The 72,089-nt window shown below is 41.0% G+C and overlaps 2 protein-coding genes and 1 pseudogene across 2 annotated transcripts in view; all 3 read right to left on the reverse strand.

Annotated features, from left to right (window-relative positions):
• LOC124012183 overlaps positions 1 to 9,685 on the reverse strand; it is a 48,775-nt pseudogene extending 39,090 nt beyond the window's left edge.
• Positions 9,686 to 30,563: 20,878 nt separating this feature from the next.
• LOC124012368 (IgGFc-binding protein-like) lies at positions 30,564 to 46,695 on the reverse strand. The gene is made up of 12 exons (XM_046325914.1): positions 46,564 to 46,695; positions 46,274 to 46,317; positions 36,834 to 38,087; positions 36,103 to 36,704; positions 35,129 to 35,702; positions 34,763 to 35,022; positions 34,133 to 34,477; positions 33,370 to 33,937; positions 32,804 to 33,003; positions 31,306 to 31,683; positions 30,883 to 31,160; positions 30,564 to 30,755 (listed from the first exon to the last, which is right to left on the reverse strand). The coding sequence occupies exons 2-12, from the start codon at positions 46,314 to 46,316 to the stop codon at positions 30,743 to 30,745; spliced, it is 4,515 nt and encodes a 1,504-aa protein (XP_046181870.1). The 5' UTR covers position 46,317; positions 46,564 to 46,695; the 3' UTR covers positions 30,564 to 30,742.
• An 18,450-nt stretch (positions 46,696 to 65,145) lies between these two features.
• LOC124012369 (IgGFc-binding protein-like) overlaps positions 65,146 to 72,089 on the reverse strand; it is a 16,972-nt gene continuing 10,028 nt past the window's right edge. The window contains exons 3-10 of the mRNA XM_046325916.1: positions 68,704 to 69,957; positions 68,312 to 68,574; positions 67,685 to 68,029; positions 66,922 to 67,489; positions 66,512 to 66,711; positions 65,874 to 66,251; positions 65,469 to 65,746; positions 65,146 to 65,341 (exon numbers count right to left, since the gene is read on the reverse strand). Of these exons, the coding sequence (XP_046181872.1) occupies positions 65,329 to 65,341; positions 65,469 to 65,746; positions 65,874 to 66,251; positions 66,512 to 66,711; positions 66,922 to 67,489; positions 67,685 to 68,029; positions 68,312 to 68,574; positions 68,704 to 69,957 (3,299 nt within the window). The 3' untranslated portion in view covers positions 65,146 to 65,328. The remainder of the gene's footprint in view (positions 65,342 to 65,468; positions 65,747 to 65,873; positions 66,252 to 66,511; positions 66,712 to 66,921; positions 67,490 to 67,684; positions 68,030 to 68,311; positions 68,575 to 68,703; positions 69,958 to 72,089) is intronic.

Here is a 72,089-nt window from a genome sequence, read left to right on the forward strand (position 1 = left end):
GATCAGGCCCATGTTTGATGGTAAGTTTTGCTATTTGCAAAACTAAATGTACATACAATATTGTTGCCAACACCTCACAGACTGCTATGTGTTCCACAATTCACTGTTGCCTCCTTTTTCAGCTATCATAGCACGAGATTTCATTGAGGAAAAAATCATTGAGATATGCTGGACACTATGTCAGTGTAAGGGGTGCATGTTGGTGGCAGGGAAGTCAGGCGCAGGAGAACAAACTTGGTATAAACTGAGTCGTTTAATAAATGCTGACAAAACTCCAAAAAACAAAATGTACAAAACAAGTGGGTACAAAACCCATTGCACACCAAAACGAAATAGTGCATCACATCCAATCAAACAGAGGGTTAAATACACATGTAATTGGAACCAGGTGTGAAGGAAGACTAAACAAAACCAATGGAACATGAGAAATGGCTCAGTGATGGCTGGAGGTTGGAGACGTCGACCGCCGAACACCGCCCGAACAAGAAAAGGGACAGTCTTCGGCGGAAGTCGTGACAGTCAGAGGTGTATCTGGGAACACATTGTTTCTGTCAAGGAAGGATTATAGCAATATTTAGTTATGTTTTGGTCTATTTACATGTATATTTCTAGTATTGTACCTAATGTTGGCTGTTAGGCAAAAAAAATAAAAATGCCCAAAACACACTGCCGCCTGGGTCTGCATTGAAAATGAGGGCATAAACTGGGTCAAGACGCCATCAGGGTAAGTACACCTTTATATAGTTAAATAAATAAAAGTCCTAAAACACTTTTAACAGCAGATTACACAACACTAGTGAGACTCATGTCACCTACGGTAGGCCTAGAGTATATTTTTCATTTCTACATGCAAGTCTCCTGATTTTAAACCCGATCAAACTAGTTTGGCATCAACTGAAAACATTCATCCGTACCTCGACCAAGCAAAGATGAACTGGTCAAGGCCATCAAGACGTTTTGGCTTGTAGCTGGGTGTTGCTGGGTGGAAGTGCAACTAAAATGTAACTGAGATGTACAGTAGCTGAAATAAACATTGCATTTTGAAAGGCTAGTTATTTTATTAACGAAAGCATAAAGATTAACAGATACTGTATGCTTTGTCCAGCATTTTGCAGTTGCATGAGGTCGAGTTAGAAATGTCAAACTTGAGTACTTAAGCATCGAATAAATTGAAATTGGGGGGGAATTTTCTCCCCTACAGGAGCCAGGCTATTAAAACCTCTTCAGACTCTAGGGGCAGTATTTCATTTTTGGATAAAAAGACGTACCCGTTTTAAGCGCAATATTTTGTCACGAAAAGATGCTCGACTATGCATGGAATTGATAGCTTTGGAAAGAAAACACTCTGACGTTTCCAGAACTGCAAAGATTTTCACTGTGAGTGCCCTAGAACAAAAGCTTCAGGCAAAACCAAGATGTTTCTGCAACCAGGAAATGAACAGGATTTCTGAGGCTACGTTTTGCATTATCTCCTTATATGGCTGTGAATGCGACAGGAATGAGCCTACCCTTTCTTTCGTTTCCCCAAGGGGTCTGGAGCATTGTGACGTATTTGCAGGCATATCATTGGAAGATTGACCATATGAGACTACATTTGCCAAGTGTCCGCACGGTGTCCCGCGTGGAAATTGGTGCGCAAAACTCAGCTGCTGGTATTTTTCCATGGGATTCTGAGAAAAACCATGCTTCCACGAACGGCATATCAATGAAGAGATATTTGACAAAACACCTTGAGGATTGATTCAAACAACGTTTGCCATGTTTCGGTCGATATTATGGAGTTAATTCGGAAAAAAGTTTGACGTTTAGGTGACTGAATTTTTGTTTAGTTTCGGTAGCCAAATGTGCAGTAACAAAACGGAGCGATTTGTCCTACACAAAGAATCTTTCAGGAAAAACTGGACATCTGCTATGTAACTGAGAGTCTCCTCATTGAAACATCTGAAGTTCTTCAAAGGTAAATTATTTTATTTGATTCCTTTGCTGGTTTTTGTGAATATGTTGCGTGCTAAATGCTATGCTAAATGCTAAGCTAGCCATCAACACTCTTACACAAATTATTGATTTTCTATGGTTCAAAAGCATATTTTGAAAATCTGAGATGACAGTGTTGTTAAGAAAAGGCTAAGCTTGAGAGCAGGCATATTTATTTCATTTCATTTGCGATTTTTAGAAATCGTTAACATTGCGTTATGGTAATGAGCTTGAGGCTGTAGTCACGATACCGGATCCGGGATGGCTCGGCGCAAGAGGTTTCAAACTACCATTTTGTAAATAAATTATGAAGAGTCTATTGTCCTACTAATAGCCCATCATGGAAACATTGCATGATGGGCCCCACCTGCTACACTTGTCAACAACAAGTGTTTGAAAACACGTTTTAAAAATGCCTCCAGCTGTCCACTACTGTAAATAGAAACACAGCATCTAAAGTGGTACAAATATAATTTAATTTGACTCAAATATAAAAATGCACATAATGCTTCATGCATTTTTTGATAGGGCAAATGTGGTCTGTGATAGTTAGAAATGTTGTTCATTGTAACCCGAATTTCACAAATAACTGAACACACGCAACATGAGCCGAGTAATTTGGCCAAAACTTTATTTATTAAAAGAATACCAGAAATAATGTTGGTTTATTTATTTTGATCCAAAGCCATTAGTGAATAATCCAATAACAATTGGTATGACACGGCTCTCGGAACTCTTGGCTTCTAAATGAAAATACTTTCAGATCAATAAAATGTCCCTGTAGATGTCAGATGTGTGTGTATAGGTGGCAGGGAAGCCAGGCGCAGGACAGTCAAACGGAGTGTAAAATGGAGTCTTTTAATAAATGTCCAAGTAATATGCTCCATAACACTAAATAGAAAAATGAAAATAAACAAATATGGGTACGAAGACCCGTCGCGCACCTATACTAAAAACACTACCCTGACTTATAAACAATCTCTGACAAAGACATGAGGGGAAACAGAGGGTTAAATACACAACAGGTAATGAATGGGATTGAAAATAGGTGTGTGGGAAGACAAGACCAATGGAAAATGAAAAATGGATCAATGATGGCTAGAAGACCGGTGACGTCGAACGCCGAGCACCGCCCGAACAAGGAGAGGCAAAGACTTCGGTAGAAGTCGTGACAGTAGAGCTAATGAAATGTAGAGGATTCTCAATTAATATCTAAGGTGAAATTTGTTAGGGCAAATCTGGTCTGAGAATATTGAATGGCCTTTTATATAATTATAATGCAGTGTTAATCATAATCGTTGGATAGCAGATCAGGTCTCAGAACTCATGTAGGCACATATCTTCAATAAATTAAATGTCACAAATATTTGAACACTAACATCATGAGCAGATTAACTTGGTCAAAACATTTCTTTATTAACCTGTTAGTCCTACCCACACCGTATTCGGTAGCGTAATCATAGCCTCAAGCTCATTACCATAACGCAACGTTAGCGATTTCTAAAAATCGCAAATGAAATGAAATAAATATGCCTATCCTCAAGCTTATCCTTTTCTTAACAATCCTGTCGTCTCAGATTTTCAAAATATGCTTTAGAACCAGAGAAAATCAATAATTTGTGTAAGAGTGGTGATAGCTAGCTTAGCATTTAGCGTTAGCATTTAGCACGCAACATATTCACAAAAACCAGCAAAGGGATCAAATAAAATAATTTACCTTTGAAGAACTTCAGATGTTTCAATGAGGAGACTCTCAGTTACATAGCAGATGTCCAGTTTTTCCTGAAAGATGCTTGTGTAGGACACAACGTTCCGTTTTGTTACTATGCATTTGGCTACCGAAACTAACCGAAAATTCAGTCACCTACACGTCAAACTTTTTTCCGAATTAACTCCATAAAATCGACTGAAACATGGAAAACGTTGTTTGAATCCATCCTCAAGGTGTTTTGTCATATATCTCTTCATTGAAATGCCATTCCTGGAAGCCTGCATTGTTCTCAGATTCGGATGGAAAAATACTGGTAGGTGACTTTTGCGCACCAATTTCCACGCAGACACCGTGCGGGACCCCTGGTAAATGTAGTCTCTTATGGTCAATCTTCCAATGATATGCCTACAAATACGTCACAATGCTGCAGACACCTTGGGGAAACGATAGGAAGTGTCCGTTCATTCCTGTCGCATTCACAGCCATATAAGGCGATCATGGAAAACGTGCCATCAGAAATCCTGTTGATTTCCTGGTCGCTCAAACATCTTGGTTTTGCCTGTAGGTTTTGTTCTAAGGCACTCACAGTAAAAATCTTTGCAGTTCTGGACACGTCAGAGTGTCTTCTTTCCAAAACTATCAATTCCAAGCATAGTCGAGCATCTTTTCGTGACAAAATATTGCGCTTAAAACGGGCATGTCTTTTTATCCAAAAATGAAATACTGCCCCTAGAGTCTTAACAGGTTAAAGATTGAGAAAGAATGTGGGTATTTGGGTGGGTATTTGTGGGTATTTATTTTTTATTTCTACTTTGCACATTCTTCCATTGCAAAACTACCATTCCAGTGTTTTACTTGCTATATTGTATTTACTTTGCCACCATGGCCTTTTCACAATTGTAAATGAGAACTTGTTCTCAACTTGCCTACCTGGTTAAATAAAGGTGAAATAAAAAAATAAATAAAAATGTATTTATTTTGATCAAAAGCCATGAATGAGTGAGTCACTCAGCTTGATGACAAAACATCAGGACTTTCATTCCGTTTCTTCACATCAGCAAAGGACTCCGTGTTTCAGAAACTCACTTTACATAGAGGGGCTATGACTCTTTCACGCTGTGAAAGTAAAGCCAGTTTGTTATTTTTTTCTGTTTTTAGAGGGAGAGAAACCAAAAGCCCACCATGCCTATTTTTCAAAAATCGTCAGTCTGACGATGGTGGTGCAATGACAGAATGCCACCATCTACCACTAATGGTCGGGCCGTAAGAGTTTACACTTTTACAGGAAGAACCACTGTATTACGCATTGGATCACTAAAAAACTAAACATTTACATTACCATGTAGTTTACGAGCAAAATGGTCTGACTGATGTGGACATAAAATCGGTAACTATATATCACACCAATACATTATAGAAATCTACCAAAATAGACAAGATCATGCCACCACAGAAAGAAAAATGCCTGTCTCTGTGGAAAAATCACCCTGATTAACTCTTTAGTCATATCCCAGTTTACCTATTTGCTTATGCCTTGCCTACACCTAGCGAACAGTTTAAAATGATATGAGATTTTTATTTTATTTGGAATGGTAAGCCAGACAATATTAAAAGGGCCTATTTATATAATGAATATAAATTCGGAGGGCAGAAATGGTTCAATATTAAAACATTAGACCTCACTAAAGTCAAACAAACGTTATACTTTAATCCAAACTGGTTCTCTAGAAAATGAGTAAGAATGTCTCACCACATGTTCAAGAATGGCTTTTTCCCCTTTATTCAGATTACAACCCCTTACTTTCGGTTATTTGAGTAAAAATAGCGCTATTTTTAAAACAAGCCATAGAAAATGGGTGGCATTGTCAATTTAATCCACCAGAAAAGACAGAAAATACAACGCCAATATACCATTTGATTTTTTAAAAAAATTGATACAAAAAATATATATTTTTAAAGTATAATCTTTGTAAATTATATCATTAACAGGACTAGTGGATTTATCACACATGCAGCTAGCAATGAGGAAGCGGCCCACTTCCGGGGTGCCGACGCTGATTGAATTGGCCCGGAATCGGGTGTCAGACTCGGCTCAGAATCAAAATGAATGACTGCCCAGAATCGTCCATTTCAGTCTACAGGAAGTTCAGCCATCTTTGCCGGCATCTTGCCAAAATCCCACCAGAAACAGCTAGATGTAAATTTAAATAAATGTAGAGTAAGGAACTTTTGTCGGCCCTGCTTTAAAGTCCAAAATTGGTTAAAAAAAATTGTGAAAAGGAAAAACTACATACAAAAAGGTATCCTATAATAGTATACGTTTAACCTCTTGCTCCTACCTGGCACGCAGGCATCCCATCTAGAGCTCTGGAAATAGAAATGCGCTATGCTAAATGCTAATAGTATTAGTTAAAACTCAAACGTTCATTAAAATACACATGCAGGGTATTGAATTAAAGCTACACTCGTTGTGAATCCAGGCAACAAGTCAGATTTTTAAAATGCTTTTCGGCGAAAGCATGAGAAGCTATTATCTGATAGCATGTAACACCCCAAAAGACCCGCAGGGGACGTAAACAAAATAATTAGCATAGTCGTCGCTACACAAACCTCACAAATAAATATAAACATTCATTACCTTTGACCATCTTCTTTGTTGGCACTCCTAGATGTCCCATAATCACTATTGGGTCTTTTTTTCGATTAAATCGGTCCATATATAGCCTAGATATCGATCTATGAAGACTGTGTGATAAACGGAAAAAAATAGCGTGTCATAACATAACGTCATTTTTTTAAATTCAAAAAGTCGACGATAAACTTTCACAAAACACTTCGAAATATTTTATAATGCAACTTTAGGTATTAGTACACGTTAATAAGCGATAAAATTCATCAGGAGGCGATGTCAATTCTATAGGTGTCCGTCTCGAAAAAATGTCTTGGAGAGAGCTCGACCAAAACATCCGGTCGGAGACCGGAGGGAATCGATTCCCTTGATTCGGTTAGACCAAGAATCAAAGCTGAATCAAATGACAAGACTCTAGACAACGTGTGGAAGCTGTAGGCACTGCAACCTCGGCCTCATTTAATTCGGTTCACTTTGAACAACACCTGGAAGTAGCGCAAGGATATTTATTTCCATTTTCAGTGATCAGATTTTCCTGCACTTTTCGATGAAACGCACGTTCTGTTATAGTCACAGCCGCGATTTAACCAGTTTTTTAAACGTCTGAGTGTTTTCTATCCACACATACTAATCATATGCATATACTATATTCCTGGCCTGAGTAGCAGGGCGCTGAAATGTTGCGCGATTTTTAACAATGTTCGAAAAAGTAGAGGGTCGACTTAACAGGTTAAGGAGCACAATATTGACAGCTGTACCATATAGATTGAAAGTATTTTTCCAACTGTTTTGCAATGTACCGCTTCCATGGCACATGGTTTATGAACTGATATGCAAAACGACGCCGGATTCAAAACGTATAATTTTTTCCATATAAATTTGACAAAATTCTTGCAACCAATAGAATGATAGATATACAGCAACCAACCAGTAAGAATTCCGACTCACAGACCTGTTAGTTTTTCATTCAGAAGCCCTCCTGTTCTCCACTCATTACCTACATCTGTTTGAACTCGTTACCTGTTTAAAAGACACCTGTCCACACACTCAGACTCCAACCTCTCCACAATCAACAAGCAGCTTGGTGAGAAGGCAACAACTGTTTGCGCAATTATTAGAAAATGGAAGAATTTCAAGATGACGGTCAATCACCCTCGGTCTGGGGCTCCATGTAAGATCTCACCTCGTGGGGCATCAATTATCATGAGGAAGGTGAGGGATCTGCCCAGAACTACACGGCAGGACCTGGTCAATGACCTGAAGAGAGCTGGGACCACAGTCTCAAAGAAAACCATTAGTAACACACTACGCCGTCATGGATTAAAATCCTGCAGCGCACGCAAGGTTCCCCTGCTCAAGCCAGCGCATGTCTAGGCCCGTCTGAAGATTGCCAATGACCATCTGGATGATCCAGAGGAGGAATGGGAGAAGGTCATGTGGTCTGATGAGACAAAAATAGAGCTTTTTGGTCTAAACTCCACTCTCCGTGTTTGGAGGAAGAAGATGGATGAGTACAACCCCAAGAACACCATCCCAACTGAAGCATGGAGGTGGAAACATCATTCTTTGGGGATGCTTTTCTGCAAAGGGGACAGGACGACTGCACCGTATTGAGGGGAGGATGATGGGGCCATGTATCGTGAGATCTTGACCAACAACCTCCTTTACTCAATAAGAGCATTGAAGATGGGTCGTGGCTGGGTCTTCCAGCATGACAACGACCCAAAATACACAGCCAGAGCAACTAAGGAGTGGCTCCGTAAGAAGCATCTCAAGGTCCTGGAGTGGCCTAGCCAGTCTCCAGACCTGAACCCAATAGAAAATCTTTGGAGGGAGCTGAACGTCCGTATTGCCCAGCGACAGCCCTGAAACCTGAAGGATCTGGAGAAGGTCTGTATGGAGGAGTAGGCCAAAATTCCTGCTGCAGTGTGTGCAAACCTGGTCAAGAACTACAGGAAACGTATGAGCTCTGTAATTGCAAACAAAGGTTTTTGTACCAAAAATTAAGTTCTGGTTTTCTGATGTATCAAATACTTGTCATGCAATAAAATGCAAATTAATTACTTAAAAATCATACAATGTGCTTTTCTGGATTTTTGTTTTAGATTCCGTCTCACAGTTGAAGTGACAGACCTTTACATGCTTTGTAAGTAGGAAAACCTGCAAAATCGGCAGTGTATCAAATACTTGTTCTCCTCACCTTGTGTGTGTAATATATTGATAGAGGAATTCTAAATTCATTTAATGTTTTAATTGCCAAAACCAATTAGCACTCATTTCTAATTCATTTAATGAGTTGTATAAGTTCATTAATCATGCATGAAGTAGATCGAGACCAGTCTTAAAAGCCAGGTTAAAGAGCGTTTAATTCCAGAGAGTACTAAATGCTTACACACATTACCACAGGTTATAAACTGAAAATGACGTCAGCGTTTTCCAAATGTTCCGTTTCACAAACAGAGGGCCCCTCTAATTCTCAAGCCTCCGCGTTATCAGCACGAAGTCAAGGCCAGTCAGCATAAATCAACATTCCCGACCGTTTTGGAGATGGCCCGTTCCCACCACCTGGAGATTTGTACAACTGAATGAACTTAAAGAACAGACCTTCATTGTTACTAAACTTCCTTACTACATTATATACAATTGTGAAAGGGAGCAAGAGGGACAGTACATTATAGCATTTGGACTAGTCAGTTTCTGATTGGAATGTATACATAATTAGTCATTTCAAACATATTTTCCTCTATCAATCCTCCCTTTGATCAAATATTATACATTCAAATCTACAAAATAAAAATATTATTATAAATGTTTACCCGACTCTTCACCCATCTTTAATCAAATCTAACCTTAACTCCAACTGTTTTTAAATCTGCATCAGAATCATAACTCCTCTTTCAGGATTCTTTTTTTTCTTTTTACAATCTTTATCAAAAAACAGTTTAATCATTGAAACAAATTACAATCTAATTCCCCTTCATCTCAACACTATTCTCATCAAACATAAATTCCCCACAAATGACAGATCCGGATTCGTCCACTTCCTCTGTAGACATGCCTTCAGTCCTCCACAGGTCAGAATCTGGAATCGGCCCATAACGCACCATCTGTTGGGTCATTGATCTTTCCAGAGTCCTGGAAACAAGGCCTCGCACACAGGGAATTAGACAACAGCCGCATAAAATTAAAACAGTCATACAGGTTGATACAGCCCAAAACACCACATTTTCCCATAAATACTGTCTACCCAATTTAGTTCAGAGAAGTATCCACCCCAGAGTTTCTGCCAACCCGTGAGCCAGGGTGGTCAAACCAGCTGAGGCTTCGGGCACTGATTCGTCCGGAGCCGTGCCACCCGGGATGTAAGACATGGTCCTGATTACCACGCCCACTTCCTCCTTTTATCCTATGCAATTCTATTCTGTCAGGTCTTCCAGCTGGTTGCTTCAGTCTGTTCTACAAAACCTATTCCTGCTAAAGCGCTGTTGATTACCATAACTATAAATACACACCTCGTGGAACCCCAATGTTATCAATATATACTCTGTCGTCAAAAGACCCAGATGGAGCATCCCTTCTCTCTCGTTTGACTAACTTCATGTCTTGGTGTTGTATGAGTGTAAAAGGCATTCCTAAATGTACTAAAGCACATAGTCCAGTCCAATCAGTCGGTAATACCGGCCACAAACTCATTCCCCCCGCACAACCACCAGATGTCAGCCCTGGCCACCTTCAACATTTTGAAATCTCCAGAGTTCAACCAGCCTGTCAAATCAGACATGGTCTCGTCAGTGGTAATATTCTCTGTCTTATTGCAGGTACCAACTTCCCCCACGTATTTCCCGTGTGTACTGTATCTGGCCAAACAGTAATATTCTCCTCTCGTCACGGTAAAGGGAGGAAGTCTTGATTTAAGTGGAACCTGGGGATATAAATAGTGTAAATCAACACAGAACTATTCGTACTGCTCCTTTACCCTGGATGATTACACTAGGAATAGCCGTTGTGTTAGAGGGATTGGTTGAACTTCGGCCAATCATATTCTCCTTATCAACTCTAACTTCTGCCACCTGGAACGGTACCATAGTATCAGTTGGAAACTGGTCGAAGCCCACATACCATAACCCGAGATCCTGAGTATTGACCGCCTTAATGTTAATTCGCACCTTTATACAATACTTCCTCTGTTCGGGAACACAGTCCAAAACGCCAACCCTTACTATACTCCACCTGGTCCCAAATTGAGTGTATGGGTTTACGTAGCCATCCCTTTCAGTGTGAGCTATGACCTGGCTCCATGACTTACACGGTGATTTACACAAATACTTCCCATAGAGTCCCATGGTTCTAGACTGCCAAGGGGTGAATGACCCCAATTGATCTACACAAAATTCTACTGAGAGATCCTTGCCCAATTCCACACTCACTTCCTTACTATTTTGTTTCAGTGACCTTCTGAGAATCTTAGGTAACATCCCATTTCCCTCATCTAGCACGTGAGTCAAATTATCCTCTTTGGCACTTTCCGGGGGATCATGGTGAATCAGGAATATGGCCCCCACAATAAAACAGCTCAGGACGGTCAGTGCACACGTGAAGCCCCACCCTCTCCCCGAGAACATATCAACAGCCAGAGGCCAAGCCATCACTTCACTTCTATGAACGCTCACAGCTGGGGAAAGGTCAGGTATAGGGAATCTTCAGAAGGAGTTTGACCCCCGTTCCATATGAGTCACGGTTCCTCTCCTACTCCTGTGACCGTCCGACAGTGCTAGTGTGACTCACCCTCTTACAATGTGTGATATGTACCCAGGTAGCTCTTTCGGCTATTCTCACAGCGAAGGCAGTCACCAGTAGTACTTGGAATGGTCCCTCCCACCGAGGCTGCTTCCAGTTTTTTCTTCTTCAATGATTGGATCCAGATCCAGTCTCCTGGTTGAATCTCGTGTGCCACCTCCCTCTGTGGTTCTCCTGCTGGGCATAAAACTTTTGACATACGTGTTTGATTAACGAACAACCTCCTCATGTGTTCCACCATACTGCTTTCTATTTCTACATTTGCTTCCTCCAATCGCCCTAATTGGGGCATTCTATAGGGTCTACCAAAAACCTTCTCAAATGGAGATAGCCCCTCCTTATCAGGGGTTATTCTAATAGTCATTAACACTATGGGCAGGCATTTTACCCAGTTCATTCCAGTACTTAGGTGTGTTTTCCTTAATCGACCTTTTACCGATCGATTCATGTTCTCGATAAGGCCAGCGCTTTGGGGGTGATAAGAACAATGTTTCTTCATATTTATATCCAATTTCTGACCTATATGATCAATTACTTGATTAGAAAAATGGGAACCATTGTCGCTATAAATAGTTTTCTGGTAATCCGAATTGTGGAATTATCTCCTGACATAATGCTCTAGCCACTGTTTCTGCGTCTGCTGAGGATGTAGGAAACGCTTCTACCCATTTGGTATATTTATCAATTATTGTTAAACACCACTTCTTGTTTTCACTCTTAGTTAATTCAATAAAGTCCATTTCCAACTGTTGGAATGGGTACTTATCTGCTGGGTAAACTCCTTGTGGTACCCTTACTGCACCTTGGTTGTTACTTTGTGCACATATAGTACACCGTGAGCAAAAGTTTTTAAAATAGTTAGTTATTCCATATGCTACAAAGTGCTGTTTAACCATTCCTACCATCCCCCCTGTTGATACATGGCTTTGCCCATGTATCAATACAGCAGCATATTTAAACAGTGACTTAGGTAAAACAGGTAGATTCCCTTTATGCCAAATACCTCCTCTATCTACAGCTCCCATTCTGACCCATTTAGTAACTTATTTACCCGCTATGTTATCTTTGCTCTTCCTGGCCCCCCCCCCCCTCTAACTTCTCTGCTCTCCCACCTTCAAGGTCTCTGCGGTGCGGGGGAGGGCTCCTCTGTATGTTTCTCTTGTTTTCCAAATTTGAACTACATGGGAACTACAAACCCATGGACCCTCTTTTAGAAAAAAATGTCTATGAGCGGCTTTTCTCCAAATTCCTTAATCAATCTATCTTAATCCTAACAATAATCCTAACTCCTCATAGATGTCCTATATTCCTGTTAAATATAATACTATTTAAAAACGTATAATCTAATAGATGCTAACCATATTAAAAATCCTTCCTACACTAACAAGCCCTCTCCTTGGGGACCCTCAGTATTCTATCTGACAATAACATGGGTTTAATATGTGTTGCAAAGTGTGGAATAAAACTTTGGTCCTGGAAAACAGAGTAAAGCAGAACAAAGCATTCTTATAACCCATCTGGTCCTCTCAGCTATTCTTATCCAGCACCAGGTGGGCACCATGCCACCCTTCACGACAGGGAGAACAAACATACATGGGTCATCCTCAGTCAGTCTTATGAAAGCATGCTTCACCTCAGCCTTTCCAACTGGAGCATCAAGCAAAGGCATCATGCCTGAAGCCTTCTACATCTGTAACAGACTTCTTAAAACACAGTATGATGCAAGCAGCACATCACATCAATAACAAATAATACAGGAATTAGGGTCAGAAATCCAGTAACCACCATACCAGTATACTTACCAAACCAGGCTCCCAACCAGGGTGGACAGTCAGACTCCTCTACCCCCGCCATGGTCCTCAGCTCAGCAGATAGTGCATCAAGCCCATTTAAGGCCCTTAGATATACTACCATCTGGACTGGTATTATTAGGGATATACGTACAACATTGTTCACTGAACATTTTGTAGACTCCCCCCTGACTAGCAAGAAGCATATTCTAAGCAAGTCTATTCTGTATAAGACAGCCACAAATTGTCCCTACCATCAAAACCAGTCTCCGTGCCTCATTGATCAATAGCTGAATAGTCTAACATTAATTACCTGAATGGGATTTTTAGCATAGTGGTGACAGGTTCGTCCAGGGGTGATAGAGGAGTGTGTCTGGCCCCGGTCCATCTGAGACCTCCGGTTTTGGCAGTACCTTAATAGAAAACACACCCACCGTGTCTGTCCCGGTCCTTTGTAGTCCGGGGGTGTAAGTGCCTGCATCAGAGAGCTTAATAGTTTTGATGGTTAGTAGGATTTCATCACCTTTACAAAGTTCAACAGTGCTCCCAGGTTTCCCCCATATCATGGAAAGCCTATCCACCTTTGTGGGATCCCCTATGCTATACAGATATCCTCTTCTCCAGTCCCAAAACTGTCCCAAGTTGGTTATCATACGGACACCCTCCCCTATTACACAGGTAATGTCTCCCGTCTTTTGACCATCCTGTAACCGAGTGTTAAAATCAAACAAAAATATCTCAATTTCTTCCCTGCCCTGTTGGCTCTAAATATGTTATCTTCCCCTATTTATTCTCAATGATAAATATGACTTTCTCTCTGTTACAATACCAAATCCCTAATAGCCCATTCAAAAAACTTCACAGCTAATGTTATAAGACAGTATCCTGAACCACTTTCTCATTTGCGGTTCAAACAGTAATTCTAACCCTCAACCAAAACTGCTTCATTTCTAATGAATTTACCTTAATACTAGTAACTCAATATGACCCGATTCATTATACAAATGACTCTCCCCCGAGGCTGATCAGACCTTGGGAGCCAGTCATGATAAGGTCAAAAGGTCATACCATATTAGGCATAAAGAACCCTTTATCTTTTGAATAGAAATAGTCACCTGTATAATTCAAACCCATAAAAAAACATCTCATAATGTTCCATATGTGAGCCTGCCTCTAAAATACCCTTGCACTAAACAAACAGTTCTAACAATTGTTCCATGTGTATAATTTGCAGACCTTTTTCAATTTGGTTGTTTAAAGCTGATCTCTCCCCAAAGTTATAATCCCAGGAGGCCTCTAAAGTGAGCCACCTCACCCCTAACTATCATTCCCTAATGCTATTTCGAATCAGAAACTCAATAAGTGAACTATAACTAAACCTAATGATAATTCCCCTTTGACTCAAATCATTAATCATAAGTTTTAAACATCGTCTACTGATATGTTTACTTAAATGACCATGCTACCTTTAGATACAATTAACCCGATAACATTATTATCCAATGCATTACTTTTTCTTTCTGCCGCAAATGTCATACATTTCACAGTGTAAGGAATCCGTAATTTAATCCCCGATATTTAATAAATATGCATTCGCATTCTCTCATGGCTCCTTTAATTTACTTATCTTGGGTAACTTTCATCTGTTCCGGAACAAAGAGTTCTACCTAAACCCGCCAGAACACACTGTTCAACTAAGTTAAATCAAACCCAAAAATTGACTATAACCAATAAACAAATAAACAAAACACTTTTATCTCAACTTCTGAAAGGTTTACTCGAAGCCTCGATACACACTCTAATAGCCATACAGTTTGCTCCGTTATTCCCAGTTTTCTGGTGACAAAAGTGACGTCATCATCAAGCGCTCAATCTGCCAATTCGTAGCGACTTCAAATGAATTGTAAATAATTCTTGTTCGATTAACCAAACCTAATTTTTCACATCTGTTCAAATCCTGAATTATAATTTACCACCCCAACCAATCATCTCTAAATTCGCCAATTTTATAAAAGCTTTTCGATGGACATAAATCATAATTGTCTCTTTGTTATCATTTAGAATCCATTTTGCTCTAAATACCTGTCTCGTCTTTGACTTAGTATTTTAATTACAACTCTATTCCCAATACGTTATTCACTTGTCTAATTACAACTCAGACCAGCATTAGCGAGTGCTTGCCTTAAAAATGCCTTGTCTCTGGGAACAGGGAAATCCCCTTAACCCAAACATTTACTCCTACAACGACACCCAATAATTCTTATGATCCCTTCACGTCGTTCGTTTTAAATCTCTTGATGTATCATGTAACTTATTTTTCTCTCTTCGAATTGTCGTCCCACAATATTTTTTCCCACTGTCATACGCTCAAACCACTGTGATTACCGTGCACTGTCCCTTTAAGATAAGACTTTTCCTTTGTTCCCCGCAATGAGAACGGAAACCAGATCGTTTTTAGAATACGTTACTTTTTTGTTCAAATTCACTGGCGTTACCTTAACCAAACATCAATAATCAGAAAAACAATCACAACTTCTTACGATTAAACTATTCTTACCTAATTTATAGTCAAAAGCGTTGCACTATATAGCCCCATTCGAGTGTCTAGCAATTCCGTTGCTTGGCTATAGACACAAATCTGCCCGCCTTTGTAAAATATATATTCCCTATTCCGATTGAGTTCAGTTTTAAATTCTAATCATCAGAGTAAACCCAACTGAACTTCTCAATTTAATTTACCCTAACATTTAACGTACCCTGTTTTTGTGTTAAACTTCTCATGTCAATTGATTCATAAATAGCCATAACGTCCAGGCAGGCTGGAATTGTATTGTATCTCTCCGTTATCCCCTCCATTTAACTTTAGGTAACTCTCTCTCTTCTATGATACATCTATTTAATTACGACTCCCATCTCAATACATTATTATTCCACCCGATCATTTTGGGCGGAATATGATTCAAAATTATATCGAAATATGAGCGAAATTGTTTCGCCGTTTTTTTTAATGACTTCTTTTATCAATTCTATCTAGAACACATAATATCTGTTCAGTTATATCTTTTGTAAACACTGGCGACCGTATTTTTCAGGCAAAACATGCAAATAGGTCAATTACGATCTAAAATCAATTTTAGTTCAACGGGAACCGAACCGTGGATTACCGTTGGTGAGACGGCCACGCTCACCACTCCCCTACCAGCACAATGGATTTTGACTGAGACTCTCCGCAAATATACCCATTTTCACAGTTAATTGTATTTGTTACTCCGACATCTAGACAACAGAAAATAGCCCAAATTTAAACGCCCAACGTTTTCTCTCAGTTTAGGATTCTCATTAATCTCGCTCCCTTTGTATCTGTTTTAGAAGGGATTCTAACTTTTCGACATCTAGGCATCCGTCAAAACCATACCTTTTTCCCCATTTAGGACAGAAATCTACATTCCTTCTATCTTTTTGTTTCATATAACGGTAATCTTCCGTCTCTTCAGAAAGCAGTTTAGAAGGGTTACTACCCATTATAGTATATTCCTGCCCCTCCTAATAATTCCAATCGTATGTATCTAGTAGCAATGTTTTTAAACACTTATCTATGCCTTTCTATATAATTTTAAATTCTATGTGCGTGCAGTTCTATAAATTTGTAATTTACCGTTACTTAGTTACTTCTAGTTACTATCCTGTCTACCTATGTGTGTGTTCCTTTAAAAATAATCAGTATGTATTTTCCATCCTGTGAACCGCGTCCATAGAAGACTTTTGATCGGACAATAACATTTCACCCAAAGGATATTCCTTTTGGGACTTTCAACGTAAAATGTCTCAAATCTCACTACTCTAGACTAAGTTGACCTCTCCTGTGAACCACGTCTATAGAAGACTTTGAACGGACAATAACATTTCACCCAAAGGATATTCTTTTTGGGACTTTCAAAGTAAAATGTCTCAAATCTCACTACTCTAGACTAAGTTGACCTCTCCTGTGAACCACGTCTATAGAAGACTTTGAACGGACAATAACATTTCACCCAAAGGATATTCTTTTTGGGACTTTCAATCGTTAATGTCTCGAATCTCACTAATCTAGACTAATCACTTATCATTTGATATTAATTTCTTTCAGCATTGTACAGGTTCATTTATTCTGTTCGCCTAGAATTACCCTGCCTTCTCACCAAGCCTAATTTATCTCACCTGTTTTAACATATCTATCCGCTACTTTCCGCAGTCAGCTTCCCATATACAGATAGACTATTAGGTAAAGACTTTATTTAGGTATGTTTATTGAATTATTGGCCATCCTATTTGTACGGAACAAGCGTCCTAATTCTCCAATGCGTACTATATCACTCCTAATCCTTGGCTTGCAAAACCAGGCCGTATTAAGCTCTAGTTTATTTGGTGGTAGTGCACCTTACCTCAGGTCAATTTCGGACCTGCTTCCTTTTTATCGATATCCTGGTTAATACCCCCGGTAGAAACCCATTTTATTTGTTCGGAATATTCAAGCACCTATTATTGATCAAATTCAACTCCTTTATAACATTTTAATCAATAAATATCCTAAATAATCCCTCCCAAATTCGAGAATAAAGGCTACTTTACCTGCTGCCGACTGGGAAAAGCATTGTTCGTTGTATCTAGTCACCCTTCCTGTCCTCCGTGATAATATGCAGGCCTGTTTTAATTTTGAACCTCAATTCAGAGGTCAGGTCTTTAGTAAAACGAGTCAAAAACTCGTCCGTGCACGATTTTTCAGCGTATTACCTTCAGATAACAGGTAGAGTTGTTTAGATCCGGCTCAAAGGACCAAATTGATAGAGGAATTCTAAATTCCTTTAATGTTTTAATTGCCAAAACCAATTAGCACTCATTTCTAATTCATTTAATGAGTTGTAAGTTCATTAATCATGCATGAAGTAGATCGAGACCAGTCTTAAAAGCCAGGGTAAAGAGTGTTTAATTCCAGAGAGTACTAAATGCTTACACACATTACCACAGGTTATAAACTGAAAATGACGTCAGCGTTTTCCAAACGTTCCGTTTCACAAACAGAGGGCCCCTCTAATTCTCAAGCCTCCGCATTATCAGCACGAAGTCAAGGCCAGTCAGCATAAATCAACATTCCCGACCGTTTTGGAGATGGCCCGTTCCCACCACCTGGAGATTTGTACAACTGAATGAACTAAAAGAACAGACCTTCATTGTTACTAAACTTCCTGACTACATTATATACAATTGTGAAAGGGAGCAAGAGGGACAGTACATTATAGCATTTGGACTAGTCAGTTTCTGATTGGAATGTATACATAATTAGTCATTTCAAACATATTTTCCTCTATCATATACACACACACACACACACACACACACACACACACACACTGCTAAAAAAAAATAGAGGGAACATGTTGATAATTAATATGTTGCTATAATTAATAGCAATTCTTTACAAACACTAAAGTAACATCCTAGATCTGAATGAATGAAATATTCTAATTAAATACTTTATTTACATAGTTGAATGTGCTGACAACAAAATCCCAAAAATTATCAATGGAAATCAAATGTATCAACCCATGGAGGTCTGGATTTGGAGTCACACTCAAAATTAAAGTGGAAAACTACACTACAGACTGATCCAACTTTGATGTAATGTCCTTAAAACAAGTCAAAATGAGGCTCAGTAGTGTGTGTGGCCTCCACGTGCCTGTATGACCTCCCTACAACGCCTGGGCATGCTCCTGATGAGGTGGCGGATGGTCTCCTGAGGGATCTCCTCCCAGACCAAAGCATCCGCCAACTCCTGGACAGTCTGTGGTGCAACGTGGCATGGGTGGGTGGATGGAGCGAGACATGATGTCCCAGATGCGCTCAATTGGATTCAGGTCTGGGGAACGGGCGGGCCAGTCCATAGCATCAATGCCTTCCTCTTGCAGGAACTGCTGACACACCCCAGCCACATGAGGTCTAGCATTGTCTTGCATTAGGAGGAACCCAGAGCCAACCGCACCAGCATATGGTCTCACAAGGGGTCTGAGGATCTCATCTCGGTACCTAATGGCAGTCAGGCTACCTCTGGCGAGCACATGGAGGGCTGTGCAGCCTCCCAAAGAAATGCCACTCCACACCATGACTGACCCACCACCAAACCGGTCATGCTGGAGGATGTTGCAGGCAGCAGAACGTTCTCCATGGCATCTCCAGACTGTCACGTGTGCTCAGTGTGAAACTGCTTTCATCTGTGAAGAGCACAGGGCACCAGTGGCGAATTTGCCAATCTTGGTGTTCTCTGGCAAATACCAAACGTCCTGCACGGTGTTGGGCTGTAAGCACAACCCCCACCTGTGGACGTCGGGCCCTCACACCACCCTCATGGAGTCTGTTTCTGACCGTTTGAGCAGACACATGCACATTTGTGGCCTGCTGGAGGTGATTTTGCAGGGCTCTGGCAGTGCTCCTCCTTGCACAAAGGCGGAGGTACCGGTCCTGCTGCTGGGTTGTTGCCCTCCTACGGCCTCCTCCACATCTCCTGATGTACTGGCCTGTCTCCTGGTAGTGCCTCCATGCTCTGGACACTACGCTGACAGACACAGCAAACCTTCTTGCCACAGCTCGCATTGATGTGCCATCCTGGATGAGCTGCACTATCTGAGCCACTTGTGTGGGTTGTAGACTCAGTCTCATGCTTCCTCTAGAGTGAAAGCACTGCCAGCATTCAAAAGTGACCAAAACATCAGTCAAGAAGCATAGGAACTGAGAAGTGGTCTGTGGTCACCACCTGCAGAACCACTCCTTTATTGGGGGTGTCTTGCTAATTGCCTATAATTTCCACCTGTTGTCTATTCCATTTGCACAACAGCATGTGAAATTTATTGTCAATCAGTGTTGCTTCCTAAGTGGACAGTTTGATTTCACAGAAGTGTGATTGACTTGGAGTTACATTGTGTTGTTTAAGTGTTCCCTTTATTTTTTTTATTATTTTTTTTTATAGATAAATAGATAGATAAACATAACAAACAGGATGATCCACTCCATTCTTGTCCTGCTGCAGTAGAACAGCACCACTAGCATCTAACCCAAGTTTAAACGGTTGCTCAAAATCTGGAGCAGCAAGTACAGGGGTATTACATAAGAGTGCCCTAGCAGTATCAAAAGCTACCTGACAATCAGGGGACCATTCAAATGATCTAGCAGGACTGAGCATATCGGTCAATGGCGCAAATACCACAGAGAAGTTTACAGAAACTACAGTAGTAGCCAAACATCCCTAAAAAGCGGCGTAGCTCTCATCTGGTGGTAGGTGCAGGGAATGCAGTTATAGCCAAGACCTTGGCATCAACAGGGCACACCTGTCCATTACTTAACTCACACTTTACCAAATTCAGGGTTAGAGAAGCAGCTGCCAAACAGTCACATACTACCCTTAAAGTTAACATGGTCTGACCACTCAGACGAATAAATCACTAGATCATCAAGGTAGGCACTAAAATTGGGAACACCAGCTAATACGTCGCTGGAAAGTGGCTGGTGCATTCCGCATCCCAAAAGCCATAACAGTATTGTAGGAAGTTGAATACGCTCAGTCTGTAAAGTCCAGTCTGTACAGTCCAGTCTGTAAAGTCAGTCCAGTCTGTAAAGGGAACGAATCTGGCATTGTGACAGAATTTACCTTTCGATAATCCTTACATGACCTGGACGTACCATCAGGTTTAGGAACCAGCATGCAAGAAGTTCAAGGGCTTGAACTTGGCATAGCTAGGCCATTCTCCAACAAATCTCACCTCATCCCTCATTATCTTCCTCTTAGAAGCGTTGACACAATATGGGTGTTGCTTGATAGGGGTAGCATTTCCAAAATGAATGTCATGTTCCAACACGTTTGTGCGAGTAGGAACGTCATTAAAGAGACATGGAAAACTGTGTAGTAGCCTTGAGACACAGCGCAATTGAAACACAGAGAGATCAAGCTCCAGAGAAAACAACCGACTGGGTTTTTTAAACCAAGGGAAAGGGGATGTGATTGGGTAAGAGAAAAGGAGCAGGTGTCTTCTGATTGGTGACTGATTGGCGACACTTGTGAATAGTGAAGAAGGAAAGAAAATACACACAGGATACACACACAGGATACCTGTATCCGTAACAATGTCTATACGTACTGCCAAATTCTCTAAAACGATGTTGGAGGCAGCTTATGGTAGAGAGATTAACATTCAGTTATCTGGCAATTGCTCTTGTGGAAATTCCTGCAGTCGGCATGCCAATGCGAACTTTTGCCACATTTCAGGCTTCAAACATAAAGATATAAAACTGTATTTTTTTGTGAAGAATCAACAACAAGTGGGACACAATCATGAAGTGGAACGACATTTATTGGATATTTCAAACTTTTTTAACAAATCAAAAACTGAAAAATTGGGCGTGCAAAATTATACAGTAGAATATATAGAATACGGTATATACATATGAGATGAGTAAATCCAGATATGTAAACATTATTAAAGTGACTAGTGTTCCTTTCCTTAAAGTGGCCATTGATTTCTAGTCCATGCCTATAGGTAGCAGTCTCTACTGTGCTAGTGATTGCTGTTGAACAGTCTGATGGCCTTGAGATAGATGCTGTTTTTCAGTCTCTCGGCCCCAGCTTTGATGCACCTGTACTGGTTATCTAGATGTATCTAGATACATAGTTGATTTTATTTAAACACATGGGGTGTGTGTACAGTGTATTCGGAAAGTATTCAGACCCCTTGACTTTTTCCAAATTCTGTTACGTTACAGCCTTATTCTAAAATTGATAAAATAGATGTTTTCTCTTCATCTCCACACAATACTCCATAATGACAAAGCAAAAACAGGTTTTTAGAAATTGTTACAAATTTATAAAAATAAAATAAAAACGGAAACATCATATTTAAGTATTCAAACATTTTATTCAGTACTTTGTTGAAGCACCTTTGGCAGCAATTACATCCTCGAGTCTTCTTGGGTATGACGCTAGAAGCTTGGCACAACTGTATTTTGAGAGTTTCTCCCATTCTTCTCCGCAGATCCTATCAAGCTCTGTCAGGTTGGATTGGGAGCGCCACTGCATAGCTTTTTCAGGTCTCTCCAGAGATGTTCGATTGGGTTCACATCCAGGCTGGGTGAACAGGCAGTGGCTCGGATGCTTGATGTCCTTGATTATCTTTTTGGCTGTCCTGTGACATAGGTAGGTGTCCTGGAGGATGGGTAGAGTCAAAGGCCCGGGTCACCTCCATGTTTATTTAAAAAATCTTGTTTCGTGTTCTGGGGCCGCATGTCTTGTTCTGAGCATATATATATATATTATAATGCATCTGCCACACCCAATACCCCCAGACATTCCTGTTTCATTGACAATAGCCCTAAGGTCAATAAAACAGGGGGTGGGGGGGCCATACTCTTCGAAATGTTCAAACACATCCCCCCCTGTTCAAAGAGGTCCCTAGACATCAATCATCATGACAACTTCAAAGGAATAGATGCAATAAATGCATAAATTAGCACACCCTCTAACGAATGAGAACAGGAACATATTTGCCATATATGGGCATAAGCACGTGATAAGTTCCTGCCAGGATACCCAAATATGGGCACTAGAGCACGTGATCCCTTCCCGCCAGGATGTCCTGACCGGATGCACAAATATGGGCATGCACAAATCAACCGGACATAGGGTCATAAATCAAAAGTTTGACATGTGCCGTCTACTTTATTCTTTCTAACAGGGTCATCAAAATAGTATGCTTGAGGTTAAGTGTTACCAAAGATTTTTTCAAAATATATGTACCAGAAAAGTTTACAGAAAACTTGCAGATGATTTACATTACATTACATTTAAGTCATTTAGCAGACGCTCTTATCCAGAGCGACTTACAAATTGGTGCATCCAAATTTGTAAGAGCGACTTACAAATTGGTGCATCCAGTGGAACAGCCACTTTACAATAGTGCATCTAAATCTTTTAAGGGGGGGGGGTGAGAAGGATTACTTTATCCTATCCTAGGTATTCCTTAAAGAGGTGGGGTTTCAGGTGTCTCCGGAAGGTGGTGATTGACTCCGCTGTCCTGGCGTCGTGAGGGAGTTTGTTCCACCATTGGGGGGCCAGAGCAGCGAACAGTTTTGACTGGGCTGAGCGGGAGATCAGATCTTGGCCCTCAACAAATTCCCTTCCCCTCTCAAATGAGGCTGTGCTGACTGGTATGGGGTCCTCAGGGTTGTGAACAAGGAATGCTGTGTTGACCCAACATACCTTCCAAATCGATAACGTAACAAAAAATTATGTTGAAATTGACAAGATAAATAATAAATTAAATTATATGTAAAAACAAAATGACAATACCTAAAAAAATATATATAGGAAAAGAGTTTGCCGTAAGAACATTTGTCAGTTATTCTGTGCTTTGGCACACTCAGACGAGAGTGCTCTAAAATAGGAGTAGATAGCCAGAACAAATTTCCAGCTACGTCTATCAACAGTTGTCGCAGTGACATAATTAACATTCAATTGAAATGGTTACTTGCATAATGAAGTCTTTTGTTAAGACATGTGGCTACAATTAACCATAATCCTAACTAATGATGTTACTACCCTGAATTAATTTGCAAGTGGCTAACCAAACAGGTTCAATGTTAGCTAGCTAACATTAGGCTGTAACTAGTGGCAGGTGATTGGAGCGTTGGGCCAGTAACCAAAAGATTGGTGGATCGAATCCCTGAGCTGACAAGGTAAAAATCTGACTTCTGACTTTCTGACAAAATGAGAAATGAGTCATATCTGAAATTGTAGCTAGCTAGACTATCTTACCCGTACATGGGATAGATGCTTCTCCCTTTCTGTCACGGATGCCACGGTTGCCCTTAGTTTGAAGATGTAATCCGGAGACAGGTGTTTTCCGCATCTCCTTAGCTATCATACTCTAATTCCACTGATTTCAAAACTCGGCCCTCCAGAAAGTGGAGAGCGACACTTATGCAGTTCTACTACGCAATATATACATTTTAAAGCTGCATTACAAAGGATTACCTACACTTACTGACCAGCTCAAATAGACAGAAGCTGCTACATGGCAGACCAATCCGAAATCATCTCTCGACCAGCTCACTCTTTATCTCAGCCAATCATGGCTAGTGGGAAATGTATTTACAGATGGCATACATTTTGTTTTATTAAGGCACATCGTGAAAGTTTACATGTTCCAGAAGGAATTTATGGCCAAAAACCTATATATATTTTTTTTTAAGTTTACGTTCAAATGGATCAGCTGTGAAGTAGTTACACGTGACATATACCTATTTTCCTGAAACAAGTCACAAATGCCTTATTTGCATATAGGCCTACTGTAGCTCTGATTTGCTATGGTGCACCGGTCTGTCTAGACGCTGGTCCTGGACGAGACAGGTGTTTTATTAGGTTTTATTTGCTACAGTGTCTATTGTCCAAATGCACGGCTGCTTTCCCACTCTATATTGCTTTTGAATTTTCACAAATGCCTTTATATACGTCAATTCCCAAACATTGTATGAATCTGTGATAACCATAATCTAAGTGCTCGCTTCTCATTTTCTTCCTGGGGGTGAATATGAACAGATTTTAATTAGATTTCATGTTGCAAAAAATCTGTCAGTTCCACTTTAATGTCAATAAAAAATACAATATAAAATCCAGAGAAAGTGTAAAATATTGAAGAATCCAGCTACAAACTGGTCTGTTTGGCACAACTTGGGAAGCTCAAGAGAGATGGTGTGGCCACATTACCATAATATAATTATATAATAGCCTCAAATATGAGTTTTACATCTAATTGTTGTATAAGACGAATGAGTGAGCATGATACTGTTTGTATAATTGGGTAATATGATTGTGGACTGTTTAATGAAGAGAAATACAATTCCCTTTTGATTTGACTCAGAGGAACTGGTCTGTTTGAGCCCAGTAGTTAGGGTCAGACATCCTGGGACAGCCCTCTTCTGCCATTCTGATTAAAACCCAACTTTGAGAAATTATCAGCAGACCATGTTTTTCTCCATTTGAACTATCCCCTCTAACCAAGACAGAGAGAGAAAGGGAGAGAGACGGACAATTCTAAAAAAGAAAGACTCTTCACCAGCGATCAAGACGACACGCTGAGCGTAAACATATATATTGATTGCAATTGTTCCCGAATGAGTGAGCGTTCATGTGTAAAGGATTCACATTTTAATTTTTATATTTAACTCTGTAGTGGCCCCTTTGTCTAACAAGCCGCCATGCCGGTTCAGCCCACTAGGGCACATCCTATAATTTCATGTAACCATATTTACTATTTGTTTATGCATTTCTGTGAATTACTTAGTTAGTAATAAATAAATGATTTAAGACAATTGATGTATGGATGACTCATAGTGAAGACTGGGTTCGTGCAGATAACCAACAATTTGTGATACGCTGATTCGGTGTGCGAGTTCATTAGAACGTGTGTTGAAGATGTTGTTCCCATAGCAACGATTAAAACATTCCCTAACCAGAAACCGTGGATTGACGGCAGCATTCGCGTGAAACTGAAAGCGCGAACCACTGCTTTTAATCATAATGCGCCACATACAACAGCTGTAGACCTTATAGTGAAATGCTTACTTTACAAGCCCTTTTTTAAAAGTGTTTTTTTAAAGCGTTAACCGGTTAAGACTCTAGGGGCAGTATTTCATTTTTGGATAAAAAGACGTGCCCGTTTTAAGCGCAATATTTTGTCACGAAAAGATGCTCGACTATGCTTGGAATTGATAGTTTTGGAAAGAAGACACTCTGACGTTTCCAGAACTGCAAAGATTTTTACTGTGAGTGCCTTAGAACAAAACCTACAGGCAAAACCAAGATGTTTGAGCGACCAGGAAATCAACAGGATTTCTGATGGCACGTTTTCCATGATCGCCTTATATGGCTGTGAATGCGACAGGAATGAACGGACACTTCCTATCGTTTGCCCAAGGTGTCTGCAGCATTGTGACGTATTTGTAGGCATATCATTGGAAGATTGACCATAAGAGACTACATTTACCAGGGGTCCCGCACGGTGTCTGCGTGGAAATTGGTGCGCAAAAGTCACCTACCAGTATTTTTCCATCCGAATCTGAGAACAATGCAGGCTTCCAGGAATGGCATTTCAATGAAGAGATATATGACAAAACACCTTGAGGATGGATTCAAACAACGTTTTCCATGTTTCAGTCGATTTTATGGAGTTAATTCGGAAAAAAGTTTGACGTGTAGGTGACTGAATTTTCGGTTAGTTTCGGTAGCCAAATGCATAGTAACAAAACGGAACGTTGTGTCCTACACAAGCATCTTTCAGGAAAAACTGGACATCTGCTATGTAACTGAGAGTCTCCTCATTGAAACATCTGAAGTTCTTCAAAGGTAAATTATTTTATTTGATCCCTTTGCTGGTTTTTGTGAATATGTTGCGTGCTAAATGCTAACGCTAAATGCTAAGCTAGCTATCACCACTATTACACAAATTATTGATTTTCTCTGGTTCTAAAGCATATTTTGAAAATCTGAGACGACAGGATTGTTAAGAAAAGGATAAGCTTGAGGATAGGCATATTTATTTCATTTCATTTGCGATTTTTAGAAATCGCTAACGTTGCGTTATGGTAATGAGCTTGAGGCTATGATTACGCTACCGAATACGGTGTGGGTAGGACTAACAGGTTAACCTCTTCAGTCTACCCTCTACTTTTTCTAACATTCTGTTAAAAATTGTGCAACATTTCAGCGCCCTGCTACTCATGCCAGGAATATAGTATATGCATATGATTAGTATGTGTGGATAGAAAACACTCAGACGTTTATAAAACTGGTTAAATCACGGCTGTGACTTTTACAGAACGTGCGTTTCATTGAAAAGTGCAGGAAAATCTGATCACTGAAAGTTGAAAAATATATCCATCCGCCTCTTCAACCCATTGTTATCGGCGAAAGGCATTAAATATGGCTGAGGTTGCAGTACCTACAGCTTCCACACGATGTCAACAGTCTTGTCATTTGCCTAGGATTTGTTTCTTGGTCAAACGAACAAGAGACAGCCCATTTCTTCTGGTCTCCGACCGGATATTTTGGTTGAGAAATACACGGACAGTATTTCAAGACGGACCCCTATAGAAAACACTTCGTCTCGTGATTAATTTGATCGCTTATTAACGTTTACTAATACCTAAAGTTGCATTACAAAAGTATTTCGAAGTGTTTTGTGAAAGTTTATCGTCGACTTTTTGAATTTTAAAAAATGACGTTACGTTATGAAACGCTATTTTTTCCATTTATCACACAGTCTTCATAGATCGATATCTAGGCTATATATGGACCGATTTAATCGGAAAAAAAAGACCCAATAGTGATTATGGGACATCTAGGAGTGCCAACAAAGAAGATGGTCAAAGGTAATGAATGTTTTATATTTTATTTGTGCGGTTTGTGTAGCGCCGACTATGCTAATTATTTTGTTTACGTCCCCTGCCGGTCTTTTGGGGTGTTACATGCTATCAGATAATAGCTTCTCATGCTTTCGCCGAAAAGCATTTTAAAAATCTGACTTGTTGCCTGGATTCACAACGAGTGTAGCTTTAATTCAATACCCTGCATGTGTATTTTAATGAACGTTTGAGTTTTAACTAATACTATTAGCATTTAGCGTAGCGCATTTCCATTTCCAGAGCTCTAGATGGGACGCCTGCGTGCCAGGTAGGAGCAAGTGGTTTTAAATAAATTACTAGATAAGTAAAACATTGAAAATAAAAGTAACAAATAATTAAACAGCAGCAGTAAAATGAAAATAGCGAGGCTATATACAGGGGGTACTGGTATAGAGTCAATGTTAGTCGAGGTAGATGAGGTAATATGTGCATGTAGGTAGAGTTAAAGTGACTATGCATAGATAGTAAACAGAGAGTAGCAGCAGTGTAAAAGAGGGGTCTGGGTAGCCCTTATGGCTTGGAGGTAGAAGCTGTTAAGAAGCCTTTTGGACCTAGACTTGGCGCTTCGATACAGCTTGCAGTGCGGTACCAGAGAGAACAATCCATTACTAGGGTGGCTGGAGTATCTGACCATTTTTAGGGCCTTCCTCTGACACCATCTGGTATAGAGGTCATGGATGGTAGGAAGCTTGTTCCCAGTGAGGGACTGGGCCGTACGCACTACCCTCTGTAGTGCCTTGCAGACTGAGGCTGAGCAGTTGCCATACCAGGCAGTGATGCAACCAGTCATGATGCTCTCGATGGAGCAGCTGTAGAACCTTTTGGGGATCTGAGGACTAATGCCAAATCTTTTCAGTCTCCTGAGGGGGAATAGGCTTTGTCTTGCCCTTTCCACAAATAAATACATAACATACCAAAATGAACATATCATACTAATTTGAGTGTCCCGGATTTTTGTTTGCTATGTTACTTTTACACCAGAGTCCAGGTTGACTCTCAATCCAACATAACTTTCTTTCTGTTTTCACATTCGGATAACCTAATATTCAGTCATAGTTAAAAGTCATGTTCATGCGAAAGGACAAAACAAGAGTTATTTTCTCATACGTTCACAGCATTCTACTGTCCTGCCAACAGCTACTACCAAATCTGTGCTGAAACCTGTGCAACCCCATGTCCCGGCCTCTCGGACACCATGAACTTTTCCACCACCTTTGCTGAGGGATCTGCCTACAACAAAGACTTTTATTTCAATGGCACAGGCTGTGTTAGCTGGTTCCAGTGCAGCTGCTATGCTGGTGGACACACCCTTAAAGTGGGGCAATACAAGCTGGATACTTAAAGTTTATGTATATTTACATATTTGATATTTGAATTGTTATGTGAAAAAAGGTCTTACTGATATGTGTCAGTGATCTTATAGGGCAATCCGTGATGTCAGACAACTGCTTTGCTGTCCACATCTGCCGGAAGTCTGGAGTTGTTCTGTCTCAGTCCGTGGCTAGAGTGAAGGGAGCTGCCAGGTCAAGGATGGTATACGGGAATTCTATCCCATCCGCCCCTAAATGTTCTGTCTCAGTCCATGGCTAGAGTGAAGGGAGCTGCCAGGTCAAGGATGGTATACGGGAATTCTATCCCATCCGCCCCTTAACCTCTCTGCGCACGGAACCCGGTAGCGGGAGGAAATTCGACAACATAAGGTGATCGCTAGGTAAATAGTCATATTAATGCAGGGGTACATGGTTGAGTAAGTAGCCTCTGACTTCCCCTAATGGTGTGCTACTTCCCCATAATCATATGATTATGAACCTAACCCTCAATACATGAGACTGTTATTCAGTCTAAGGAATCCAAATATAGAGCATTACCAGCATGGTGTCAAACAATGACGTTTGTGGGATTATGGACTTGAAACTTGTTTTAACATCCATAATGAATGTTTGAACATCTTTTGAAAACATAGCAGCAGGTGTTACATGACAGATTTCAGTGGGAAATTATATACACTCACAACAACTCTCCCTTTCTCTTTCACAGTGATATGAGAGAACTGACTGTGCTACAACTGAAGGAATTACATTTTCTGCCAAACCCTCGCCTCAGATTTTCAAAACAATTTCAGAAAGTGATTTGGAATGGTAAAATCATTACAATGGTAATCAATTCAATTCAAAATATTTACTATGTAATAGAAAGTACTAAACTGGATTTACTGGATTAATTATCTCTAGATGTAATTTGATATCTAAATTATAAATTAGTGCAGTGATAAAAGCATCCTTCCGAATACACATTCATGGAATAAAAATTAAAATCTCCCTTCATAAAGGCGTATGTTACTTCAAGGAAATAATGCTGTGGTGACTAGTCAAATAGAAGCTTGTTCCTTGTTCATATAAAACATTCCCCATGCCCAGAAAACACTAGTCACCAGTGAAAGTCTACATACCCCTTGCACAGTCTTCACATTTTGCTGGATGAAGGATGAAATCTCTGGATGAAAATGAATACAAATGTAAAAAACGAAGATGTCTTCACATCCCAGAGTTGATACTTGGTGGAGGCACGTTTAGAAGCCATTACATTAATAAAGTCTGTAAAAAGCAGTACTCACTGAAGTGTTTTAAGGACTAATGCAGTATTTACTGTAGTGTTGCGGACATGACTGTAGTGTTTACATTTTACTATAGTTAAACATACTTTTAGTATAATATAGTAACTACTGTATTAATGTCCAGCATCATGTTTTGGGCATGCTTGTCACCTGCAGGGACTAGAGTTTTTCAGGATCAAAATACATATGAAAGGAGCAAATCCCAGGGAAAAAGTTAGTTTCCCAACCAAATGTAATGAGCTTGAGGAATTTTGACAAAAACAATGGATAAATGTTGCCATAAGAGTTTGACAAAGTTGAAAGAATCTTCTCCAACATTTTTCACAGCTGTAATCCCTTTTTAAATTTAATTTAAAACAGTGAAATATGAAGATAGTGGAAGTCTATACACCCCTTGCACACTGTATGTCCTGCCATGACATCTGAAGGAGGCCATATACTTCTGTGTACATAATCAACTATTTTTTATAGTCTGCCCCTAATGTAATCCCCTATGCAGAACATAATAAAAGACCATGGAATGAATTATCATCTGGAGAAGTACAATAGAGACAATACATCAGTTCTTGATGCTTTTCTTGTCGACATTTTATTGTTTGGTTTTTACAGAATAATTTCACAAAATGCAATTGTTCGGTAAAAATAGAATTAAAGTTATCACAAACATTTATTGAAGACTGATTCTCTATCAGAGGTGATTAATCTGGGTAGTTAAAATGGCTTGTGGATGAAATAATGTTCCATGGTGTTCAACGGCCGCCACTGTAAGGGGTCAAAGAGCATACAACTGAGGTAGCTTTAACCCTAATTAAGTATACATTTTCACAACTTGAATGTTATTGATTGCTTTTCAGATTTGAATCCGTTCCAGATTTATACAGTTACTCGCCTGCAGGTTGGGAAGTCCGGTGCATTCCAGCCATCCATGTATTCCTGCATAGTCCGGTTGAGACTAGGGCCCGGGATGTCTCCTGAAGGATTCAGTCTTCCACAAGCTCCACACACCTTGTCAGCCATGTGGGCACTCACTGTCACTATGATCTCCTGAGAGAGGCTGTATGACACCTGAAGGCCTGACATCCTCTCAATCATCACTGTCTTGTGATTGACCTTCACTGAGACCTCATTACTCATCAGGCGTGGTAGAGTCACCTTCTTACCGTTTATCTGTGAACAATATTGAAAGAGAAAGTAACACTGATGGAATAGTATACCATCTGACAATCCTAGATACTGAAGGGAATTGGTGTCATCCGTAAACAATATTTAACAATCTATAAATATATATATATATATATATGAGGTGACTCACCCAAGTTTCATGCTTGCTGTTAACAGTGACGATCAGGTCATTAAAGTAGACGTACACAGCAACAACGCTCTTGAGGCCAGTCTTCCCACAGGCCTGCAAGGCCACCACCACTCTGAACCACTCTTCCACAAGAGCATTGTCACAAACTTTGATGATCTCATAGGCCCCCATGGCTGTGATTGCGCCACTTCTTCCATTGAAAAGGGTGAAGGCACCATTAGTCTCCAACAAACACTTTTTGAGATAGCAGCCCCGGTGACCATCCTTGACCTGGCAGCTCTCGTCAGCCTTGCACTTGGTGGTCTCACACTTCACATCACCGGAGGCAGAGCAGGTGCAGAGCTCCTGGCAATCCTCTGACAACACAGACTCACCAATCTGAGGGAGATAAATAGGTATAGTATATTGTTTTTGTGGCAATGTACTGGACAAATACATGAGATAATGTAGTTTGAGAAACAGATGCCTCACAAGTCCTCAACTGGCAGCTTCATGAAATACTACCCGCAAAACACCAGTCTCAACGTCAACAGTGAGGAGGCGACTCCGGGATGCTGGCCTTCTAGGCAGAGTTTCTCTGTCCCGTGTCTGTGTTCTTTTGCCCATCTTAATCTTTTCTTTTTATTGGCCAGTCTGAGATATTGCTTTTTCTTTGCGACTCTGCCTAGATGGATAGCATCCTGAAGTCGCCTCTTCACTGTTGACGTTGAGATTGGTGTTTTGCGGGTACTATTTAATGAAGCTGCCAGTTGCGGACTTGTGAGGTGTCTGTTTCTCAAACTAGATTCTCTAATGTATTTGTCCTCCTGCTCAGTTGTGCCCCGGGGCCTCCCATTCCTCTATCTATTCTGGTTAGAGCCAGTTTGCACTGTCCTGTGATGAGAATAGAACACAGCATTGTATGAGATCTTCAGTTTCTTAGCAATTTCTTGCATGGAATAGCCTTATTTTCTCAGAACAAGAATAGAGTTTCAGAAGAAAGTGCCATTTTGAGCCTTCAATCGAACCCACAAATGCTGATGCTCCAGATACTCAACTAGTCTAAAGAACGCCAGTTTTATAGCTTTTTTAATCAGAACAACAGTTCAGCTGTGCTAACATAATTGCAAAAGTGTTTTCTAATGATCATTTAGACTTTTAAAATGATAAGCTTGGATTAGCTAACGCAATGTGCCATTGGAACACAGGAGGGATGGTTGCTGATAATGGGCCTCTGTATGGAATATCTACGTATGTAAAAAAAAAAAAATCATCCGTTTCCAGCTACAATAGTCCTTTACAACATTATCAATGTGTACACTGTATTTATGATCAATTTGGTGTTATTTTAAATGGACAAAACATTTGCTTTTCTTTCAAAAACAAGGAAATGTCTAAGTGACCCCAAACCTTTGAACAGTAGTGTATATCTAATAATAATGTGTATTTGTGGAACATATTCTTCTATTGTAAAGTAAACACTACACATTGTTGGTGTATGTTCTAGGTAAACACCAACCTTGTATGTGCGTCCTTTGTGGTAACAGCTGCACAGGTCCCACTTAACACAGCCTGTCCCATTGAAGTAGTTGTCTGCATTGCAGGCACAGCCCTCGGCACAGGTGGTGGGGCAGGTGATAATGTCAGAGAGGCCGGGACATGGTTTGGCACAGATCTCAGAGCAGCTCTGGTAGTGGCTGTTGGCAGGACAGTCCAGGGCTACACAGGAAAAGACTTGTGATTAGCTCAGTTGGTAGAGCATGGCGCTTGTAACGCCAGGGTAGTGGGTTCGATTCCCGGGACCACCCATACGTAGAATGTATGCACACATGACTGTAAGTCGCTTTGGATAAAAGCGTCTGCTAAATGGCATATATTATATATTATTAGAAGTGATTAGACATGCAATATTGTGTCCAGCCATAACACTCAAGAATCAAATTCGCCAAATACATTTACATGTACCAGGAATTTGACCTGATGAAATGGTGCTGAAAACAATCATCAGAATATACAGACCGAATATATATACAAAAGAAAGCCAAAGCCAAATGTGTCCCAATCCACAGACTTCTAAATACTTACGACAGAAGGTTGCTGTTCTCCAGTTACTGATGTTCACCCCAAAGTCCTGGCAGTCAATCATGTACGCTGATATGCTTTGACAGAGAACCTTACGGTCTCCCTCAGACAAGCAGACATCATAGACACAATCTCTGAAGTAAGAGGTGGGGTCTATCACATTGTGGCAGGCGACGAAGGGACCTTGAGGGTTTGTGATGATGCTACAGTCAGCCTCAAATATGAGTTTCTTCTTTGCCTCACACTTGGGGCAGAAGTCTCCGCTGCAGCCATCCTCACAAACCACATGTGGCACACTGATCTTCCAGGCTGCGCCAAAGGTCAGGAGGTCCTTGGTTAATTTCCCATCAGGCAGTTGAAACTCATCATTCTTGTTATCGTTGAAATTGCCACACAGACCACAGGTCTTGCCCCGGTAGTTGCCAGGGACGGTGACAATGATGTGGTACACAAGGTCATAGGTGACTCTCAGGCCGAAGTCTGTTGTGATGACATCATAGGTGCCCTCTTGGTAGGCCTGCACTGCTCCATTGTTAAGATTCACAGGGAGGCTCATCATAATTCCATTGACCTGGATGAATGGCATATCAAATGTGACCATAACAAATGGCTAGTATCAAGCCTCTTCTAATTATATGCACTAGGTTAGTTGTATACTTTATGACCTCTTATTTTCTGAAAGTGATTACGGAATTGTCTCATGTTAATTAATCAAACACAAAAAGAGTATGTGTGCATTTGTCATACAGTCAAATGAAATACTAACCATTATCATTCCTGCTTGATTCTTCCTTAGAACCAGGGTATTACCATAGACTTCTACAGCCACAAGCTTGGCAACAGACACCTTTGGATTATTTGACATGGCGTACCACTTCTCATTCTCCACCACAACAGAGAAGGGGTTGAGGCGTGTGCCCTCTAGATAGCAGCCTTGAGCTGCAGTGTAGGTGCAGGTACCTTGGAAGTCATATAAGCTGTTGTCAAAGGTCTTGTAATGTGGGTCACCTGAGATGGTGCAGACTCCCTTTCCAACAGCCTGGCAATCCCTGACACCGTTCTTCACCTCACACGTCTCATGGGGGCCACAGCTGAACTTCACACAATTCACCTGGTAAATAACATAACACATACATAATTAAGCCATGAAAATATCCTTCACATCAAAACTTTTATTGTTTAGATGTATAGCTTAACACTTGATTTGATCAAGGTCAAACATGTTTCTTTGCTCAAATATTTAAATGTTCAACTAAACCATACATTGTTTCAAAATGTTAATACACATACAGCTTCATTTGAAGTATTTACAGAATTTAAACAAAAATACAGAAAATGGACTTAAAGGCAAATATATGACATTAGGCATACCTTACTAAGATCAAAGTAAACCTACCTTGCCATTGCATGTGCACTCCTCCTGACAGAGCCCATTGGGATGGAAGACTTGGCCATTTTTGTAATATCTATCATTGTAAAGACAACCACATTGCGACAGGGGCACACATTGGTCTCCACTGAGAATGAAACCAGCATCACAAGCCCATCCTTCCTGACACAGAGTCTTACAGCTGGTGGGGGCAGACATGCTATTACAAGTAGCAGGGCAGCCATTTGCACAAATCTTATAGTGACTATTCGCAGGGTGTTTGAACTCTGGAGATAAATAGAATTAATGAACATTTGATTAGTGCATTTTGGGCAGCAACTGAAGAATAATACTGATATAAGTTCAATTTGAAAAATGGAAAGTCTGACTCACCGCAGAAGTCTTTGGACCTCCATGCAAAGACCTCAGCTCCATTCTGCTGGCATGCTGCAGTGTACGTTTGGAGGCTACTGCAGAGTGTGTTCTTGTTGCCATTGTTAAGGCATACATCGTAAACACAGTCATCGAAGAAGCTGCTGGGGTCCACCTTGGCGTGGCAGTTGCGGAAGGGTCCTTTGGGGTCTCGGATTTTACCACAGAACTCATTGGTCTCAAAATTCTCTTTCTGCGTGATGTCACAGTTCGGACAATGGTTCTTGTCTTTACAGCCATGGACGCAACCAGGGATCTCTGCAACTCTCCAGCTCTGACCTAACTCCTCTGGAGTGGCGGCTTGCTTTCCATTCTTCATCTGCATGTCATCGTTGAGTTTGAAGTTGTAGTTACCACACATGCCACACATTGCACCAGAATAAGTGTGGGGGATGGTGACAAATGATGTGGAGTGCCAGTCGTAGGACACTTTCACCCCAAAGTCAGTGTGAATCACTGCAAAGCCACCACTCAGGTACACTTGCACCTTACCTTTCAGCAGTTTGACTGGGAGGTTGGTAAGCTCTTCATCTACCTGAAGAGAAAATGTAGAATGTTTGAATATGGATGGAATGGATGAATCAAGAAGAGATACAGATATATCTATTTACAACAAACAGTGAATAATTAAGCGATAAGGACCGAGGAGGTGTGGTATATGGCCAATAAACTACGGCTAAGGGCTGTTCTTATGTACAACGAATCAAGGAGTGCCTGGACACAGCCCTTAGCCGTGGTATAGTGGCCATATATCACAAACCCCGAAGTGCCTTATTGATATTATCAACTGGTTACCAAAGTAATTAGAGCAGTAAAAATCCATGTTTTGTCATACCCGTGGTTTATGGTCTGATATACCATGGCTGTCAGCCAATCAGCATTCAATATTCGAACCACCCAGTTTATAAGAGTGAATATATCCCAACATAACTCACCAGAACTAAACCTTTGTGCTCTTTACTGATGATAATGGTGTGTCCATAAACAACAACCTCCACCAACTTAGTGCTGGACCCTGCTTTTTTACCACGGCCATCATTTTGCACTAGGACATCAAAGTGCTCAAGGGCTTTGTTATTGGTGCAAACACCAGCCATCTGATACACACAGGTACCCTGGAAGCTGTAATGGTGGCCATCGAAGGTGCGGTAGTGTGGGTCACCAGACACCATACATGTGGAATAGGCCATCGGGTGGCAGTCTCTCTTCCCATCAACCATCTGGCACTCTTGCCCAAGAGGACAGCCAGTGCTCTTGCATTCCATTTTCAAGCTGGATGAGTTGCAAGTACACCTCTCGATGCAGTGCTCATCAACCCAGAGGGATGCTCCAGCTTTCACAAAGCGATCATTGTACAGGCAGCCACACTGTGACTTGGGAACACACTTTTTTCCATTAAGCACATAGCCCTTGTCACACGTACAGCCCTTCACACAACTGGTTTTGCACATGGAGAGACCTTCTGGGTCGTCACAGGTGGCAGGGCAGCCCCTTCCACACACCTCATAGTGACTGTTCTTTGGGCATTCAGGGGCATCTTTTGGGAGGATTAAGGGCAGAAATTATAAGAAAAGTATGGTTATACTGTCACAGCTAGTGTTCACCAGTCACCCTTGGGAGAATCCCTGTTGCTTGAAACACAATATGACACATTTGATTGACATACCTGGGTTACCAGAGGCAGGCGATCCATAGCCATTGGCATAAGCTCCACCAATGCTGTAGATAGCGAATGGGGAGTTAGCGTGGGCTATCTGGTGGAAGCTAGCTCCAGTACCATACAAGACCTCAGCCCATGAGTACTCAGTTCCGTCCACTTTGTGCCACTCAATTTTTAAGGGCATTGGGAGCTTGTCTACCGTGAACCCACCCAGGTCCTTGGTAAGAGCCACCATTACGAACATGTTGTGGAAGCCAGCTTGCCCTTCTAGAGAGTATGAAGTGCTGAATTGATCAGTTGGTAGAATGGTGAACAGAAAAGGGTCGTAGTATTGCTTCTTTCCTATGTCACCTCCGTTGAACTCATACAGGACCTGAATGCCTTTGTCAGCACTCAAGTAATAGGAATTTGGCCAGGTGACAATGAGCTCCAATGATTGTCCTGGGAACATTGGTAGTGTAAGGAAATCGATACCAGTTTGAATGACTTTGACTTGAGTGAACTGCGATGTTTGGATATAAAGACTATCATATCTGTTGATGTCTTTATGGAAAGGCAGTGGTGCAACAATGAATTCCTTCCCCCAACTCTTAACGGGCTGGAGCTGCTCATAGACATGGTTGCAGCCAGTATATTTCTTAGTACAGCTGTGTCCTGAGAGAACTCCTACTGGAAACTTGGAGATCACGTTGGTGCCACTCAGATCAAACTGGCTCTGAATCTGTACACTCTCAAAGGGCAAAAGATCGATTGTCAGCTTACTGCCTGCAAAATACTTTTGCCTTTGGAATGTCACCGGGCCAGTCAGATAGACCTCAACCCCAAAGTTCTTCTCTTTGTAGTTGATGATGGAAAACTCTTTGGAGAACCTATCACCAGCGGTCGACATGGGGGTGAAGATGAAGTACTCTGTTCCCCAGTCCTTCACGGGGTAGACAACAGAGGTGTCAGCAGTTTCCTTTTTGTAGTTGAGTGACAACACTGTGACCTCCTGGGAAGCTTCGATCAGGACAGTGGGGAGGTTCTTTTTACTGCCAATCATCTCTACTCCTTTGGGTAGGTCAAAGGACATGCTTTTACCAGGGTCAACTGTCTTCTCATAGACCTTCCCAAGGGCAGTTACCTTGACCTCAGTGGGTTGGAGGGAGGTGGGGGGAGATGCCACTTCAATCTTAAAGCTTGAGCCTTTATAGTCTTCAATATAATTTTGCATGAAGGCTGTGGCAAACTCTTTCCCTGCTGGCCCAGCAGAGCAAAGTCCTAGAAAACAATGTTTCAAAAATGTTCATAAAATCTACGGAAATTGTTTTCAGTTCACTAAGGATAATAATTATGCAAGCCATCAACATCACACTATCTATTTTTGAGGCAACATAAATTCTGAAGGTAAAGTTAATAGTAAGGTTATTGCTACATAGTGCTACATAATGACAATATTATGATTTAGTTAGGGAAAAAAACCTTTGTTATCTGACTCAGTTTAGCTTGAAGACAAAGACAACCTTGGTCATTTTCAGGAGAAAAACAACAAAATTACTACAGTTTACTATAAAATTCCGTAAGTGAAGTGTAATACAGTATACCATAGTATACTTCACACTGTAGTATCCCTAGATCATGTGTAGAACTTAGGGACAGTTTGAAATTTACTGGGGGGAGAGGCAGGTCCAACTCAAGGTGTCATCCCCCAAAAATGCATCCCCCCAAATATTTCCACATGACCCTCCCCTTGTACTGTAAAATAAAATTAACACCCTCCCACTCATATAATTAACTCAAAATAATGTTGACAAGAACACATAACAATAACTGTAGCGATCCTGTGTTTATAAATGTTGGTATGACTTTATGCTTTTGTGGTACAATAGACCCCAGACAGGGCTACGGGCAAGAAGCTTGAGTGTTCACCAACCACCACAGACGAGCTCATTCTTCCTGTCTATTTCTGTAAGTACAGACGCTGGGAGACGAGAAGCAAGTACAGGGAGTGAATAGTTTATGAATAAACAGACAGGAAACAAAACACGAACAGTGTCTGGACAAGGGACACATAACGACAATAATGCTGACTCTGGAAAGAAACTGAGTAGGTGACAGATATAGGAGAGGTAATTAATAACATCATTGAGTCCAGGGGAGTCCGATGAACTGGTGATGCACGGAACGATGGCGGCTACATGCACCAGAGGGAGTGGGAGCAGATGTGACAGTACCCCCCCCCCCTCTTCTAGGGGCACCACCTGGCGTCCTACCTGGGCAAGCCTGACAGGCCGGCCGAGGCGTGGAAACCTGACGAGCCGGCTGAGTCATGGCATCGTAGCCTGCCAAACCAACCAAAGCTTGATAACCTCTTGCACCAACTGAGGTATGGGAGCCTGACGAGCCAGCTGAGGCATCCCCGGTTGCTTCGACAGTGGCACCCGGACCCGACGTCACCAACAAAAACTAAAAACTCCCTCATGCTTCAAATAGTGGTATCAGCATTTTGTAAGGATAGACGCTAGGAGACGAGAAGCAAGTACAGGGAGTGAATATTTAATGAATAAACAGAGAGGAAACAAAACACGAACAGCGTCGGACATGGGAAACATAACGACATTAATGCTGACTCGGGAAAGAAACTGAGGAAGTGACAGATATAGGGGAGGTAATTATTAACGTGATGGAGTCCTGGTGAGTCCATAGAAGCACTTATGCGTGTAACGATGGTGACAGGTGTGCATAATGATGAGTAGCAATGCCAGCCTCGAGCACCAGAGAGGGGGAGCGGGTGCAGACGTGACAGTTTCATTACACTGTGACCAATGATCAGCTAGGGGGAAATCAGATTTTCTACATATTCATAATTATATAAAATATATGCAACACATTTTCCACCGAAGTTGTATTATTTTATGACCAATGTGCTTTCACCAGCGTTAGATAGCGGTCGCTGTCCGCAGTTCTGAAACATAGCTTAATCTTCTATGCGCAGTTGAATTGGTACCTTTTCCTAGACCATGTTGCTATGTGCATAATGGAAAAGTTAACCAGTATATTGGTGTTGAGAACAATGCGGCGGAGGCAGCAGTCGAGTGAGAAGAAAAAACAACCCTTGCCTTGTCTAAGAAAAGTGAGGAGAGAGGAAAACCCATCTTAATTAGGTCTGTAATCAATAGCCTAACGGTTAAATGTGCCTGGCTTTATACACAATCCATATATATCTGTAGAAATAAGACAAATCCTATTTCTGTTGCCTTTTGAGTTGTGAGCTCTAAGCCTCACGCAACTCCAACATGTTGAATAAAGCAATTTTACAATTTCGGCTGTTTTGAATCTTTGCCATGCTGTAAGAATTTTATTTTTTTAGTCATGGACAACCGCACTCCCTACCTTGTAAGCTTACCCAGTATCTAAGGCTTGGCTTGACAATCTCACAATGTCATTAAACTTCTTGGTGTTTTGTAACAGATGTCTCTGTTCATTCATCACATTGATGCTGCACAGCTTAGGAATGATTGATTTTATCAGTTAACAAAATACATATATAGACAAAGATTTTAAAAAGTGACTGGGATTGCACAATAAAGTCAGGGACTTATTACCATTGTCAAATTTTTTACATAAATATATACAATTAGGCTACAGAGATAGACACATTGCAGAGATACAGACAAAAAAATATGCTCAACCTCCAGATAAGAATGAGGGGGGAGTTTAAGTAGAATTCTTTCAAGCTTGTTTGTCTGGTCTGTAGCTATCGGCTATTCTTTAGATGCTTGGGGCTGCTGGTGAACCATGATGTGCAGGTATAATCAAATTGATACTGGACTAGCTCACTTCACTCTTTAGGGTGTCTACAGCTAAGTTTCAGCTAAGTTTCCATCCAATTGGAGACACATTTTCATGTGAATATTCTAAAATATGTATAAAAGCATTATATATATTCCAGAGTTTCTGCTAGACAATGTGACTGTGAAGATTTTAATTTACTGGATATTTGAGAAATGTACATCCTTTCAGATCCGACCTGGCACAGCCAGCGCCGTCAATAGACAAGGGATATTAGCACATTTAATTGTCCTTAAAAACAGCCCATAACAACAACAAAAATCCTTGCGTTTTGATGTGTAGCATATGCAAAAGTTTATAGCCTAGGCATAGGCCTATCGGCTTACAGTGTATTCTGAAAATATTCAGACCCCTTCACTTTTTCCATATTTGTTACGTTAAAGCTTTATTCTAAAATGTATCAAATAAATACAAATCCTCAACAATCTACACACAACACCCCATAAATACAAAGGTTTTTTGACATTTTTGCAAATGCATTAAAAAGATTAAATACTTCAGTATTCAGACCCTTTGTTATGAGACTCAAAATTGAGCATCCTGTTTCCATTGATCATCCTTGAGATGCTTCTACAATTTGATTGGAGTCCATCTGGGGTAAATTCAATTGATAGGACATGATTTGGAAAGGCACACACATGTCTATATCAGGTCCCACAGTTGACAGTGCATGTGAGAGCAAAAACCAAGCAATGAGGTCAAAGGAATTGTCCATAGAGCTCCGAGACAGGATTGTGTCAAGGCACAGATCTGGGGAAGGGTACCAAAAAATGTCTGCTGCATTGAAGGTCCCCAAGAACACAGTGGCCTCCACAATTCTTAAATGGAAGGAGTTTGGAATCACCAAGACTCTTTCTAGAGCTAGCCGCCCGGCCAAACTGAGCATTCGGGGGAGAAGGGCCTTGGTCAGGGGGGTGACCAAGAACCCAATGGTCACTCTGACAGAGTGCCAGAGTTCCTCTGTGAAGATGGGAGAACCTCCCAGAAGCACAATTATCTCTGCAGTACTCCACCAATCAGGCCTCGATGGGAGAGAGACCAGACAGAAGCCATTCCTCAGTAAAAGGCACATGATAGCCCGCTTGGAGTTTTCCAAAAGGCACCTGAAGGACTCTCAGACCATGAGAAACAAGATTCTCTGATCTGATGAAACCAAGATTGAACACTTTGGCCTTCGTGCCAAGCGTCACATTTGGAGGAAACCTGGCAGCATCCCTATGTTGAAGCATGGTGGTGGCAGAATCATGCTGTGAGGATGTTATTAGCGGCATGGACTGGGAGAATAGTCAGGATCGAGGGAAAGATGAATATCTCTGGAGAGACCTGAAAATAGCTGTGCAGCGACGCTCCCCGTCCAATCGGACAGCGCTTGAGAGGATCTGCAGAGAAGAATTGGCCTGTAGGTTTCCACTGTATGATATTAATCTAAAAATATATAGCCTACATAAAGAAAGAGAAGCTTAGGCCTAGCCCCAGAGAGATATAGAGATATGCTGGTGGCATGCTACATACAACACCGACATGCATTACTTTGTTAGATGGCTACTGTGTCTGCTACTCAGAAATAGATGTAGGCTTCAGAAGGTGTCTAATTTATTCATTTATCAGAAAATGTTGTATAACGATAAGCATTATATTGTTATCAGCTTTGTATTTTTCGGGGGCCAAAAAGATGGCAATTAGGTCTATCGGCTAAGGGAAACCCTGGACCATTTTCCTATCAGAATTGTGTTTCCATCAAATTGACTTGTTGCAGATAAAAGTCTGTGTGTGAATATGTAGCCGCATAAACATTTATTTTGAGGTTAAATTCCCACATACCGAATAAAAAAATTGCATTATCACCTCTGTGCCTACTGATGGTTTTGTCACAAAATGTTTTTGTTTATAGGTAGTCTTTACTGAATGTGCCCACTCTGGTATTGGTATGTGCACTCTAGCCAACAGTTCCCAGATACAGTGGAGGTATAGCCCACTACATGATGAGATTATTATGGACAAAAGTGCAAGATTACTTTTATTGCCAAATGGCAGCCAAGCATCGATTATCATTCACCATAATAAGACCCTAGATATTTATTGGAAAGGAGCATCAACCTCATGACTGTGCACTTTCACCACCCTGTGAAGTTCATCATAATTTATTTAATCTGTAGCTTAACAACCTGCATGCTTTCTCATGATGTTGTGGCATTTTTCTTTATCTGACATGTAGGCTACTTTACACTAATCAATGTCAAGCCATTTTGATGAGGATGAAATTATATTTGGGATGAATGTGCGCAGGCCTTGAAGAGACTTTTGAAGTAGCCTAATCAGATTAAAACATTGTGACTGGTTGTGTTATGCCATATATAAAACGTAATACAATTTATAAGTTAAATGATAAATATTTAGGCTATATTGAAGCGTTGGTTCTAGGTGCGCAAAGAATAACCGCTCAGATTGGAGAGGAGACAGGGCATGTGTTAAGCTTTCCTGAATAAATGGGCCTGCTGGAGGCATATGTGGCCACATTATTATAGAAGGACTTGGGAGAATGATGATCTGCAACAGACAGAGTGCATTATCAGAAGTAAAAATAGAGCCAATACTTTTAGACTGCTACTGTGCCTTATCTGTCGAGAGTATACTCACAACTGATCTAAAATGAGTTATTCAAGTTATTCCAATTTAATTTTCAATGCAGCCTAGAGTAGAATGTTGTACTTGCTTGAAAACAATAATGCTATTATTCATTGCATTGTAGTGTTGTAGGCTAATCTAGGTAGGATAATTGTATTGTCCCTAAACAACATCAATAGAGGAGATTTGAGCTGTGTGTCACATCTTGACTGTTCTTTCATGCACAATGATGCACCTGGCCTCTCCACTGCCTATCCTTATTCCTTTTGGTTCTTATGGAGTCATATTACAATTAATGCAGTTTTGAATGCTTTTATGTGTGGTATGATTGCTAGTTAGCCTATTGAAGATCTGGACAAACAATCCACCTACCACTATTGTTACTATGAATGGTTACTATGAGTGCAGGATAGACCATTAGACAGGTAGACTATAGTGACCTGTGGTATAGTAAAAGTTAGCACATGGAAAAGCGTAGTGCGTAAGGAAAGTACTAAACACCTTGATAAAGGGGAGACACATGCAAGTAAAACCTGCAAATAGCAAATGTAAACCGGGGGAAAAATGCACTACCCTCCCCTGTACCCAAATACATTTTAAAAATCTCCCCAGAGCAACAAAAAAAAGTTTTACAACCCACCCTATTTTGGATCACCCCTCTTCCCCAGTAGTAAATAGCTATCTGTCCCTTACTATCTAATTTTGTAGAATACTATACTACACACTGTAGTATCCCTCGATTGTCTAGTGCTGTTGGTAGGCTGGACACACGGCATTTTCAACCATGCTTTTTTCGGATAATAACTAGTTCATTGCATCCACCGTGGGCCCAGTTTCATAATATTCCCATATGCACAGGTGCTTGCCGTAGTTTTGAAGTAATCCAGAAAAAAACAGGCCTTATTTTAGGGCGTTTTTCACCCTAATTAGTTTTCAACCTAATAGTTCTATTGAGCACTGTGTCACCAACTCGCCTTCCAAACGTTCTATTCCCAGCTTATTGTTCTACATCACAATGCCTGTTTGCTATTGTTGGCAATGAGATCTGCCCACGTTGCTGGTAGTTAAACAACAAGTAAATAACAAGTTAAAGAACTCTGAGGTCGTCCCATTGTTTACTATAGGGAAATATAGGCGTGTCTGTCTATTTTGCCACCTTTTGCCCATGGAACGCTGAGCTCCCCACATTGTGAGGCATGCTGGCTGGTATATTTCGCCAAATATCTCCAATGTGTATATTTAGATTTGTTCAAGTCGGACACCATTTTAATCAGGATAATCTCCTCTTTCTAATTACATAAGGTTGGGCAATGAACTCTGCTGTCATCGATCGCTTGACCAGAAATAGTCAAAAGTTTTTATATTTCTCTACTTCCTCTTCATGCAGACATAAACACACTTGGCACCATCGAGGTGCAGATGTTTACTTTCTATACAAGTTGTTATTTTTCGTCCTAAGAACAGATTGTTGTGGTAAAATAAAAACATGTACATTTTTTGGTGCGATTTTGGCGAAATGGAATTCTAAGTGTCACTCCCAATCAAAACAGGCTCTGCGAACGTTCTATTCCATTCATTGCTATGGGCTCTTGCTAGTGTTCCAGCTTAGCCAACGTTCTTTTGCCATTTTTCAGCCTTGGGTGAATTTTGACTCATTCTATTGTCCAGCCTACTGTAGGGCAGCCCCCGACGTGACTCTTCGTATTAACACTCCTTGCAAAAGTTTTTATTGTCTTCTCAGGAATTCAGCCGTCTCTGTGTTGATCTCACCAATCCCCATAGTCACACCTCTGGGTAGCGGAGGTTCTGTTGTGATTACATAATGTAGATATCTGATTGGAGGTTAACCTTACAGGAATACTATCATGTCAACACCTCAGATTTTGAATCCTAACATCGCATGTTATAAATGTTATAAATGTTAGTTCATTGCCTCTTGCTCTTTTTTGTTCCTGAACTATTATGGTGAGATTCTCTCTCTCTCTCTCTCTATCATCATGTGTAGTACTACTATATAATATAATTTAACATACTTGCCACTAGAAATGTGTTCATTTGCCAGTAGAAATGTGTTCAACATCCACTGAAGTAGCTTGCAAGTTTACTACCTACAGTAGTTGTCGAGGTAACCAAACAAACATATTTCCTAGTTTAGCTAACCAAAACTATCAGTCCTAGCTTGCTATTATTAAAATATAATTCAACAATACCAATACTGTTTTCAATTTGACTTTTACGTTCAAAAGCAGCTCAAACAAAACTTGGAAAAATGTACTATAACCATTGAATTCATGTAAATGTCCTGTGCGTTATATACTGTAGGTAAATAATGCACACTCTAGAAATCCCTTCAAACCAATCAGAAAGGAATACGTCACAATTCCATGGTATAATTAAGTGATAAGGCCTGGGGGGGTGTGGTATATGGCCATTATACCACAGATAGTAAAAAAATAAGAAGAAAAAAAGATTATACCATGGCATTGTTGAATACTTTTTTCTGATTGACTTGAATGGCTTTCTAGTGTGTTCAGTATTTCCAATAACGCACTGTATATTTGCACGGTAAATAATCTGGAAAATAATGCAACTCCGTGGAAGGCCAGTCTCACTCTGCTACCGTGTCGTGGAACACACCTTCCACGTCGTTCATCATTTTCCTTAGAATGCATAGCCCCTCATTGATTATCCCCTCATATACCAAGGCTAACGGCTGTACTTAACGCAACAAGGTGTGCCTGGAAAAAGTCATTAGCCATGGTATATTGGCCATATACCACAAACCCCCAAGGTAGCATATTGCTATTATAAACTGGTTGCCAACGTAATTAGAACAGTAAATAGTTTTTTTTTGTTGTCAATTGTGTATATGGTCTGCTGTACCATGGCTTTCTGCCAATCACCCTTCAGGGCTCGAACCACCCCGTTTATAATACAGTATTCTACAGTCATGTCCGCAAAAAATTACTTGCTCACTATCTACTACTTACCAGTAAGCAGCAGAACCACGAAGCATTGCAGTGACCCCTTCATCCTTACGGCCCAAAGAAAAATACAAATGGTTATCCCTTGACACCACACAACAACCTTTCTGTGAGAAGGACCGGAATGTATAAGCAGTAAAACATCTAAAGGGCATGCCAAATGGATTCTACATATGGTAGACTAGTGTAAAGACAACTTTAGACACATCAGAAACACCCCAAACATAGTATTGTCAAGGGAAATGAGTAATACAATTATTTTTCTACAAACTTACAAAAAATCTGAAATATCTTACCTGGATGACTGGCTTGCTGGGCTCCTGGGTGCATGCCTTATATTTGGTTGGGCTTCCAAATAAGAGCGAATCAGTAAAGAGGTGCCAGCTGCCAAGACACCTGCCAAGACAGGTGTCACCTGTGTACATGGCAAACCCTTCTGTCCAGTTGTTATCACTGATCAGATCTTTTATCGACATACACCCACACAATCCGGATGCTTGGTTGCTGTTAATGTGTATTCTATTAGCAACTCAAAACCATTTGCTGTATCCACAACAATGCAGAGTTTAACGGTCCAATGCAACCATTTTTATCTCAATATCAAATCACTTCACTGTAACTAAGGGGCCTCGCCCGAACCATGACAAACAACCCCTGGCCATTATTCCTCCTCCACCAAACTTTACAGTTGGCACTATGCATTCGGGCAGATAGCGTTCTTCATGAATCTCCCAACGAACAGTTCTTGTGCTGAAGTTGATTCCAGAGGCAGTTTGGAACTCGGTAGTGAGTGTTGTAACCGCTGACAGATGATTTTTACACGCTATGCACTTCAGCACTCTGCGGTCACTTTCTGTGAGCTTGCGTGGACTACCACTTCGCAGCTGAGCCGTTGTTGCTCCTAGATGTTTCCACTTCAGCACTTACAGTTGTCAGGGGCAGCTCAAGCAGGTTAGAAATTTGACAAACTGACTTATTGAAAAGGTGGCATCCTATGACGGTGCCACATTGAAAGTCACTGAGCTCTTCAGTGCGGACCATTTTACTGCCAATGTTTGTGTATGGAGATTGCATGGCTGTGTGCTCGATTTTATATACAATGGGAGATGCTGAAATAGCCGAATCCACTCATTTGAAGGGTTGTCCACATACTTTTGTATATATAGTGTACAAGCATATTGAAACCTATAAAACAATACATTCATCTAAGATCTGTTTTTTGGACCTAACTTGCTTACCATATTTTCCATATGGTTTCTGCCTTCAGACTCCATGCAATGATGAGCTCTACATTTTTAATGGTCATGTTATTCATTTTGTGTGTGGTTTCCTAGAAACAAGGAATGGTTCAACTAACCCTTTGGCACGTCTTACCCCACTGTCTCCTACCACTTAGGTTCGAGCCCGCTTGGCTAATGCATCTCCTCACAAATGTGTTGTTAAACATAATAATGTAATGGTTACATCTTACTGTAATATGCATTCATTTCAAAGGATGTGGAACCAATGTTTGGTTCTATTTTTCTGCAATGTTTCCCGATTATTTTCAACTTTAACTTATTGGTTTTCTGAGCTGGTCTTCATAGACAGATGTGACTCATGGTTTATAGCTCATTATCTGCTGAGGAAATTGCATGTGATGCTATTGAATAACAGTTACAGTATCTAGGTTCAGGGTGGTGAATGAAAACGTTGCTTTAGTCACACCCTACAGGAACTTCAAACCCAACACACACAAATAGTGAAATGATGGATGGAGATTGTTAAAAGGAAAGATTAACATTGTGCAGAACACACATTTCATTGTTTCACAGATATTCGGTTGATAACAGAGAAAGTTATTGCAATCAAGATCCACTTTCTCAGGTTACAAGTTCAACATGGACAGGTAAAACATTTAAAACCACACATTTCACTGCACCTATCCGGTGTATGTGACAATAAAACATATACAATTTATTTATTTTTATTTGATGCAAAGTTCTAACCAGTAGGCTAAATCCCAATGTGCTTTCATAAGACAGTTCAACATTAATATTTGGGTTTGCAATAACCTTTTTTGAAATGAAACATTTACTGATGCCATTATTTGTCCTTGCCAAGATGTCCGTTTCTGGATGAGGCCTGTTGGATACTGCCTGCATGGAGACCATGTGAGTGTGCTAGTGAGTGAGTATGCTAGTGAGTGAGTATGCTAGTGAGTGAGTATGCTAGTGCTTGTTTAAGCTATAGCCTGTGTGCTTACCAAAGTTGTTATGGTACAATAGAAAACTGGGCATTTTGGCACAAAGCGTATAGGCGTATAATGACTGAATATTCACGGAATGAAGTCGTGGAATGCTCGACTGACTAACGCTTATAGGTGTTAGTCAGAAAAATACCCCCCCCCCCTCAGGTATTTTTCCTTGTTGTTATACACTCACACAGCTAACTTTGCACTTCATTCATGGAGTTATTGGCAGACTTCATTCTTGCTACTTCACCTCATTATTGTAGCCCTGAGTGACACACCATAACCATTTTAATAGTATTAAATGGCCCTGAAAATGAGTAAATGGTCTGGACATAAAATGACAAGTGTTTTATTTTTTCAAATTTTATTTCACCTTTATTTAACCAGGTAAGCTAGTTGAGAAGAAGTTCTCATTTACAACTGCGACCTGGTCTGGGTTAAATGCGGAAGAAGCCTTTCAGTTGAATACATTCAGTTGTACAACTGACTCCCCTTTCCCTTTCCCAATGGTGGTCACACCGGATACAGACAGACTGGTTTTCTTATCCAAGCCCCTACCTTTTTTTAAGGTATCAATCTGTGACCAACAGATGCATATCTGTATTCCCAGGCATGTGAAATCCATAGACTAGGGCCTTATGAATTTATTTCAATTGACAGATTTCCTTATATGAACTGTAACTCTTTGAAATTGTTGCATGTTGCGTTCATATTTTGTTCGGTGTATTCGGAAAATATTCCGATGCCTTCCCTTTTTCCCCAGTTTGTTACGTTATAGCTTTATTCTAAAATTGATTTAATGCACATTTTTTCCTCATCAATCTACACAATACCCCATAATGATTAAAAAAACAGGTTTTTAGAAATGTTTGCTAATTTCTTAAAAATGTCAAACAGTAATACCTTATTTACGTAAGTGTTCAGACCCTTTGTTATGAGACTCGAAATTGAGCTCAGGTGCATCCTGTTTCCATTGATCATCCTTGAGATGTTTCTACAACTTGATTGGAGTTTATCTGTGGTAAATTCAGTAAAGTGGACATGATTTGGAAAGGCACAAACCTGTCTATATAAGGTCCCACAGTTGACAGTGCATGTCAGAGCAAAAACCAAGCCATGAGGTCAAAGGAATTGTCCGTAAAGCTCTGAGACAGGATTATGTCGAGACACAGATCTGAGGAACGGTACCAAAATATTTCTGCAGCATTGAAGAACACAGTGGCCTCCATCATTCAAAAATGGAAGAAGTTTGGAACCAACAAGACTGGCCGCCCGGCCAAACTGAGCAATCAGGGGAGAAGGGCCTTAGCGGGCAGGTGACCAAGAACCCGATGGTCACTCTGATAGAGCTCCAGAGTTCCTCTGTGGAGATGGGAGAACAAGGACAGAACCATCTCTGCCTGCAGCACTACACCAATCAGGCCTTTATGGTAGAGTGGCTAACTGGCTTCAGCTGATCATCATATGGCAAAATGTTATTTAAGAAGTAATTCCCAAAATACTGGATATATGACTTGATGGAAGAAAGGGTAACAAAGCAAACATTCTAATCCAAGAGATCTATTTAGCAATTGGTATATTTTACTATTTTAGCAGCACTCATTCGATTTGCAGCACTCGCTATCATCAGATGCTTGTTTTATGCTGAACACGAAAGCCCAGGAAATGATCAGGGACAGTAGGCTACGATAATGTACTGTAGGCCTAATTATGCTAAAAAATAATGCTTAAATCATTTTTACATTGTATTCCATTTCCAGCAAGACTATTCAAGTGATCGACTCACTGATGGTTAAAGATGATGAGCGATCAGCAAAGGCCATCTGGAATCTGCTGGCATCACGGCACAACATCAACATCGCTCTAATCACAGTCATTAGACAGTTGAAGAAACTTGAGTGGATTTATGGAAATGCTCAGTAAGATTTTTTTAAATATATATATATATATATATGTAAATATATATATATATATATTTGTACATATATATATATATATATATATATATATACAGTGGGGCAAAAAAAGTATTGTCAGCCACCAATTGTGCAAGTTCTCCCACTTAAAAAGATGAGAGAGGCCTGTAATTTTCATCATATGTACACTTCTATGACAGACAAAATGTGATTTTTTTTCCCCCAGAAAATCACTTTGTAGGATTTTTAATGAATTTATTTGCAAATTATGGTGGAAAATAAGTATTTGGTCACCTACAAACAAGCAAGATTTCTGGTTCTCACAGACCTGGAACTTCTTCTTTAATTGTCCTCTGTCCTCCACTCGTTACCTGTATTAATGGCACCTGTTTGAACTTGTTGTCAGTATAAAAGACACCTGTCCACAACCTCAAACAGTCACACTCCAAACTCCACTATGACCAAGACCAAAGAGCTGTCAAGGACACCAGAAACAACATTGTAGACCTGCACCAGGCTGGGAAGACTGAATCTGCAATAGGTAAGCAGCTTGGTTTGAAGAAATCAACTGTGGGAGCAATTATTAGGAAATGGAAGACATACAAGACCACTGATAGTCTCCCTCGATCTGGGGCTCCACGCAAGAGCTCACCCTGAGGGGTCAAAATGATCACAAGAACGGTGAGCAAAAATCCCAGAACCACACAGGGGGACCTAGTGAATGACCTGCAGAGAGCTGGGACCATAATAATAATAATATAATAAGTAACAAAGCCTACCATCAGTAACACACTACGCCGCCAGGGACTCAAATCCTGCAGTGCCAGACTGCTTAAGCCAGTACATGTCCAGGCCCATCTGAAGTTTGCTAGAGAGCATTTGGATGATCCAGAAGAAGATTGAGAGAATGTCATATGGTCAGATGAAACCAAAATATAACTTTTTGGTAAAAACTCAACTCGTCGCGTTTGGAGGACAAAGAATGCTGAGTTGCATCCAAAGAACACCATACCTACTGTGAAGCATGGGGGTGGAAACATCATGCTTTTGGGCTGTTTTTCTGCAAAGGGACCAGGACGACTGATCCATGTAAATGAAAGAATGAATGGGGGCCATGTATCGTGAGATTTTGAGTGAAAACCTCCTTCCATCAGCAAGGGCATTGAAGATGAAACGTGGCTGGGTCTTTCAGCATGACAATGATCACAAACACACTGCCAGGGCAACAAAGGAGTGGCTTTGTAAGAAGCATTTCAAGGTCCTGGAGTGGCCTAGCCAGTCTCCAGATCTCAACCCCATAGAAAATCTTTGGAGGGAGTTGAAAGTCTATGTTGCCCAGCAACAGCCCCAAAACATCACTGCTCTAGAGGAGATCTGCAGGGAGGAATGGGCCAAAATACCAGCAAATGTGTGTGAAAAGCTTGTGAAGACTTACAGAAAACATTTGACCTCTGTCATTGCCAACAAAGGGTATATAACAAAGTATTGAGATAAACTTTTGTTATTGACCAAATACTTATTTTCCACCATAATTTGCAAATAAATTCATTAAAAATCCTACAATGTGATTTTCAGGATTTTTTTCTCATTTTGTCTGTCATAATTGTAGTGTACCTATGATGAAAATTACAGGCCTCATCTTTTTAAATGGGAGAACTTGTTCAATTGGTGGCTGACTAAATACTTTTTTGCCCCACTGTATATATATATCATTATATTTTTTCAGAACATTAACCATGTGTGTTCTCTTGTTTTGTACTGTTCTGTAGTTTCGACCCAATGATTCGTCTGACAAACAAAGAACATGCTGCAGTCCCAGGCATGGATCAAAGCTGGCGAGACATTCAATGACGTCATCTTCACAGATGAATCAACCATGGCCCTTGAGAAAAAAAGGAAGAAGATCAAGTAAGCAGAGTCCCAAGCATCCCCTCAAATTGTCCCGACGGATATATTATCGGATAGATATGTTAAAAACACCTTGAGGCTTGATTCTAAACAACGTTTGCAATGTTTCTGTCGATATTATGGAGCTAATTTGGCAAAAAGTTTGGCATTGTTGTTTCCGGTCGATTTCTCAGCCAAACGTGAAGAACAAACGGGAGCTATTTCGCCTACAAAAATAATATTTTTGGAAAAAAGGAACATTTGCTATCTAACTGGGAGTCTCCTGAGCGAAAACATCCGAAGGTCTTCAAAGGTAAATTATTTAATTTTATTGCTTTTCTTATTTTCGTGAAAATGTTGCCTGCTGCCAGCAGAGCCTAGCATAGCATTATGCCATGATAAACTTACACAAATGCTTGTCTAGCGTTGGCTGTAAATGCATATTTTGAAAATCTGAGATGACAGGGTGATTAACAAAAGGCTAAACTGTGTTTCAATATATTTCATTTGTGATTTTCATGAATAGGAACATTTTCTAGGGGTATTTATGTCCACTGCGTTATGCTAATTCGTTTGAGGTTATGATTACGCTCCCGGATCCGGGTTTGAGAGTCACAAGAATTAAACAGCACATTACTCAACACTAGTGAGACTCATCTTGCCTGAGGTAGGCCTACACTATATCTAAAAGTTTTTTTTTTTTACTCTACATGTAGGTCTCCTGATTTAAACCCGATCAAACCTGTTTGGCATCAACTGAAAACATGAATCCGTAACCAAGCCTACAAGCAAAGATGAAGGCCATCCTGAAGGCCATCAAGACTGACGACACACCAACGCAACAAATATATTCATCTCAGCAAGATGTACAGTAGTTGAAATAAACATCTGCATTTTGAAAGTCTTTATTCTCTTTATTTTATTAATGAAAGCAAAAAGATATTGATGAACAGATACTGTGCAGTATATTGTATGCTTTATCCAACATTTTGTGGTTGCATGAGGTTTTGAGTTAGAAATGAAAAACTTTAGAGTACTTAAAACCTGTTAGGGATGATGCGAATTTTCGCAGCTTTTTGTTAAGAATCGCACAACATTTCAAAGTCCTGCTACTCATGCCAGGAATATAGTATATGCATATGATAAGGATGTGTGTATAGAAAACACTCTGAAGTCTCTCAAACTGGTTAAATTGTGTCTGTGGCTATAACAGAATGTGTTTAGGAGTAAAAAAAAACTGGTAAAACTGTTTACCAAAAACACACAAAAAATATTCCTCCGCCATTCAATGTATTATCTAAGGCGAAAGAAAATAAATGACGATCCCCTGTAAACGCCTACAGCTTCCACACGATGTCGCCAGTACTGGCATTTCAAGACTGCTTTATCCTTGGTTAGATGACGTAAAGGCCCTTCCTGTTTTAGGCTCACCACAGGATGTTGTGAAATTGAAAACATGGACGATGATTTCAAGACTTGCTGCTATCGAATACAGATCGCCCCGTGATCAATTTTATAAATTATTAACGTTTATTAATACCTAAAGTTGGTTTAGAAAAGTAGTTTGAAGTGATTTGTAAAAGTTTATAGGCAACTTTTGTAATTTTAAAAAGTGACGTTACGTCTTGTAAAGGGGCATTTTCCTGGATCAGACCGGCTTTCAGCAAATGACATTTTGGGTATATACAATCATCACATTACATTTAAGTCATTTAGCAGACGCTCTTATCCAGAGCGACTTAAAAATTGGTGCATTCACCTTATGACATCCAGTAGAACAGTCACTTTACAATAGTGCATCTAAATCTTAAAGGGGGGGGTGAGAAGGATACTTATCCTATCCTAGGTATTCCTTAAAGAGGTGGGGTTTCAGGTGTCTCCGGAAGGTGGTGATTGACTCCGCTGTCCTGGCGTCGTGAGGGAGTTTGTTCCACCATTGGGGGGCCAGAGCAGCGAACAGTTTTGACTGGGCTGAGCGGGAACTGTACTTCCTCAGTGGTAGGGAGGCGAGCAGGCCAAAGGTGGATGAACGCAGTGCCCTTGTTTGGGTGTAGGGCCTGATCAGAGCCTGGAGGTACTGAGGTGCCGTTCCCCTCACAGCTCCGTAGGCAAGCACCATGGTCTTGTAGCGGATGCGAGCTTCAACTGGAAGCCAGTGGAGAGAGCGGAGGAGCGGGGTGACGTGAGAGAACTTGGGAAGGTTGAACACCAGACGGGCTGCGGCGTTCTGGATGAGTTGTAGGGGTTTAATGGCACAGGCAGGGAGCCCAGCCAACAGCAAGTTGCAGTAATCCAGACGGGAGATGACAAGTGCCTGGATTAGGACCTGCGCCGCTTCCTGTGTGAGGCAGGGTCGTACTCTGCGGATGTTGTAGAGCATGAACCTACAGGAACGGGCCACCGCCTTGATGTTAGTTGAGAACGACAGGGTGTTGTCCAGGATCACGCCAAGGTTCTTAGCGCTCTGGGAGGAGGACACAATGGAGTTGTCAACCGTGATGGCGAGATCATGGAACGGGCAGTCCTTCCCCGGGAGGAAGAGCAGCTCCGTCTTGCCGAGGTTCAGCTTGAGGTGGTGATCCGTCATCCACACTGATATGTCTGCCAGACATGCAGAGATGCGATTCGCCACCTGGTCATCAGAAGGGGAAAGGAGAAGATTAATTGTGTGTCGTCTGCATAGCAATGATAGGAGAGACCATGTGAGGTTATGACAGAGCCAAGTGACTTGGTGTATAGCGAGAATAGGAGAGGGCCTAGAACAGAGCCCTGGGGGACACCAGTGGTGAGAGCGCGTGGTGAGGAGACAGATTCTCGCCACGCCACCTGGTAGGAGCGACCTGTCAGGTAGGACGCAATCCAAGCGTGGGCCGTGCCGGAGATGCCCAACTCGGAGAGGGTGGAGAGGAGGATCTGATGGTTCACAGTATCGAAGGCAGCCGATAGGTCTAGAAGGATGAGAGCAGAGGAGAGAGAGTTAGCTTTAGCAGTTCGGAGCGCCTCCGTGATACAGAGAAGAGCAGTCTCAGTTGAATGACTAGTCTTGAAACCTGACTGATTTGGATCAAGAAGGTCATTCAGAGAGAGATAGCGGGAGAGCTGGCCAAGGACGGCACGTTCAAGAGTTTTGGAGAGAAAAGAAAGAAGGGATACTGGTCTGTAGTTGTTGACATCGGAGGGATCGAGTGTAGGTTTTTTCAGAAGGGGTGCAACTCTCGCTCTCTTGAAGACGGAAGGGACGTAGCCAGCGGTCAGGGATGAGTTGATGAGCGAGGTGAGGTAAGGGAGAAGGTCTCCGGAAATGGTCTGGAGAAGAGAGGAGGGGATAGGGTCAAGCGGGCAGGTTGTTGGGCGATGTCCAATGACGGATTTAATCGGGAAAAAGACCCAATTGTGATGTTTATGGGACATCTAGGAGTGCCAACAAAGAAGCTCGTCAAAGGTAATGAATGTTTTATATTTTATTTCTGCGTTTTGTGTAGCGCCGGCTCCCGCAAAATCTTTTGTTTAGGTGTCGTTCAGCTATTTTGGGGGGTGCATGCTATCAGATAATAGCTTCTCATGCTTTCGCCGAAAAGCATTTTACAAATCTGACTTGGTGGCTAGATTCACAACGGGTGTAGCTTTAATTCAGTACCTTGCATGTGTGTTTTAATGAAAGTTTGAGTTTTATCGAGTACTACAGGTGGCGCTCTTTAATTGCATGGATTTAGGTTCCTGCAAAGGAACTAAATTCTGCATCATCCCTAAGAGGTTTTAACCTAAGAGGTTTTAACCTCTTAGGGACGATGCGGAATGTAGTTCCTTTGCAGGAACCTAAATCCGCATCGAATACATTGCAATTGGGGGGATTTTGTCACCTACAGTTGCCAGGCTATTAAACTACAATTTTGTAAATACAGTGATGTATGAAGAGTCTATAGTCGTACTAATAGCCCATCATGGAAACATTGTTTGCATGATGGGCTACACCTGCTACAAATGCACGTGCATTTGCAATATGATTCTATAGTGAAAAAACATCACCAAATGGACATGATGAAGTCAACACAACGAGTGATGGAAAGGAACAACTATCACTGCACGGCCATCCCGAGTTCATCAGGCCAGTCAATTTTGCATTTCTGCGGGATTTTTGAGCATGTCAAATTTCTTATGGCATTTGGCCCCCCAAAAAGTGACTTTTTACTTTGACTTTTGACTTCCTATGAAATCATATTGCAAATGGACAAATCATATTCCTTATGCACAAGTTTTTTTTTAAATGATGATAATAAAATTGGACAAAAGTATATTCATACAGTTTTTACACATGTGTAATTGACAAAAAAAATCGAAAGAATTTCGAAAACGGTCCAGAAAGCACTTTTTTAAGGGGTGATAAGTTTTTGACCAAAAAAAATCATTTTTTCAAAATTTTGCTTTTGGATGTTGACTTGGGTTACATTTCCAATATGAAAAACCAAGGTGGAGCGGATTCGCCACCTGTTGGATTTTTAAAGTGTTACAACTGGCAATTGCCAAATGGCATTTGCAATACACTTTGGATGAATCAACGCCGAATTGGGTGGTATTGGACAATGTGTATATGGTTTGTCCGATGCCAATGACTTCCCATTCATTTTTGTCCATTACAGGGGGGTAATTCCCTTACTGACCTAAGACAGGGAATTTTTACTAGGATTAAATGTCAGGTATTGTGAAAAACTGAGTTTAAATGTATTTGGCTGTGTTTGTAAACATTCGACTTTAACTGTATGAAACACTTATGCAGTTCTACTACGGAATATATATATATATTTTTTAAGCCGCTTTAGACAGGATTACCTACAGTGCTACATTGCAGACCAATCTGAAATGATCTCTCGGCATGTCCAGCCCACTCATTATCTCAGCAAATCATGACTAGTGGGATGGTTGCTCTCTTTTTCTGTGGCTAAACCAACTAGGTTCATAACTTAACTATTTTAGTCACATTTATCGATGGCATACAAGTTGTTTTATTTAGGCTCATCGTGATTTGATTTGATTTTGATTTGATTTGAAAGTTCAAATGTTTCAGAAGGCATTTATGCCTAAAGACGTATAAATAAAATGTTTTAAAAAATTACGTTCAAATGGATCTCCTGTGAAGTAGTGGCGTGCAACATATACCTATTTTCCTGAAACAAGTCACAAATGCCTTATTTGTATATAGGCCTAAAGTGGCTCTGATTTGCTATGGCGCACCAGTCTGTGTAGACGCTGGTCCTGGACGAGACAGATTTTTTATTATGTTTAATTCACTGCAGTGTCTATTAATTGTCCAAATGCACGGCTGCTTTCCCACTCTATATTGCTATTGACTTTTCACAAATGCCTTACTATACATCATTCCCAAACATTGTATGAATTTGTGAAAAACATCATCTAAAATGCTTGCTTGTCATATTCTTCATGGGGTGTATATGGAACGGATTTCAATAACATTTCATGTTGCTAAAAAGCTGTCACTTCCACTTTAATCATAATAAAAATACAAAATAAATTGTCATGAATGCTACATCCATATCGATGAAAGACACATCCATAAAAAAAAATTGGTGAGTTTAAATGCAGATCAGAAGTGAGTGAGAATGAGGTGAAAATCTGTTTTGAAAGATAATCTCTCTTTACCCTTTCTGGGAAGGGGGTTTCGCTAGCGGAACACCTGGCCTTCAGCCAGTGAAATTGCAGGGCGCCAAATTCAAACAACAGAAATCTCATAATTACAATTCCTCAAACATATAAGTATTATACACCATTTTAAAGATAAACTTCTTGTTAATCCAACCACAGCATCCGATTTCAAAAAGGCTTTACGGCGAAAGCACATCATGCGATTATGTTAGGACAGCGCCTAGCCACAAAAATTGATGATTGATGATCTTCATCTGGTGACACTCCAATAAATGTTACACAATAAATGTTTGTTTAGTTCGACAAAGTTCATCTTTATGTCCAAAAACCTCCTTTTGTTTGCGCATTTAGTTCAGTAATCCATATGCACAAAGCGCGGGCACACATCCAGATGAAAAGTCCAAAACGTTCCATTAAAGTTCGTAGAAACATGTCAAACGATGTCTATAATCAATCATTAGGATCTTTTTATCATAAATATTAAATATTATTTCAACCGGACAACAGCGTTGACAATAGAAAAGAAAGATAAGCAACGATATACCCACGGCCATGAGTGACAAACTTTCAGCTGAGCCACTTGCTCTGAGTGGTCTTATTCTCTCCCCTTTCACAATAGAAGCCTGAAACAACTTCTAAAGACTGTTGACATCTACTGGAAGCCTTAGGAAGTGCAATCTGACCACACAGACACTGGATATTGGATAGGCATTCACTTCAAAACTACAAACCTCACAATTCCCAAATTATGGTTTGATTTTTCTCAGGTTTTTGCCTGCCATATGAGTTCTGTTAAACTCACATACATTATTTTAACAGTTTTGGAAACTGTACAGTGTTTTATATCCAAATCTTCTAATTGTATGCATATTCTAGCTTCTGGGCCTGACTAACAGAGTTTACTCTGGGCATGCTTTTCATCCAAACTTCCCAATGCTGCCCCCTATCCCAAACAGGTTTAATTCAAACACGTCTTCCCCAGGTGAACGTCATCTAGACTAACCTCCCACTGAGCCGATACAATTGTGCAGTTTTATTCGGACAGCACGAATTATGTCATATTGACAGACTTTGTGTACGCCACCGCCACCATCCCTGACAATTACAGAGACAATAACTTTATTGGTAACAAGAATAATGAGTTCCTGCTTACTGGTGAACAGATGTCCAAAGACGTCAACTCCTTTGGGGCTACCTGGAAGGTCAGCATGCTTGGGGTGGTTTGTGAAGACTGCTGCAGCAGAGACTTCTGCCCCAAGTGTAACACTAAGAAGAAAGGAGTGTTTGGTGCTGACTGTGGTATCATCACGGATCCTAAAGGAACCTTTGCCGCCTGCACCATAAGATAGTAGACCCCCCTCTTACTTCAGAGACTTCCACTGTGACATCTGTAAGGCTGAGGGAGAGGTAATATGCTTTGCCACAATGTCGCTCCTTACCACAGTGTTGCTCGTTACATGTTAGACTGTCAGCACTTTGGTGTAAAGATCAAAAGCTGGAAATCCCCAACCTTTTGCCATAAGTAGTTTAGGGTTTGTACTGATGCTAGACCAAACTCTCTCAGGCTGGTCTCATAGAATAGACATACATGTAACTTACTCAAATACATTTCAGGATGCTCAAATTAGTATTATATGTTACGTTTGGTATGGCTAATTACTACTTTTGAGGTACTTTGAAACTACTTAGCATGTTAGCTAACCCATCCCCTAACCTTAACCCCTAAACCCTAGCCTAGCTAACTTTAGAAACCTAGCTAACATTAGGTGGCTAAAGTTAGCTAGGTGTCTATCTTACTTTAGCCCTAACAAATTGTAATTTGGAACATGTCATACATATTGCAAATTCGTAACATATTGTATGAATTGCAATTCGTAACGTGATGTGAATTGTAATTTGTAACATATCATACTAAATGGATGATGATCAAATCAAATTTGTATTTGTCACATGCGCCAAATACAACAGTTGTAGACCTTACAGTGAAATGCTTACTTACAAGCCCTTAACCAACAATGATTTAACAGTTAACAAAAAATGTGTGAAGTAAAAATGTTTAAATAGAAGTAACAAATAATTAAAAAGAAGCAGTAAAATGATAATAGCAGTAAAATGATAATAGCGAGGCTACAAGTACAGAGTCAATGTTAGTCAAGGTAATTGAGGTAACATGTACATGTAGGTAGAGTTAAAGTGACTATGCATAGATAATAAACAAAGACTAGCAGCAGCGTAAAAGAGGAGTCTGAGTAGCCCTTTGATGGCCCCAGTGATGTACTGGGTTGTACGCACTTCCCTCTGTAGTGCCTTGCAGACTGAAGCTGAGCAGTTGCCATACCAGGCAGTGATGCAACCAGTCATGATGCTCTCGATGGAGCAGCTGTAGAACCTTTTGAGGTTCTGAGGACCAATGACAAATCTTTTCAGTCTTCTGAGGGGGAATAGGCTTTGTCTTGCCCTTTTCACAAATGAATACATAACATACCAAAATTAACATATCATACTGTTATGAGAATTATGTTCTCAATGTTCATAAACCAATTCAATTAATTCAACTACTCAGTCTGCTAATCAGGATTTGTAAGATACTAATTGAAATGAAACAGAGGGAGGCCCAGCTAAAAGTCAAGGTTTATTCACCAGAGCGCTGGTTAGTTGTACAAAACCATTTATTTTATACTGGCTTCTTACGCACATACTTCCACACACAAACATTAGGTATCCTACGCACACAGTGTCCTGCTACCCAGCCGACAATGATTATGGGAGTCCATGAAAATCACTCCCTGTCCTCCCTCAAGATAGGGAAACCCTAGGAAGTACTCTGTGGCCCCCAGCCAAGGTCGGCACCAAATCTTGGTCAGACAGACTGTTTTTAAGATACTATAATAGACATATCGTACAGATATATTGTTAAACTCTAATTCTGACTAAAAACTACACTCGCGGACATATAATTCTACTAACTAAAACCACACACATCATTAGAATAATCTCATGATTCCAATCAATTTCATCATGATTCTAATCAATTTCATGCAATCATATGGTTTCAGGGTAGAAATTCTAATCATTCATATGAACATATAAATCCCGTTAACACATACTAATTTGAGTATCCCGGATTTTCATTTGTTATGTTACTTTTACACCAGAGTCCAGGTTGACAACATAACTTTCTGTTTTCACATTCGTATAACCTATTATTCAAGTGTTATGTGAAAAAAAGTCTCACTGATATGTGTCTGTGATCTTTTTAGATAGGGCAATCTGTGATGTCAGTATTACTTACAAGCCCTTTCAAGCCCTGAAATCTCACGTCTTTGCGGTCCACATCTGCCAGAAATCTGGAGCTGTTCTGTCACAGTCCATGGCATGCTAGAGTGAAGGGAGCTGCCAGGTCAAGGATGGTATACGGGAATTCTATCCCATCCGCCCCCTTAATGCAGGGGTACATGGTTGAGTATGTAGCCTCTGACTTCTTCTAATGGTGAGGCACTTCACCATAGTGTTATATGATTATGAACCTAACCATCAATATATGAGACTAAGTCTAAAGGAATCAAAATATAGAGCCTTACAAGCATGGTGTCAAACAATGACGGCTGTGGGATTATGGACTTGAAACTTGTTTTAACTTCCATAATGAAGGTTTGAACGTCTGTTGAAAACATAGCAGCAGGTGTTACACGACATATTTCAGTGGGAAATGATATGCACTCACAACAACTCTCCCTTTCTCTTTTACAGTGATATGAGAGAACTGACTGTGCTACAACTGAAGGAATTACATTTTCTGCCAAACCCTCGCCTCAGATTTTCAAAACAATTTCAGAAAGTGATTTGGAATGGTAAAATCATTACATTGGTAATTAAGTCAAAATATGTACTATGTAATAGAAAGTACTAAACTGGATTTGCTGGATTAATTATCTCTAGATGTAATTTGATATCTAAATGATACTGAATTATAAATTAGTGTTGTGATAAAAGTATCCTTCCCGAATGCACATTCGTGGAATAAAAAATAAAAACTCCCTTCATAAATGGGTATGATACTTCAAGGAAATAATGCTGTGGTGACCAGTCCAATTTTTTATTTATTTTTATTTTACTAGGGAAGTCAGTTAAGAACAAATTATTATTTTCAATGACAGCCTAGGAACAGTGGGTTAACTGCCTGTTCAGGGGAAGAACAGATTTATACCTTGTCAGCTCGGGGGTTTGAACTTGCAACCTTCCGGTTACTAGTCCAACACTCTAACCTCTAGGCTACCCTGCAGCCCCAAGCTTGTTTCATGTTCATATAAAACATTCCCCATGCCCAGAAAACACTAGTCACCAGTGAAAGTCTACACACCCCTTGCACAGTCTTCACATTTTGCTGCCTTAAATTTAATTTAAAAAAGGATGAAATCTCTGGATGAAAATGATAGAATATTCTAATTAATACACATTTTTAAAACTAAGATGTCTTCACACCCCGAAGTTGATACTTGGTGGAGGCACCTTTAGAAGCCATTACATTAATAAGGTCTGCAAAAAGCATACTCGCTGTAGTGTTTGAGGACTAATGCAGTATTTACTGTAGTGTTGCAGACATGACTGTAGTGTTTACATTTTACTATAGTGTAAACATACTTTTATTACAATATAGTAACTACTGTATTAATGTCCAGCATCATGTTATGGGCATGCTTGTCACCTGCAGGGACTAGAAAGTTTTTCAGGATCAAAACAGGGCAGGGCTCCGGGCAGCCGAGCGGAAATGGAGGAAAACTCACCTCCCTGCGGACCTGGCATCCTTTCACTCCCTCTCTACATTTTCCTCCTCTGTCTCTGCTGCTAAAGCCACTTTCTACCACTCTAAATTCCAAGCATCTGCCTCTAACCCTAGGAAGCTCTTTGCCACCTTCTCCTCCCTCCTGAATCCTCCCCCCCCTCCCTCTCTGCAGATGACTTCGTCAACCATTTTGAAAAGAAGGTCGACGACATCCGATCCTCGTTTGCTAAGTCAAACGACACCACTGGTTCTGCTCACACTGCCCTACCCTGTGCTCTGACTTCTTTCTCCCCTCTCTCTCCAGATGAAATCTCGCGTCTTGTGACGGCCGGCCGCCCAACAACCTGCCCGCTTGACCCTATCCCCTCCTCTCTTCTCCAGACCATTTCCGGAGACCTTCTCCCTTACCTCACCTCGCTCATCAACTCATCCCTGACCGCTGGCTACGTCCCTTCCGTCTTCAAGAGAGCGAGAGTTGCACCCCTTCTGAAAAAACCTACACTCGATCCCTCCGATGTCAACAATTACAGACCAGTATCCCTTCTTTCTTTTCTCTCCAAAACTCTTGAACGTGCCGTCCTTGGCCAGCTCTCCCGCTATCTCTCTGAATGACCTTCTTGATCCGAATCAGTCAGGTTTCAAGACTAGTCATTCAACTGAGACTGCTCTCCTCTGTATCACGGAGGCGCTCCGCACTGCTAAAGCTAACTCTCTCTCCTCTGCTCTCATCCTTCTAGATCTATCGGCTGCCTTCGATACTGTGAACAATCAGATCCTCCTCTCCACCCTCTCCGAGTTGGGCATCTCCGGCGCGGCCCACGCTTGGATTGCGTCCTACCTGACAGGTCGCTCCTACCAGGTGGTGTGGCGAGAATCTGTCTCCTCACCACGCGCTCTCACCACTGGTGTCCCCCAGGGCTCTGTTCTAGGCCCTCTCCTATTCTCGCTATACACCAAGTCACTTGGCTCTGTCATAACCTCACATGGTCTCTCCTATCATTGCTATGCAGACGACACACAATTAATCTTCTCCTTTCCCCCTTCTGATGACCAGGTGGCGAATCGCATCTCTGCATGTCTGGCAGACATATCAGTGTGGATGACGGATCACCACCTCAAGCTGAACCTCGGCAAGACGGAGCTGCTCTTCCTCCCGGGGAAGGACTGCCCGTTCCATGATCTCGCCATCACGGTTGACAACTCCATTGTGTCCTCCTCCCAGAGCGCTAAGAACCGTGGCGTGATCCTGGACAACACCCTGTCGTTCTCAACCAACATCAAGGCGGTGGCCCGTTCCTGTAGGTTCATAATCTACAACATCCGCAGAGTACGACCCTGCCTCACACAGGAAGCGGCGCAGGTCCTAATCCAGGCACTTGTCATCTCCCGTCTGGATTACTGCAACTCGCTGTTGGCTGGGCTCCCTGCCTGTGCCATTAAACCCCTTCAACTCATCCAGAACGCCGCAGCCCGTCTGGTGTTCAACCTTCCCAAGTTCTCTCACGTCACCCCGCTCCTCCGTTCTCTCCACTGGCTTCCAGTTGAAGCTCGCATCCGCTACAAGACCATGGCGCTTGCCTACGGAGCTGTGAGGGGAACGGCACCTCAGTACCTCCAGGCTCTGATCAGGCCCTACACCCAAACAAGGGCACTGCGTTCATCCACCTCTGGCCTGCTCGCCTCCCTACCACTGAGGAAGTACAGCTCCCGCTCAGCCCAGTCAAAACTGTTCGCTGCTCTGGCCCCCCAATGGTGGAACAAACTCCCTCACGACGCCAGGACAGCGGAGTCAATCACCACCTTCCGGAGACACCTGAAACCCCACCTCTTTAAGGAATACCTAGGATAGGATAAGTAATCCCTCTCACCCCCCCCTTTAAGATTTAGATGCACTATTGTAAAGTGACTGTTCCACTGGATGTCATAAGGTGAATGCACCAATTTGTAAGTCGCTCTGGATAAGAGCGTCTGCTAAATGACTTAAATGTAAAATGTAAAATACGAAAGGATGAAAGGAGCAAATCCCAGGTCAAAAGTTAGTTTCCCAACCAAATGTAATGAGCTTGAGGAATTTTGACAAAAACAATGGATAAATGTTGCCATAAGAGTTTGACAATGTTGAAAGAATCTTATCCAAAATTATTCACAGCTGTAATCCCTTTTTAAATGTAATTTTAAAACAGTGAAATATGAAGATAGTGAAAGTCTATATACCCCTTGCACACTCTATGTCCTCCCATGACATCTGAAGGAGGCCATATACTTCTGTGAACATAATCAACTATTTTCTATAGTCTGTCCCTAATGCAGAACATAGTTCTGTCCCCTATGCAGAACATAGTAAAAGACCATGGAATGAATTATCATCTGGAGAAGTACAATAGAGACAATACATCAGTTCTTGATGCTTTTCTTGTCAACATTTTATTGTTTGGTTTTTACAGAATAATTTCACAAAATGCAATTGTTCGGTAAGAATAGAATTAAAGTTATCACAAAGATTTATTGAAGACTGATTCTCTATCAGAAGTCATTAATCTGGGTAGTTCAAATGTCTTGTGGACGAAAGAATGTTCCATGGTGTTCAAAGGCCGCCACTGTAAGGGGTCAAAGAGCATACAACTGAGGTAGCTTTAACCCTAATTAAGTATACATTTTCACAACTTGAATGTTATTGATTGCTTTTCAGATTTGAATCAGTTCCAGATTTATACAGTTACTCACCTGCAGGTTGGGAAGTCCGGTGCATTCCAGCCATCCATGTATTCCTGCATAGTCTGGTTGAGACTAGGGCCCGGGATGTCTCCTGAAGGATTCAGTCTTCCACAAGCTCCACACACCTTGTCAGCCATGTGGGCACTCACTGTCACTATGATCTCCTGAGAGAGGCTGTATGACACCTGAAGGCCTGACATCCTCTCAATCATCACTGTCTTGTCATTAACCTTCACTGAGACCTCATTACTCATCAGGCGTGGTAGAGTCACCTTCTTACCGTTTATCTGTGAACAACATTGAAAGAGAAAGTAACACTGATGGAATAGTAAACCATCTGAAAATCCTAGATACTGAAGGCAATTGGTGTTATCCATAAACAATATTTAATAATAAATATACGAGGTGACTCACCCATGTTTCATGCTTGCTGTTGACAGTGATGATCAGGTCATTAAAGTAGACGTACACAGCAACAACGCTCTTGAGGCCAGTCTTCCCACAGGCCTGCAAGGCCACCACCACTCTGAACCACTCTTCCACAAGAGCATTGTCACAAACTTTGATGATCTCATAGGCCCCCATGGCTGTGATTGCGCCACTTCTTTCATTGAAAAGGGTGAAGGCACCATTAGTCTCCAACAAACACTTTTTGAGATAGCAGCCACGTTGACCATCCTTGACCTGGCAGCTCTCATCAGCCTTGCACTTGGTGGCCTCACACTTCACATCACCAGAGGCAGAGCAGGTGCAGAGCTCCTGGCAATCCTCTGACAACACAGACTCACCAATCTGAGGGAGAAAAATAGGTACAGTACATTGTTATTGTGGCAGCGTTATAAGGATGCAGTTCTTATCATATAGATACATACATTTTATCTTTGAATTTAAATTGAATAATACCTTCTTGGACTATCCACTACAATACATTACAGTATACACATATTTACTGAAATATATTCATCTGACAATAATGTGTATTTGTGGTACATATTCTTCCACTGTAATGTAAACACTACACATTGTTGGTGTATGTTCTAGGTAAACTCCACCTTGTAGGTGTGTCCTTTGTGGTAACAGCTGCACATGTCCCACTTAACACAGCCTGTCCCATTGAAGTAGTAGTCTACATTGCAGGCACAGCCCTCAGCACAGGTGGTGGGGCAGGTGATAATGTCAGAGAGGCCGGGACATGGAGTGGCACAGATCTCAGAGCAGCTCTGGTAATGGCTGTTGGCAGGACAGTCCAGGGCTACACAGGAATAGACTTGTGATTAGAAGTGATTAGACATGCAATATTGTGTCCAGCCACAACACTCAAGAATCAAAATACATTTACATGTACCAGGAATTTAACCTGATGAAATGGTGCTGAAAAAAATCAGAATATACAGACCGAATATATATACAAAAGAAAGCCAAAGCCAAATGTGTCCCAATCCACAGACTTCTAAATACTTACGACAGAAGGTTGCTGTTCTCCAGTTACTGATGTTCACCCCAAAGTCCTGGCAGTCAATCATGTACGCTGATATGCTTTGACAGAGAACCTTACGGTCTCCCTCAGACAAGCAGACATCATAGACACAATCTCTGAAGTAAGAGGTGGGGTCTATCACATTGTGGCAGGCGACGAAGGGACCTTGAGGGTTTGTGATGATGCTACAGTCAGCCTCAAATATGAGTTTCTTCTTTGCCCCACACTTGGGGCAGAAGTCTCCGCTGCAGCCATCCTCACAAACCACATGTGGCACACTGATCTTCCAGGCTGCGCCAAAGGTCAGGAGGTCCTTGGTTAATTTCCCATCAGGCAGTTGAAACTCATCATTCTTGTTATCGTTGAAATTGCCACACAGACCACAGGTCTTGCCCCGGTAGTTGCCAGGGACGGTGACAATGATGTGGTACACAAGGTCATAGGTGACTCTCAGGCCGAAGTCTGTTGTGATGACATCATAGGTGCCCTCTTGGTAGGCCTGCACTGCTCCATTGTTAAGATTCACAGGGAGGCTCATCATAATTCCATTTACCTGGATGAATGGCATATCAAATGTGACCATAACAAATGGCTAGTATCAAGCCTCTTCTAATTATATGCACTAGGTTAGTTGTATACTTTATGACCTCTTATTTTCTGAAAGTGATTACGGAATTGTCTCATTTTAATTAATCAAACACAAAAAGAGTATGTGTGCATTTGTCATACAGTCAAATGAAATACTAACCATTATCATTCCTGCTTGATTCTTCCTTAGAACCAGGGTATTACCATAGACTTCTACAGCCACAAGCTTGGCAACAGACACCTTTGGATTATTTGACATGGCGTACCACTTCTCATTCTCCACCACAACAGAGAAGGGGTTGAGGCGTGTGCCCTCTAGATAGCAGCCTTGAGCTGCAGTGTAGGTGCAGGTACCTTGGAAGTCATATAAGCTGTTGTCAAAGGTCTTGTAATGTGGGTCACCTGAGATGGTGCAGACTCCCTTTCCAACAGCCTGGCAATGCCTTACCCCATTCTTCACCTCACACGTCTCATGGGGACCACAGCTGAACTTCACACACTTCACCTGATCAATAAAACAAGACATAATTAAGCCATGAAAATATCCTTCACATTAAATAACTTTTATTGTTTAGATGTATAGATTAACACTTGATTAGATCAAGGGCAAATATGTTTCTTTGCTCAAATATTAAGATGTTCAACTAAACCATGCATCGTTCCAAAATGTTAATATACATACAGCTTCATTTGAAGTATTTACAGAATTTAAACAAAATACAGAAAATGGACCAAAACGCAAATACATGACATTAGGCATACCTTACTAAGACCAATGTAAACATACCTTGCCATTGCATGTGCACTCCTCCTGACAGAGCCCATTGGGATGGAAGACTTGGCCATTTTTGTAGTATTTATCATTGTAAAGACAACCACATTGCGACAGGGGCACACACTTTTTTCCATTAAGCACATAGCCCTTGTCACACATACAGCTCTTCACACAACTGGTATTGCACATGGAGGGACCTTCTGGGTCTTCACAGGTGGCAGGACAGCCCCTTCCACACACCTCATAGTGGCTGTTCTCTGGGCATTCAGGGGCATCTTTTGGGAGGATTAAGGGCAGAAATTATAAGAAAAGTATGGTTATACTGTCACAGCTAGTGTTCACCAATCACCCTTGGGAGAATCCCTGTTGCTTGAAACACAATATGACACATTTGATTGACATACCTGGGTTACCAGAGGCAGGCGATCCATAGCCATTGGCATAAGCTCCACCAATGCTGTAGATAGCGAATGGGGAGTTAGCGTGGGCTATCTGGTGGAAGCTAGCTCCAGTACCATACAAGACCTCAGCCCATGAGTACTCAGTTCCGTCCACTTTGTGCCACTCAATTTTTAAGGGCATTGGGAGCTTGTCTACCGTGAACCCACCCAGGTCCTTGGTAAGAGCCACCATTACGAACATGTTGTGGAAGCCAGCTTGCCCTTCTAGAGAGTATGAAGTGCTGAATTGATCAGTTGGTAGAATGGTGAACAGAAAAGGGTCGTAGTATTGCTTCTTTCCTATGTCACCTCCGTTGAACTCATACAGGACCTGAATGCCTTTGTCAGCACTCAAGTAATAGGAATTTGGCCAGGTGACAATGAGCTCCAATGATTGTCCTGGGAACATTGGTAGTGTAAGGAAATCGATACCAGTTTGAATGACTTTGACTTGAGTGAACTGCGATGTTTGGATATAAAGACTATCATATCTGTTGATGTCTTTATGGAAAGGCAGTGGTGCAACAATGAATTCCTTCCCCCAACTCTTAACGGGCTGGAGCTGCTCATAGACATGGTTGCAGCCAGTATATTTCTTAGTACAGCTGTGTCCTGAGAGAACTCCTACTGGAAACTTGGAGATCACGTTGGTGCCACTCAGATCAAACTGGCTCTGAATCTGTACACTCTCAAAGGGCAAAAGATCGATTGTCAGCTTACTGCCTGCAAAATACTTTTGCCTTTGGAATGTCACCGGGCCAGTCAGATAGACCTCAACCCCAAAGTTCTTCTCTTTGTAGTTGATGATGGAAAACTCTTTGGAGAACCTATCACCAGCGGTCGACATGGGGGTGAAGATGAAGTACTCTGTTCCCCAGTCCTTCACGGGGTAGACAACAGAGGTGTCAGCAGTTTCCTTTTTGTAGTTGAGTGACAACACTGTGACCTCCTGGGAAGCTTCGATCAGGACAGTGGGGAGGTTCTTTTTACTGCCAATCATCTCTACTCCTTTGGGTAGGTCAAAGGACATGCTTTTACCAGGGTCAACTGTCTTCTCATAGACCTTCCCAAGGGCAGTTACCTTGACCTCAGTGGGTTGGAGGGAGGTGGGGGGAGATGCCACTTCAATCTTAAAGCTTGAGCCTTTATAGTCTTCAATATAATTTTGCATGAAGGCTGTGGCAAACTCTTTCCCTGCTGGCCCAGCAGAGCAAAGTCCTAGAAAACAATGTTTCAAAAATGTTCATAAAATCTATGGGGGAAAAATTAAAGTTCACTAAGGATAATAATTATGCAAGCCACCAACATCACACTATCTATTTTTGAAGCAACATAAATTCTGAAGGTAAAGTTAATAGTACAGATAGAATAGTGCGACATAATGATAATATTATGATTTAGTAAGGGAAAAACTGAATCTGACTCAGTTTAGCTTGAAGACAAAGACAACCTTGGTCATTTTCAGGAGAGAAACACCCCACATGAAAAAATACTACAGTTTACAATCAAATTCCATAGTAAAGTGTAGTACAGTATATTGTAGAATACTATGCTCCACACTGTGGTATTCCTAGATCATGTGTAGAACTTGGGGATAGATCAAAATGTACTGGAGGGAGAGGCAGGTCCAACTCAAGTTGTCATCCCCCCAAAAATACACCCCCTCCCAAACATAAAAAAACATTTGAAACATGACCCTCCCCTTGTACTGTAAAATAAACATGACCCTCCTGATGTAATTAACTCAAAATAATGTTGACAAGAACAAATAACAATAACTGTAGCGATCCTGTGTTTATGAATGTTTATGTGACTTCATGCTTTTGTGGCACAGTAGACACCACACAGGGCTACGGGCAAGAAGGTTGAGGGTTCGCCAACCACCACAGACGAGCTCAGTCTTCCTGTCTGTTTCTGTAAGTATAGACGCTGGGAGATGAGAAGAAAATACAGGGAGTGAATATTTAATGATTAAACAGACAGGAAACAAAACACGAGCAGCGTCTGGACAAGGGACACAACGACATTAATGCTGACTCAGGAAAGAATCTGAGTAAGTGACAGATATAGGGGAGGTAATTAATAACGTGATGGAGTCTAGGTGAGTCCAGTGAAGCGCTGATGCGCGTAACGATGGTGACAGGTGTGCGTAATGATGAGCAGCCTGGCGGCCTCGAGCACCAGAGAGCAGGAGAGGGGGCAGACATGACAGTTTCATTACACTATGATCAACTATGGGGAAATCAGATTTTCTACATTTTGATGCCATATTTATAATTATATAAAATATATGCAACAAATTTTCCCCCAACAGGTTTCTGTGCCAATGCACCACACAAACAATTAACAAAACAAACAGACTTTGGGCACTTCAATATCATTGTTTGCTTGTTTAACACCAAAATAGTAGACACTCAATCTGGATAAATAGAAAATGCATTCCTCCCTACTAGAGCTGGCCCCATTTTGGTCGACTGAGATTTCTTAATTAAAGCAGTCTCAAATATGTTGTTTTTTTCATAGCGCACAAGACACCAATCTGATTTCCGCCTGTCTCAGTGGACTAATCCATTGTGGAGGCTGTAGGGATGGCACAGTCCATCACTCTAAGACATGTGCAACTGAAATTGTATATGGTTATATTATGTAAGAACAATGGTGCAACTAGGGTTGCAAAATTACTAGAACTTTCAATAAATTCCCTGGTTTTCCCAAAATACAGGATGGAGGTGTATTGGAATCGGGATGGAATAAACAGGAAATCCGGAATCCTCCAACCACGATTATTGGAAAATCAGTGAATTTATAGAACATTACAGGAATTTTGCAACCCTAGGTGCAACACTAATAAAAAAAAAAACATTTTATGACCAATGTGATTTCACCCGCATTGGATAGCGGTTGCGGTCTGCAGTTCTGAAACATAGCTTAATCTTCTATGCGCAGTTGAATTGGCACCTTTTCCTAGACCGTGTTGCTATGTGCATAATGGAAAATTTAACCAGTATATTGGTGTTGAGAACAATGTGACGGAGGCAGCAGCAGAGTGTGAAGAGAAAACAGCCCTTGCCTTGTCTAAGAAAAGTGAGGAGAGAGAATTAAGTCTGTAATCAATAGCCTAACAGTTAAATGTGCCTGGCTTTATTAACAATCCATATATATCTACAGAAATAAGACAGATCCGACTTCTGTTGCCTTTTGAGTAGTGAGTTCTAAGCCTCACGCAATTTGACAATTTCGGCTGTTTTGAATCTTTGCTATGCTATAAGAAATACAATTTTATTTCATGGACAGCCTTACTCCCTACCTTGTAAAATTACCCAGTATCTAAGGCTTGACAATATCGCATG

This window comes from Oncorhynchus gorbuscha, linkage group LG24, assembly GCF_021184085.1.
Source record: "Oncorhynchus gorbuscha isolate QuinsamMale2020 ecotype Even-year linkage group LG24, OgorEven_v1.0, whole genome shotgun sequence".
Classification (NCBI taxonomy): Eukaryota; Metazoa; Chordata; class Actinopteri; order Salmoniformes; family Salmonidae; genus Oncorhynchus; species Oncorhynchus gorbuscha.

Bases quoted from the DNA above. Each gene is read 5' to 3' on its own strand.
- LOC124012368 (XM_046325914.1), bottom strand. From the start codon at position 46,316: ATGAAGGGGTCACTGCAATGCTTCGTGGTTCTGCTGCTTACTG. The intron at 34,478-34,762 runs GTAGGTTTACTT...GTTATTTACCAG, and splicing joins AGTGCACATGCAATGGCAAG to GTGAATTGTGTGAAGTTCAG. The intron at 33,004-33,369 runs GTAAGTATTTAG...TTTCCTGTGTAG, and splicing joins GAGAACAGCAACCTTCTGTC to CCCTGGACTGTCCTGCCAAC.